The sequence below is a fragment of the Triticum urartu genome, chromosome 3A (genome assembly GCF_056163025.1).
Source record: "Triticum urartu cultivar PI428250 chromosome 3A, HENAU_Tu73, whole genome shotgun sequence".
In the NCBI taxonomy this organism is placed as follows: Eukaryota; Viridiplantae; Streptophyta; class Magnoliopsida; order Poales; family Poaceae; genus Triticum; species Triticum urartu.
This window is the reverse complement of record NC_141875.1, coordinates 489,245,495-489,317,180: the sequence shown is the minus strand read 5'-3', so window position 1 is coordinate 489,317,180 and position 71,686 is coordinate 489,245,495. Positions and strand designations below refer to the sequence as shown.

At 46.0% G+C, this 71,686-nt stretch overlaps 3 protein-coding genes across 3 annotated transcripts; 1 reads left to right on the top strand and 2 right to left on the bottom strand.

The window, feature by feature from the left end:
• Positions 1-33,764: 33,764 nt before the first annotated feature.
• On the bottom strand, positions 33,765-34,810 carry LOC125548544 (uncharacterized). Its single transcript, XM_048712120.2, has 3 exons — positions 34,655-34,810; positions 34,497-34,569; positions 33,765-34,411 (listed from the first exon to the last, which is right to left on the bottom strand). The coding sequence occupies exons 1-3, from the start codon at positions 34,658-34,660 to the stop codon at positions 34,041-34,043; spliced, it is 450 nt and encodes a 149-aa protein (XP_048568077.1). The 5' UTR covers positions 34,661-34,810; the 3' UTR covers positions 33,765-34,040.
• Positions 34,811-37,931: 3,121 nt separating this feature from the next.
• Positions 37,932-41,713, bottom strand: LOC125544556 (Ribosomal protein L18e/L15 superfamily protein). The gene is made up of 4 exons (XM_048708287.2): positions 41,208-41,713; positions 39,292-39,375; positions 39,126-39,215; positions 37,932-38,513 (listed from the first exon to the last, which is right to left on the bottom strand). Exons 1-4 carry the CDS (start codon positions 41,634-41,636, stop codon positions 38,232-38,234), a joined length of 885 nt encoding a protein of 294 aa, XP_048564244.1. The 5' UTR covers positions 41,637-41,713; the 3' UTR covers positions 37,932-38,231.
• A 30-nt stretch (positions 41,714-41,743) lies between these two features.
• LOC125544560 (RNA polymerase III subunit RPC82 family protein) lies at positions 41,744-51,142 on the top strand. The gene is made up of 14 exons (XM_048708290.2): positions 41,744-41,947; positions 42,059-42,203; positions 42,292-42,392; positions 44,477-44,564; positions 44,715-44,863; positions 45,262-45,408; positions 45,637-45,747; positions 46,810-46,909; positions 47,618-47,752; positions 48,434-48,471; positions 48,583-48,675; positions 48,870-48,953; positions 50,172-50,321; positions 50,925-51,142. Exons 1-14 carry the CDS (start codon positions 41,879-41,881, stop codon positions 51,021-51,023), a joined length of 1,509 nt encoding a protein of 502 aa, XP_048564247.1. The 5' UTR covers positions 41,744-41,878; the 3' UTR covers positions 51,024-51,142.
• The last annotated feature ends 20,544 nt before the right edge of the window (positions 51,143-71,686 follow it).

Genomic DNA, 71,686 nt, shown 5'->3' with positions numbered 1-71,686 from the left:
CAGCCCTGAAGATCATTCCACTCGTCTGGCCCTTCGCTGTTTGGGGACTGGACATGGTTGGCCCATTGAGAACAGGCAGGAGCGGTTTCACACATGTGCTTGTGGCAGTCGACAAGTTTACCAAATGGATCGAAGCTAAGCCTATCAAGAATCTTGATGCTTGCACTGCTATCAGTTTTGTCAGAGAGTTAACATTCAGATATGGAGTCCCGCATAGCATCATCACCGAAAATGGGTCAAACTTTGATTCAGACAAGTTCAGAGCTTTTTGCGCCTCTCAAGGCACACGAGTCGACTACGCATCGGTCGCCCACCCCCAGTCGAATGGACAAGCAGAAAGGGCAAATGGTCTGATTCTCAAAGGACTAAAGCCTCGGCTGACGTGTGATCTCAAGCACGCAGCAGGCGCTTGGGTCGACGAGCTTCCGTCAGTTCTGTGGGGATTGAGGACCACCCCGAATCGGTCGACTGGAAGAACTCCGTTCTTTCTGGTTTACGGAGCGGAAGCAGTCCTGCCGAGTGATCTACTTCACAATGCACCCCGAGTCGAGCTTTATACCGAAGATGAAGCAGAACAAGCCCGGCAAGACGCAGTCGACCTCTTGGAAGAAGAAAGAGAAATGGCTATGATCTGATCAACCATTTATCAGCAAGACTTGCGACGATTCCATGCCAGAAATGTGAAGAGTCGAGCCTTCCAAGAAGGAGATTTGGTCCTCCGAGTGGATCAACAAAAACCACACAAGCTCGCTCCTACTTGGGAAGGTCCCTTCATCGTCACCAGAGTCCTCCACAATGGAGCGTATCACCTTTACAATGTCGATCGCCAGATCGATGAGCCACGAGCTTGGAACGCAGAACTGCTCCGCCCCTTTCACACTTGAATTCTCACTCGGATGAGATGTAATAAGAAAAACTTCTGTAGTCTATTTATCAAAGACAAGAGTGTTACAAATTTTCCTATAATTGTTGTTGCTTTTGTTTGCGTGTGAAATCCCCCAGTGGGTGGCTTAGCTGCGAATCCGTTTCGCCTAAGTTTGTAAAAAAAATCCTACCGAGTGGTGAGCCAGACTCCCACTCGGAGGCTTAGCTGCAGCTCAGTGCTCGCCTAAGTGTTTAAAAATCCTACCGAGTGGCGAGCCAGACTCCCACTCGGAGGCTTAGCTGCAGCTCAGTGCTCGCCTAAGTGTTTAAAAATCCTACCGAGTGGTGAGCCAGACTCCCACTCGGAGGCTTAGCTGCAGCCCAGTGCTCGCCTAAGTGTTCAAAAATCCTACCGAGTGGCGAGCCAGACTCCCACTCGGAGGCTTAGCTGCAGCTCGGTGCTCGCCTAAGTGTTTAAAAATCCTACCGAGTGGTGAGCCAGACTCCCACTCGGAGGCTTAGCTGTAGCCCAGTGCTCGCCTAAGTGTTTAAAAATCCTACTGAGTGGAGAGCAAACCTCCCACTCGGAGGCTTAGCTGCAGCCCAGTGCTCGCCTAAGTATTTAAAAATCCTACCGAGTGGTGAGCAGACCTCCCACTCGGGGGGCTTAGCTGCAGTCCAGTACTCGCCTAAGTTTGAAAAAATCCTACCGAGTGGAGAGCAGACCTCCCACTCGGGGGCTTAGCTGCAGTCCAGTACTTGCCTAAGTTTGAAAAAATCCTACCGAGTGGAGAGCAGACCTCCCACTCGGGGGCTTAGCTGCAGTCCAATACTCCCCTAAGTTTGAAAAAATCCTACCGAGTGGAGAGCAGACCTCCCACTCGGGGGCTTAGCTGCAGTCCAGTACTCGCCTAAGTTTGAAAAAATCCTACCGAGTGGAGAGCAGACCTCCCACTCGGGGGCTTAGCTGCAGTCCAGTACTCGCCTAAGTTTTTAAAATCCTACCGAGTGGAGAGCAGACCTTCCACTCGGAGGCTTAGCTGCAGCCCAGTGCTCGCCTAAGTACGGAACACATCCCAATCCACAAGGACGACAAGGTGCAAATCGACTGCTACCTTCTCCTTCGGAGTTGCACCACAAATGCAAAGTTATTTCGAGTGAAGAACAAGTTCCACTCGACAGATAATTCATGAAGATATTCAGCGATAAATCAAGTTCAGATAAGATCCAAAGGTTCTAGACCGCAGATCAAAGTACTCGAGCCTCTAGCTCGACAGAGTTTAACGGTTACAAAATCCACTCGGCATTTCAAGGCAAATTTAAAGTGAAGCATAAAAGTTTTTATTCCTCATGCGGAGGACTGGAAGGGGCGACGAACTCGTCCAAGTCGATCCCGTCTGCAATGCGAGTGGCAGTGGCAATGAAAGTCTCCATGAAGTCTTGAAAGTTGTGCTTCCTGGTATTGGCAACTTGGATGGCGGCCAACTTTTCTTCTCGCGCCTCCTTGCAGTGGACGCGGACCAGAGACAGAGCGACGTCAGCGCCACATCTAGCAGAAGATTTCTTCCATTCTGCCACTCGACCTGGGACTTCATTCAGTCGAGTCATCAGGGACTCGAGGTCATTCTGAAGCGTCGTCCTAGGCCAGAGCGACGTGTCGATCCGTGACATCGCAACCTTCAACCGAGCAAGATAGTCAACAACGCCGGCAACATGAGATTCCAGTCGGAGCACGTTCATAGCAGCCTCGTCCTTCACTGGAGAATTGATGGGGTCCAAGTCTGTCTCCACTCGACTGGTCTCCTCTTTGAAGTTCTGGCAGAATTCTGTAAACACAATTCAAGGATAAGTCAGTGGCTCTATGCAGATTTGGTAACTGCAAGTCAGTCGGGCCGGAGTAATTACCCTCGAGCATGACGAACAGCTTTTTGGCGAGTCCACCGAGATAAGCCTCCAGATCGTTCCTCTTCCCTGCCAGTTCACTTGCCTTGTCACTCAGAGCTATATTGCCATTCTTCAGATGGCTGACCTCTCAATTAGCCGCGTCGAGAGCAGTTTTCAGCCTGGAGTTTTCCTTTTCAAGAGTACCGACTGAAGCCAGTTTTTCTTCAGCAAGCTTCGTTTTGTTCAGGGCCTCCTTCTGCGCTTCGGCAAGGTCTTGATCCTTCTTCTTCAGAGCCTCCTCCATTTTGTTTGCGAAACAGCAAGTGAGATCAACATCAAGGACGGCCAGAAAGAAAGGACAGTCGACAAAATCTCACCAGCCATACCTTTTGCTTCGTCCCTCGCCTTCTGCAAGTTCTCCTGAGCAAGCTTCAAGTCAAGGTTCAGCTGGATCTGTTTGTTCTCCAACTCAGTGTAGCGAGCCACAACTTCGCAGGATTTCTGCAAAAAATCAGTCGACAGACATCCAAGATAAGTTACTTCCGAGTAACCAAGAGACAATGATGGCGTTTCTAAGACTACAGCCGAATCAAAAACATTCGATAGTAGTCTCGGGGACTACACCCAGTGGGTGCACTCAGCGTGCCCCCACTGGTTCGACCAAAACAAATCGACTGCCCGCAGCTGACCGCGTACAGTTTCATTCGACATGGCCTGACCAGACCGAGTGAAGAAGTTCAGCTAAAGCAACACAATATAAAGACTACAGTCGACTGCCAGCAGTCCACTGTAGTCTCGGGGACTACACCCAGTGGGTGCACTTAGCGTGCCCCCACTCGTCAAAAAGATTAATAGACACACCCAATGGGCGTACAGATGTAAAGATCTTCGGAAAAGAGATTCTTCAGATAGCATATCCTAACAGAACAAGCGGTGAATCGACTGGCCTGGACGTTGCTCTGAAGAGCTGAGCTCGCGTCATAAGCTGCTTGGCTGGCTTCCTGAACCACCTTTACTTGCTCCATCATGATCCCCGCCTGGCATATAGCCTCTTTAGCAGCACCCACTTGGTCCTTAGGGACGTGGTGTGTAGCAAAAAGCGAAGGCGGATTTGCAGTCGACGTCGAAGGCCGGACACTCGTCAGAGGTTCAGCGAAGGTCACAGAAACCCGAGTGGTATCACCACCCTCCCGGACTGCGGCCTCAGGCGCCGGAGTAGTTTGTGGGGTCTTGCCAGCCAGCGCCCTCCTGTTCCTTCGCGCCCTCAGCGGCACTTCGTCATCATCATCAGGGAGGTCAATGACAGGATGAGGAGCTACAAGAAAAATCCAATCGACCGGAATTATAAGAAATCGTCAGTCGACTAAAAGCAGAGCATCAGTAATCGTACCGGGGTTGGAGGTAACAGCGTCTTCCATCTCTTGATCATCGTCCTTGGCGGAGATCTCTGAGGTGGCAGCACTGCAAATTTCGAAAGTCAGTCAGCTTATTCAATGAGTCGACCAAGAGTCTGTCACGTTCGACAAAGGAAAACAAATTCTACTATTACCCAGAAATGGTGGGGACAGTCATCTTCATCTTGGGCAGAGCCTTGGGCGGCTTGGACGGCGTCGCGCGTGGGTGCTTGGGAGCTTTTTCTGTCGGCGCTGGAGATGAGGTCCGAGGGCGCTTCGACGACTGCCCAACAGGGACAGTCACCTTACCGCGTTCCCGCGCAGGGTCGTATGTAAGCTTGGATCGCCATTCCGAGCGGGGAGGTTCGACTTCTTCCTCCTCCTCTTCACTGGAGTCATCGTCATCCCCCTCTCCTTCGCCGTCAGATTCCCACTCTTCTCCCTCGTCTCCACTTTCGCCTCCGCTCGCCTCTCCTTCCTCGGCCTGCTCCTGTGCTCCATTGGGTGTCGAGTACATCTCATTAGTGGCCTAGAGGACAAGAAACGAGGCAAAAGTCAATCGACTGATCCAAAAAGAACAAATAAATAAAGCAAGATCACAGTCGGAAACGCAAGGTCAGACCTTGTCCACTTCGTATGATTGGTCGAGTGGAGGAATCCTCCTGGCTCCTCGGGGGTTGTCCTTGTTCCCTGTGATACTCGACAGCCACCCTTCCAACATCTCGTCAGTGACCTCCTCTGGGTGAATCCGAGTGGTGTCTTCGAGACCCGAGTACAGCCACATCGGGTGGTCACGAGCCTGAAGCGGTTGGATGCACCTCCGAAGGAATACTTCCAACAAGTCCATGCCAGTCACACCCTCGCGGACAAGCTGAACCACTCGACCGACCAGCACCTTGACTTGCGCCTTTTCCTCTGGCGTCACTTTTAGAGAGGCAGGTTTTTGTGCTTGATTTAGAGAAAAAGGGGGAAGCCCAGTCGACTGTCCTGGGGTCACTTGGTCTTTACAGTAAAACCAAGTCGACTGCCACCCACGGACTGACTCGGGAAAAGTGATAGACGGAAAGGAACTTTTTCCCCTCATCTGGATCGCCAGGCCCCCGCACAGCTGGATCACCTGCGTCCGTTCGTCACTCGACTTGGCCTTCTTGACCGATTGAGAGCGGCAAGTTAAGATGTGCTTGAAGAGTCCCCAATGGGGGCGGCAACCCAAGAAGTTTTCACACAAGGAAACGAAAGCAGCAAGATACACAATAGAATTGGGAGTAAAGTGATGGAGCTGCGCTCCGAAGAAGTTCAAGAAGCTCCGGAAAAAAGGATGAGGAGGCAGAGAGAATCCACGATCGATATGGGTGGCGAGGAGGACGCACTCACCATCAAGAGGCTGGGGTTCGACTTCTTTCCCCAGGAGGCGCGCAGATTCATGGGGAATGAATCCCCCCTCGACCAGATCATCGAGATCATCCTGCCGAATCACCGATGGCATCCAGTCGCCCTGGATCCAATCCTTGGGCAGAGCGGTCCTCGAGGAAGATCCGCCCCGAGCGGACTTCTTCCCCTTCCCCTGCACTGCCGCCTTCTTCGCGCGCTCCAGAGCCGACGTCTTCTCCTTCACCATCGTCGCCGACGAAGCTCAAATAGACCTACGGCACCAAGGTGGGAGCGGAGGTGGCGGAGGATCTTGTGAAGGAAGGGGGAAAAGTGAAGGCGCACTGTTCGGGGGTCCCGAGCCGGCAGCTTATAAGAGGTCGCTTCCGAGTGGCTGACTGGTAGGCCCAGGCAATCCCGTCAAATCCCGCAACAGGCGCGCGCGCGGTACGTGGCGAAAAAGGTGGCGCGGGGATCGAGGAGCTTCCGTCCTATCCCATCCAATTACTGCGGCCGCCCCCGTCCCGCGCGCTTCCCGAAATTCAAATCCCGCAAAATCCGCGGGCCACAGAACAACTCGTAAAACAGAAGATCCCTTTCACACCGTCACTCGAAACTTCACAAGTAAAGAAATTCACTCGACAAGAGGCCAAGAATGGATCAAGGCGACTGAAAGAAGTTGACGATGTCATCCGTGACAATTGATCCAAAACAAGACGTTCATATAACAAAGAACCAGTCGGAAAGATCCCCAACTCCTTCCCCACTCGAACCTCAATCCATTCGGGGGCTAATGATGAAGCTATGTACCTAGGATAGGGGCATGGACCTGTCCTAAGTACCCTACCCAAGGACATCCCTAGAAGAAGTCACCTTTCAATCGACTTGGAGGTATCCCACTCGACGGATTCAAGACACTCGACCACGAAGCAATCACTCGACCAAGATCCAACCACTCGACTGCTAGGAGATCTAAAGTCACCCTGCACGCAAATGGTCGGTCATTAAGTAGCTTTTATGGTCATCATAGCACTTTATTAGGGGCGTTACCAGTAACCCCCAATATTAATGTACTTTAAACCTTGCATTACTGAGGGCTGGAGGGGCCTGGCGAACTCTATATAAGCCACCCCCCTCCTCAGTATCAAGGGTTCGCACCCCTGTTATTCATACACACATAATTCAGTCGACCGCCTTCGCGCACCGAGACGTAGGGCTGTTACTTCCTCCGAGAAGGGCCTGAACTCGTAATCCTCGTGTGCTTACAACTCCTCCATAGCTAAGATCTAGCCTCTCCGTACATACCCCCCCTACATCACTGTCAGAGTTAGAACCACGACAGGTTCATCCTCCAAATTCTTCATAAAAGTTTGTAAACACCAAGAGTAGTGTCCGGCTCTGCAAAATAAGTTTCCACGTATTGCCACAGAGAGAATAATATTAACACAAATCTAATCCGCTGACGTATTCTGCAGCGTGACATCACACTACAGCCAAGCCTTTATTCGAATCGTTTTCACTTTTCCGCCTCAGCGTGTTTTGCGAGGCGGTTTCCTTGGCACGTCTTGTCAAAGAAGAGATCATGTCCCCTTTATTTACGGGATTCTCATCAATACGGACGTGGGTAACCCAATCGTGCCCGTTAGCATGTCTTCTCGATTAAAGGCGAGTCCCAAACGGTTACAGGGAGGGCTCCTGGTATTCAACCTCTTATAAAGAGACCAAGGCCTTACTCCTTTTCTCCAATCTCAAAACAAGTTCACCCGTCGCCTCGAGTTCCAACACCCTAGGCTCCAGATTCCAGGCGCTTCGGACCTTCGACAATGTCTGGTTCCCACCTTCAAGGCCGATGGATGCCCTCCTCCGTCACGGAGGAGGATGTGCTAAAGTTGAGAGAGGCTAAGTTCTTGACCGCCGAAATTTTGCATAGGTTGCCTGCTCAAAGGCAGGCTATTCCCAGTCCCCAGCCCGGTGAGAGCGTAGTGTTCATGTCTCACTTCCTTCGGGGGTTAGGCTTCCCGATGGATCCCTTCGTGAGGGGGCTGATGTTCTATTATGGGCTGGAATTTCATGACTTAGCTCCGGAGTCCATCCTCCACATTTCCTCATTCATCGTTGTGTGCGAAGCGTTCCTCCGTGTTACTCCTCACTTCGGATTATGGCTCAAGACTTTTGGAGTGGAGCCGAAGATGATCGAGGGACAGCACGCAGAGTGCGGAGGCGCTGTCATAAGTAAGAATGCTGATGCTCCATGGCCCGAGGGCTCCTTTCAAGAGGAGCTCGGCTTGTGGCAACGAGAGTGGTTCTATATCACCGCTCCCAGGAGCACCAAGTGGGTGGCGCCTCCTGCCTTTCGCTCGGGTCCCCCACCACGGCTAGCGTCATGGGTCAACAAAGGATTAGATTGGGGGTTATCCAAAGACGTGCCCTTGTTGCAGGGCCGCATTAGGGATCTCTTAGAAAGAGACCTCAACCTGGTCAAGGTGACGCAGGTCATGCTGATTCGCCGAACACTGCCCGGCACACGTCGCTCCCTTCGTCTATGGGAGTTTAATCCGGAGGGACCACGAGCTCTCCAGCATTTTATGGGCGCAACGCCTGTGGAGATGTATAAAATGTTCTTCGGATCACAGGCAATGTGTCCGGATTTGACCGAGGACGCAGAATTAAGCTGCAATCGCCCAGATACTCAAGTAAGTAACCTTGTGCCCGGACTCGCTATCCGTAAAATTGTCATAAATTCGCCCCTAAAAGAGTTGTCCTTTTAAACAGGAGTGGATAGCGAAGGCAAAGCTGATCAGGTGTCCGGCTCCCCTTCCTGAGACCAGGCCGGATCCCGTGCTAGTCAGGATGTTGAAGATCGTGCCTTTGGAGGGAAGTGAGGGGGAGGACAAGGAAACTATGGCCTCCTCGAAGGAGGCTGCTCCGAAGGGAAGAACCGGTAATTCCTCTCCTAAGGGGAAGAAGAGGGCCGCCTCTGACGACCCGGAGACCATGGCCTCAAAGCGGGGGAAAAAGTCCTCGTCAGAGGGTCCGACGCCGGGGAGATCCTCGGCCAAACTACGCCCTCAAAGGGATCAGCCCTCCAGCGAGCCGTAATTAGAGAAAGATTTTCCTTTAGAGGGATGAGAGAAATCCTTGCTTTTTATCTTAGAAGATTAACCGAAATTTTACTTTGTAGCTCGGACCTCAGCCCTTCTCAGCAGAGCTCGTCTTCGGGGGATCTTCTTCTGGAGATGATGGAGAGTGGAACGCCTCCCCCAGCCGTACCGCCTGGCGAGGCGGGCGACCCTGAGGTGTCATCGCGGAGGGTTTCTCTGAATCCGGCAGGGGTGGAAGGTAGCCATATGTCCCCCCAAGGTTCTCCGCGTCCGGCCTTCGATGGAGGTCATAGGACGAGTCCGGCACCGTCCGATGCGCGGTCGGAGGAGCTGATGATTCTGCTGGGGCGAGCTTCTATCTCAGAGGAGCACCGTGCATTGATGGGTACGGTGATTGGAAGGATTTCGTCCGCGGAAAGAGGATTGCATGAGGCCGTCAGAAGTTTGCTGACGGGTTTTGAGGTACATTTGATAATGTACTTCTTTGTCAGTTGCACATAAACAAGATGCGCCCTGTGTAGATAGTAGCCCCTGAGACTCTGTGCGTTGTCAAAATTGACGGCGCGCAGAGGATCATAATCATAGGTCTAAAATGTCGCCTTTGCATATAGGTGGCGAAGTGTCCGGAATCGAGCCGAACTGATGATTTTGCCGAACTAAAGCGGCAACTTGACGTGGCAGATGCCGACATCGCGCTCGTCAACGAGCGGCTTGATGAGGCTCAAGGTATGCAATTCCTCGGGCGGCATCTGGTAAGAGGAGCTTTATGCCAGTATCTTACAATGTGTGTGCTTGATGTAGATGGTGCGGCCGCCGTGGAGAGTCTTCGGGTGGAACTTGCCCGAGCTAAGGAACAAGCCAAGAAAAGTGATGTGGCTACCGAGAAGGCCCTTGAAGAGCTGAGAGCCGAACAGGCTGCTCACTGCCGAAGCAAGAAGGAGATGGCCATGATGGCCGTGAAGTTAAAAAGTGCTGCTGACCGTTGCAAGTTTCTTGAGAAAGAAGACCGGGCGAGACAGACGGACTTAGAGAAGGCCGTTGCTGATGCCAAGGACGCTCGCTCTGCGATGAGAGCTGCGAAGGAGGAGCTGCGTCAGGCCAGAAAGATTGCGGCTGGAAAGCCCTTTATGCTGCGGAGGAAGTTTTGTGATCCGAAGTTTGCTCCGTTGGACCGGATGTGGAGTGCGGAGGACACCTATCTGGATTTGGCAGCGAGTGCTGCTGATGCGACCGAATACTTTTGTTGGGGAATGTTGCAGAAAACAAAAATTTTCCTACGGTTTCACCAAGATCCATCTATGAGTTCATATAGCAACGAGTGATCGGATTGCATCTACATACCTTTGTAGATCACGCGCGGAAGCGTTCAAAGAACAGGGATGAGGAAGTCGTACTCGACGTGATCCAAATCACCGGAGATCCTACCGCCGAACGGACGGCACCTCCGCGTTCAACACACGTACGGTTAGGGTGACGTCTCCTCCTTCTTGATCCAGCAAGGGGAAGGAGAGGTTGATGAAGATCCAGCAGCACGACGGCGTGGTGGTGGATGCAGGGGTCACCGCAGCAGGGCTTCGCCGTTCTACTACGAGAGGGAGAGGTGTAGCAGGGGAGAGGGAGGCGCCAAGACTCAAGGGTGCGGCTGCTCCTCCCTCCCCCCCCCTTTATATAGGCTCCCCTAGGGGGGGCGCCGGCCCTAGGAGATGGGATCTCCTAGGGGGGCGGCGGCCAAGGGGTGGAGTGCCCCCCAAGCCAGGTGGGGCGCCCCCCCACCCTAGGGTTCCCAACCCTAGGCGCATGGGGTGGGCCAAGGGGGGCGCACCAGCCCACTATGGGCTGGTTCCCCTCCCCACTTTAGCCCATGGGGCCCTCCGGGATGGGTGGACCCCCGGGACCCTTCCGATGGTCCCGGTACAATACCGGTGACCCCCGAAACTCTCCCGATGGCCGAAACTGCACTTCCTATATATAATTCTTCACCTCCGGACCATTCCGGAACTCCTCGTGACGTCCGGGATCTCATCCGGGACTCCGAACAACTTTTGGGTTACTGCATATTCATATCTCTACAACCCTAGCGTCACCAAACCTTAAGTGTGTAGACCCTACGGGTTCGGGAGACATGTAGACATGACCGAGATGGCTCTCCGGTCAATAACCAACAGCGGGATCTGGATGCCCATGTTGGCTCCCACATGCTCCTCGATGGTCTCATCGGATGAACCACGATGTCGAGGATTCAAGCAACCCCGTATACAATTCCCTTTGTCAATCGGTACGTTACTTGCCCGAGATTCGATCGTCGGTATCCCAATACCTCGTTCAATCTCGTTACCGGAAAGTCACTTTACTCGTACCGTAATGCATGATCCTGTGACCAGACACTTGGTCACTTTGATCTCATTATGATGATGCATTACCGAGTGGGCCCAGAGATACCTCTCCGTCATACGGAGTGACAAATCCCAGTCTTGATCCGTGTCAACCCAACAGACACTTTCAGAGATACCCGTAGTATACCTTTATAGTCACCCAGTTATGTTGTGATGTTTGGTACACCCAAAGCATTCCTACGGTATCCGGGAGTTACACGATCTCATGGTCTAAGGAAAAGATACTTGACATTTGGAAAAACTCTAGCAAATGAACTATACGATCTTGTGCTATGTTTAGGATTGGGTCTTGTCCATCACATCATTCTCCTAGTGATGTGATCTCGTTATCAATGACATCCAATGTCCATAGTCAGGAAACCATGACTATCTGTTGATCAACGAGCTAGTCAACTAGAGGCTTACTAGGGACATGTTGGTGTCTATGTATTCACACATGTATTACGATTTCCGGATAACACAATTATAGCATGAATAGAAGACAATTATCATGAACAAGGAAATATAATAATTATCACGAATGGAGTTGAAGCGACGCTTGATGTGCCTGGTCTTCTTGTGAAACCTGGGCTCCTTGGCAAGTGCAATAGCTCCAGTGTTGTCACAGAAGAGTTTGATTGGCCCCGACGCATTGGGTATGACTCCTAGGTCGGTGATGAACTCCTTCACCCAAATTGCTTCATGCGCTGCCTCCGAGGCTGCCATGTACTCCGCTTCACATGTAGATCCCGCCACGATGCTCTGCTTGCAACTGCACCAGCTTACTGCCCCACCATTCAAAATATACACGTATCCGGTTTGTGACTTAGAGTCATCTAGATCTGTGTCGAAGCTAGCGTCGATGTAACCCTTTACGACGAGCTCTTCATCACCTCCATAAACGAGAAACATTTCCTTAGTCCTTTTCAGGTACTTCAAGATATTCTTGACCGCTGACCAGTGTTCCTTGCCGGGATTACTTTGGTACCTACCTACCAAACTTACGGCAAGGTTTACATCAGGTCTGGTACACAGCATGGCATACATAATAGAACCTATGGCTGAGGCATAGGGGATGACACTCATCTCTTCTATATCTTCTGCCGTGGTCGGACATTGAGCTGAGCTCAATTTCACACCTTGCAACACAGGCAAGAACCCCTTCTTAGACTGATCCATATTGAACTTCTTCAATATCTTATCAAGGTATGTGCTTTGTGAAAGACCTATGAGGCGTCTTGATCTATCTCTATAGATCTTGATGCCTAATATATAAGCAGCTTCTCCAAGGTCCTTCATTGAAAAACTCTTATTCAAGTAGGCCTTAATGCTGTCCAAAAGCTCTATATCATTTCCCATCAAAAGTATGTCATCTACATATAATATGAGAAATGCTACAGAGCTCCCACTCACTTTCTTGTAAACGCAGGCTTCTCCATAAGTCTGCATAAACCCAAACGCTTTGATCATCTCATCAAAGCGAATGTTCCAACTCCAAGATGCTTGCACCAGCCCATAAATCGAGCGTTGGAGCTTGCACACCTTGTCAGCATTCTTAGGATCGACAAAACCTTTTGGCTGCATCATATACAATTCTTCCTTAAGGAAACCATTAAGGAATGCCGTTTTGACATCCATTTTCCATATCTCATAATCATAGAATGTGGCAATTGCTAACATGATTCGGATGGACTTCAGCTTCGCTACCGGTGAGAAAGTCTCATCGTAGTCAACCCCTTGAACTTGTCGATAACCCTTAGCGACAAGCCGAGATTTATAGATGGTCACATTACCATCCGCGTCTGTCTTCTTCTTATAGATCCATTTGTTTTCTATCGCTCGTCGATCATCGGGCAAGTATGTCAAAGTCCATACTTTGTTTTCATACATGGATCCTATCTCGGATTGCATGGCTTCAAGCCATTTGTTGGAATCTGGGCCCGCCATCGCTTCTTCATAGTTCGAAGGTTCACCGTTGTCTAACAACATGATTTCCAAGATAGGGTTGCTGTACCACTCTGGCGCAGAACGTGTCCTTGTGGACCTACGAAGTTCAGTAGCAACTTGATCTGAAGTTTCAAGACCATCATCATTAACTTCCTCTCTAGTCGGCGCAGGCACCTCAGGAACATTTTCTTGAGTTGCACCACTTTCCGGTTCAAGAGGTAATACTTCATCAAGTTCTACTTTCCTCCCACTTACTTCTTTCGAGAGAAACTCTTTCTCTAGAAAGGATCCATTCTTGGCAACAAAGATCTTGCCTTCGGATCTGAGGTAGAAGGTATACCCAATAGTTTCTTTAGGGTATCCTATGAAGACGCATTTTTCCGACTTGGGTTCGAGCTTTTCAGGTTGAAGTTTCTTGACATAAGCATCGCATCCCCAAACTTTTAGAAACGATAGCTTAGGTTTCTTCCCAAACCATAATTCATACGGTGTCGTCTCAACGGATTTCGATGGAGCCCTATTTAAAGTGAATGCGGCAGTCTCTAAAGCATAGCCCCAAAATGATAGCGGTAAATCGGTAAGAGACATCATAGATCGCACCATATCTAATAGAGTGCGATTATGACGTTCGGACACACCATTACGCTGAGGTGTTCCAGGTGGCGTCAGTTGTGAAACTATTCCACATTTTCTTAAGTGTGTGCCAAACTCGCGACTCAAGTATTCTCCTCCACGATTTGATCGCAAGAACTTGATTTTCCTATCACGTTGATTCTCAACCTCACTCTAAAATTCCTTGAACTTTTCAAAGGTCTCAGACTTGTGTTTCATTAAATAGACATACCCATATCTACTCAAGTCATCAGTGAGGGTGAGAACATAACGATAGCCACCGCGAGCCTCAACACTCATTGGACCGCACACATTAGTATGTATGATTTCCAATAAGTTGGTTGCTCGCTCCATTGTTCCTGAGAACGGAGTCTTGGTCATTTTACCCATGAGGCATGGTTCGCACATGTCAAATGATTCGTAATCAAGAGACTCTAAAAGTCCATCTGCATGGAGCTTCTTCATGCGTTTGACACCTATGTGACCAAGGCGGCAGTGCCACAAGTATGTGGGACTATCATTATCAACCTTACATCTTTTGGTACTCACACTATGAATATGTGTAGCATTACGCTCGAGATTCATTAAGAATAAACCATTCACCATCGGAGCATGACCATAAAACATATCTCTCATATAAATAGAACAACCATTATTCTCGGATTTAAATGAGTAGCCATCTCGTATTAAACAAGATCCTGATACAATGTTCATGCTCAAACTTGGCACTAAATAACAATTATTGAGGTTCAAAACTAATCCCGTAGGTAAATGTAGAGGTAGCGTGCCGACGGCGATCACATCGACCTTGGAACCATTCCCGACGCGCATCGTCACCTCGTCCTTCGCTAGTCTCCGCTTATTCCGCGGCTCCTGCTTCCAGTGACCACTTTCCTTGCAATAAAAGCACTAAGTCTCGGGCTTGGGTCCATTCTTTGGCTTCTTCCCGAAAGCTTTCTTTCCGGGCGCGGCAACTCCCTTGCCGTCCTTCTTGAAGTTCTTCTTACCCTTGCCTTTCTTGAACTTAGTGGTTTTATTCACCATCAACACTTGATGTTCCTTTTTGACTTCTACCTCTGCTGATTTCAGCATTGCAAATACTTCAGGAATGGTCTTTTCCATCCCTTGCATATTGAAGTTCATCACAAAGCTCTTGTAGCTCGGTGGAAGCGACTGAAGGATTCTGTCAATGACCGCGTCATCCGGGAGATTAACTCCCAGCTGAGTCAAGCGGTTATGTAACCCTGACATAGTGAGTATGTGCTCACTGACAGAACTATTTTCCTCCATCTTACAGCTGAAGAACTTGTCGGAGACTTCATATCTCTCGACCCGGGCATGAGCTTGAAAAACCATTTTCAGCTCTTCGAACATCTCATATGCTCCATGTCTCTCAAAACGCTTTTGGAGCCCCGGCTCTAAGCTGTAAAGCATGCCGCACTGAACGAGGGAGTAATCATTGGTACGTGTCTGCCAAGCGTTCATAACGTCTTGTTCTGCAGGGAGAACAGGTGCTTCACCTAGCGGTGCTTGTAGGACATAATCTTTCTTTGCATCTATGAGGATGATCCTCAGGTTCCGGACCCAGTCCGTATAATTGCTGCCATCGTCTTTCAGCTTGGTTTTCTCTAGGAACGCGTTGAAGTTGAGGACAACGTTGGCCATTTGATCTACAAGACATATTGTAAATATTTTAGACTAAGTTCATAATAATTAAGTTCATCTAAATCAAATTATTCAATGAACTCCCACTCAGATAGACATCCCTCCAGTCATCTAAGTATAACATGATCCGAGTTAACTAGGCCGTGTCCGATCATCACGTGAGACGGACTAGCCAACATCGGTGAACATCTTCATGTTGATCGTATCTTCTATACGACTCATGCTCGACCTTTCGGTCTTCTGTGTTCCGAGGCCATGTCTATACATGCTAGGCTCGTCAAGTCAACCTAAGTGTTTGCATGTGTAAATCTGTCTTACACCCGTTGTATGTGAACGTTGGAATCTATCACACCCGATCATCACGTGGTGCTTCGAAACAACGAACTGTCGCAACGGTGCATAGTTAGGGGGAACACTTTCTTGAAATTATTATGAGGGATCATCTTATTTACTACCGTCGTTCTAAGTAAACAAGATGCAAAAACATGATAAACATCACATGCAATCAAATAATAATAGTGACATGATATGGCCAATATCACATAGCTCCTTTGATCTCCATCTTGGGGCTCCATGATCATCTTGTCACCGGCATGACACCATGATCTCCATCATCATCATCTCCATCATCGTGTCTCCATGAAGTTGCTCACCAACTATTACTTCTACTACTATGGCTAACACGTTTAGCAATAAAGTAAAGTAATTTACATGGCGTTTCTCAATGACACGCAGGTCATACAAAAAATAAAGACAACTCCTATGGCTCCTGCCGATTGTCATACTCATCGACATGCAAGTCGTGATTCCTATTACAATAGCATGAACATCTCATACATCACATATATATCATTCATCATTCATCACAACTTTGGCCATATCACATCACAAAACACTTGCTGCAAAAACAAGTTAGACGTCCTCTAATTGTTGTTGCAAGTTTTACGTGGCTGCAATAGGGTTCTAGCAAGAACGTTTTCTTACCTACGTGAAAGCCACAACGTGATTTGTCAACTTCTATTTACCCTTCATAAGGACCCTTTTCATAGAATCCGCTCCAACTAAAGTGGGAGAGACAGACACCCGCCAGCCACCTTATGCAACTAGTGCATGTTAGTCGGTGGAACCGGTCTCACGTAAGCGTACGTGTAAGGTTGGTCCAGGCCGCCTCATCCCACAATACCGCTGAAGCAAAATAAGACTAGTAGCGGCAAGAAAGTTGACAACATCTACGCCCACAACAAATTGTGTTCTACTCGTGCAAAAAGAACTACGCATAGACCTAGCTCATGATGCCACTGTTGGGGAACGTTGCAGAAAACAAAAAATTTCCTACGGTTTCACCAAGATCCATATATGAGTTCATCTAGCAACGAGTGATCGGATTCCATCTACATACCTTTGTAGATCACGCGCGGAAGCGTTCAAAGAACGGGGATGAGGAAGTCGTACTCGACGTGATCCAAATCACCGGAGATCCTAGCGCCGAACGGACGGCACCTCCGCGTTCAACACACGTACAGTTAGCGTGACGTATCCTCCTTCTTGATCCAGCAAGGGGAAGGAGAGGTTGATGAAGATCCAGCAGCACGACGGCGTGGTGGTGGATCCAGGGGTCATCGCAGCAGGGCTTCGCCGTTCTACTACGAGAGGGAGAGGTGTAGCAGGGGAGAGGGAGGCGCCAAGACTCAAGGGTGCGGCTGCTCTTCCTCCCCCCCCCCTTTATATAGGCTCCCCTAGGGGGCGCTGGCCCTAGGAGATGGGATCTCCTAGGGGGCGGCCGCCAAGGGGTGGAGTGCCCCCCAAGCCAGGTGGGGCGCCCCCCACCCTAGGGTTCCCAACCCTAGGCGCATGGGGTGGGCCAAGGGGGGCGCACCAGCCCACTATGGGCTGGTTCCCCTCCCCACTTTAGCCCATGGGGCCCTCCGGGATGGGTGGCCCCACCCGGTGGACCCTCGGGACCCTTCCGGTGGTCCCCGTACAATACCGGTGACTCCCGAAACTCTCCCGATGGCCGAAACTGCACTTCCTATATATAATTCTTCACCTCCGGACCATTCCGGAACTCCTCGTGACGTCCGGGATCTCATCCGGGACTCCGAACAACTTTCAGGTTACTGCATATTCATATCTCTACAACCCTAGCGTCACCAAACCTTAAGTGTGTAGACCCTACGGGTTCGGGAGACATGTAGACATGACCGAGATGGCTCTCCGGTCAATAACCAACAGCGGGATCTGGATACCCATGTTGGCTCCCACATGCTCCTCGATGATCTCATCAGATGAACCACGATGTCGAGGATTCAAGCAACCCCGTATACAATTCCCTTTGTCAATCGGTACGTTACTTGCCCGAGATTCGATCGTCGGTATCCCAATACCTCGTTCAATCTCGTTACCGGCAAGTCACTTTACTCGTACCGTAATGCATGATCCCGTGACCAGACACTTGGTCACTTTGAGCTCATTATGATGATGCATTACCGAGTGGGCCCAGAGATACCTCTCCGTCATACGGAGTGACAAATCCCAGTCTTGATCCGTGTCAACCCAACAGACACTTTCGGAGATACCCGTAGTATACCTTTATAGTCACCCAGTTACATTGTGACGTTTGGTACACCCAAAGCATTCTACGGTATCCGGGAGTTACACAATCTCATGGTCTAAGGAAAAGATACTTGACATTTGGAAAAACTCTAGCAAACGAACTATATGATCTTGTGCTATATTTAGGATTGGGTCTTGTCCATCACATCATTCTCCTAATGATGTGATCTTGTTATCAATGACATCCAATGTCCATAGTCAGGAAACCATGACTATCTGTTGATCAACGAGCTAGTCAACTAGAGGCTTACTAGGGACATGTTGGTGTCTATGTATTCACACATGTATTACGATTTCCGGATAACACAATTATAGCATGAATAAAAGACAATTATCATGAATAAGGAAATATAATAATAATCCTTTTATTATTGCCTCTAGGGCATATTTCCAACAACTTTCGAGATCAAGAAGATCGCGAAGTGGAAAGGCTTTTCTGGTCGCAGTTCCAGAATCCAGAGCGTCCACTGGCAGTGGACGATCGTCTGGCTCAATGGGCCGAACTGAATAGATTGTCCGGACTCGCCATGAAGTACGTCATGGGTCATCTGTGGCCGGGGAGATCGGAGCCGAAGAGTTATTTCAGGTTGGTGCAGCAATTCCTTGACGCGGTGCCACGTATCAATGCGATGAAGAGGTCAGCATGCATAGAGGGTGCACGGATGGCTCTTGCCCGTGTCAAGACATACTGGGCAGAGTTGGAGACCACCGTTGTTGCATCCCGAGATTCGGACAAAAGCCGAGTACCCTCCGAGCACTATTTTCAGGAAGTCCTTGAAGGCGCTCGTGTAATAGAGACGCAGTGCTCGAAGGATGCTATGTTCTGATAGCATTTGTAATTATAAAGCAATATTTTGATGAATTGTAGTAGCCTTTTATACTTGTGCCTTCAAGTATTTGGAACACCTCCTGTGCGGCCGTTTTAAGATATATATACAAAATCTGAAAGATTGCAGTCGTTGGCTTCAGCCCCCACGCACATAGTGCGGGGGTGCTCGCAGAAGGCACATTTTCACACTTAATCCAACGTCTTGGTCCTATAAAGGAGGTGATAGCGCAGTGAGCTAGGCAACTGGACTATAATGCTTTAACACTTTCACTTAGCCATAGGAGCTTGACAATGGGACTATTTAGGTAGCCCCTGGTGGCGACTGCGCTCGCCCGAATTCGGGGCGCGTATGTGCCTGGCCGGGAAACGGCCCTTTGTTAATGTGGAGGAATCCTACAGATTCCGAAGAGTCATCGAGTGGTTGACCAGTCTCACGCCATATCATGACAGTCGGTTTTCGGCTTTCTCTACTGAGGTGCTCGCCTGGCCGAACCAGGGCACAATCGCAGTAGTTCTCCTGGTGCCGCCTTAGCCGATAGAGCGGAACGTAAGGCGGCCGAACACAGGAGCCGGGCAACCCAACATTTGACCAAAATCATGACTCGGAGCTGATGCATATAAGGCCAAACTCGCGACGCCGAACACTCCCTAAGGTATTTGGTCTTTATGAGAGCGGGCGAGGTAACGCTCTGAGGTATAAGCCCCTAGTGTCCAGGTACGCGCAAGAATTCTGACATGGCCACATGCCAAGACGCCAGCCTCCTCCTTGGTCATAGAACCAGGGGATGTGTATCAACAAGAGACAGTAAAAAAGGTTTACGCGGGGTCTTAATCTAAAAAGAATCCTTGGAACGGGTCCCTACTGCACGTCTGCGCCTGTGTCTCTGTTGTGCCGTATCCTGGACGGGCGCAGCACGACGTTCATCTATAAAAAGAGAGCAATTAAGTTGAAAAAGGGGCGTGCCGAACAAAAGTTATATGAAATAAACAAAGTGTAAAGTAAAATATGAAAAATTGAGCTTTATTGTCTCTTATTTTATACGTGTGAGGCCCCTAGTGCAGGGGTATATGGCCACTAAGCCTTTATCAACGATACTTTTGTGCCGGACTCGTCTATCCGTGTCCGTGGTCTTAATGACCTGTTCCGATGTTCTGGCTGGTGAAGCCATTGTATTGTGGGGCTGTTAAAGCGGCCGCACAATCCTCCGCTTGGGGGAGGTGTTCTCACTGCTTCCCCTTTAAGGAGATGATGCCGCGTGGACCAGGCATCTTAAGCGTAAGAGATGCATAATGCGGTATTGCGTTAAAGCGGGCGAAAGCTTCGCGTCCCAGTAGTGCTTGATAGAGACTTGAGAATGGGACGATGTGGAAAGTCAGCTTTTCGCGACGGAAGTTATGAGCTGAAAATAACCTCGAGCCGGAGAAAACCCATGCAATGGGTGTCCGGACCTGGCATTACTCCTTGAAAGGAGGTTTTGATGTGGCAAATTCTTTTTGGGTCGATCCCCATGTGGCGGATTGAGTCCTGATATATCAGGTTGAGTCCGCTGCCACCGTCCATAAGGACATTTGAAAACTGGAGTCCGCCAATTATTGGATCGAGTACCAGGGCAGTCCAGCCTGGGTTCCTGACACTTCTAGAATAATCCAGATGATCGAAGATGATTGGTTTTGACAACCAGTGGCGGGATTCCTTTGGGATAGGCCGTGGGGCGCGTACCTTTATGGGCGCCGCACGTTTTATTATGTGGAGTAAGTTTACTGTTTTTACTTCTTGTGGGAAATTCTTTTGTTTCCTGGTACTCTGCTTTGGGGGTTCATCCTCGTCTTCGCTTGGTGTGTCGAGCCCCTTGTGTTCGGCGTTGAGTCTACTGGATTGTTTGAAAACCCAACAATCTCTGTGGGTATGGTTAGCAGGCTTTCCGGGAGTGCTGTGTATTTGACATATCCTATCCAAGATTTTGTTTAGGTTGGATAGGTCATCCCTGTTATCTTGGAGGGGCGGCTTTTTCTGATTCTGTCAGCTTTTGAATCCGACGTTGACTGTCGTGCTCTTCGGACTTTTTTCCTTAGTCCGGCGACGGTCCTTATTGCGTCGTGGTTTTCTGTTTCCATCCCTAGTTTCGGATGTACTTGGGTCACTGGTGCTGCATCTTGCCAACCAGCTGTCCTCTCCTGCGCAAAAGCGGGTCATGAGGCTTGTTAGTGCGGCCATTGTTCTTGGCTTTTCTTGGCCGAGGTGTCTGGCGAGCCATTCGTCTCGGACATTATGCCTGAAAGCCGCTAAGGCTTCAGCGTCCGGACAGTCGACTATCTGATTCTTTTTAGTAAGAAATCTATTCCAGAATTGCCGAGCTGACTCTCCGGGATGTTGAGTTATGTGACTAAGATCGTCTGCATCCGGAGGGCGGACATAGGTCCCTTGAAAATTTGCTCGGAAAGCGTCCTCGAGCTCTTCCCAACTTCCGATTGTGTTTTCAGGAAGGCTTTTGAGCCAATGCTGGGCTGGCCCTTTAAGCTTGAGGGGTAAGTATTTTATGGCGTGGAGGTCATCTCCTCTAGCCATATGTATGTGGAGGATATAATCCTCGATCCAGACTCCAGGGTCTGTTGTTCCATCATATGCCTCTATGTTTACGGGTTTGAATCCCGCTGGAAATTCATAAGCCAGGACCTCATCGGTGAAACATAGGGGGTGTGCGGCACCCCTGTATTTGGGTGTGCCGGATTCTGATAATGGCTTTATTGCATTGCTTACGAGAGCTTGCTTTCTTGGCCCATAAATGGACCTGGCTGGGCCATGATGCGAATCCCTAAGTGGGTCGCATGCCGGCTTAAGTGCGGCGCTTCTTGCCGCTTTATGCTGGCCATGGGGTCGTCTATCCGACCGTGTGGCTTTCTCACTTTTGGAATGCGAGGGCTCTAAGGCCTCCTCGTCGAATTCAGGCAGTAGCTTTCTCTTCGGATAGCTTTTAGTGCGGCGACTGTCGCCGTATTTGTTTGTGGTATTGATTACTTTACTCCATCTGATCCTGAGTGCATCTTTCGCAGTTTTTAGCTTCCGCTTCTGCTTTTTCAGGTTGCGTGTGGTTGCAATGAGCCGTTTGTGGAGGTTCTTCTGCTTCGTGGGCTTGTCTGGCGTAGGGTCGTCCAGAATGCCATTTTCGCCGGGGGAGGGATGTTCGGTTTCTCTATCCGGGTTGTCCTATTGGGACGGTTGCTCTAAGGCATGCTCGTCGTCTACCGGCTCATCCTGCTCTATGGATGGGTCTTTATCGAGGCGGGGCTTGGGTCGGCGTTTACGCCGACGCTTTGATTGTTTTTCGAGAGATCGATCCCTCTTTCCATCCCCGTTTTCCTCGTTGTTGCTTCCTTTAGGGGTATCCACCATGTACACATCATGAGATGAGGTGGTTGTCCAATGCCCTATAGGCGTTGGTTCTTGGTTGTCTCCTGCATCGTCGTCCATACCGTCGATGTCTTCGGAGTCGAAGTCAAGCATGTTGGTTAAGTCGTCGACAGTGGCTACGAAGTGGGTGGTGGGTGGGTTTTGAATTTCTTCATCATCCGAATCCCATCCTTGCTGACCGTAGTCCGGCTAGGGCTCTCCTGATAAAGAGAGAGACTTTAGCGAATTCAGGATGTCGCCAAAGGGCGAGTGCTGAAAGATGTCTGCGACGGTGAACTCCATTATCGGCGCCCAATCGGATTCGATCGGCAGGGGCGCGGGGGGCTCGGAGTTCGGAAAGGAATCCGGCTCCTCGGAGTCACAGGCCATGCGGAGTGCGGGGCTGGAGTTCGGCTCGATCGCCTCTGAGATCGCAGCCCCTGAGGCAGCGTCCAACCACTGATCCTCGATCGGCGCAGTAGGCTCCGGATCAATGGTCGGAATCGATGCGTGTGCGGCCTCCAAGGCGCTGTTCGGTGGCAGAGTTATATCATGCCCATCGAGACAGTGCGGCGCGCTTGGCTGTGGCTCGAATCCGTCGAAGATCAAGTCCCCGCGGATGTCAGCCGTGTAGTTTAGGCTTCCAAACCTGACCTGATGGCCAGGGGCGTAGCTTTCGATCTGCTCAAGGTGGCCAAGCGACTTGGCCCGCAGTGCGAAGCCGCCGAAGATGAAGATCTGTCCGGGGAGAAAAGTCTCACCCTGGACTGCATCGTTGTTGATGATCGAAGGAGCCATCGGGCCTAAAGGCGACGACACAGAGGAACTCTCAATGCAAGCACCAATGTCGGTGTCAAAACTGACGAATCTCGGGTAGGGGGTCCCGAACTGTGCGTCTAGGCCAGATGGTAACAGGAGGCAAGGAACACGATGTTTTACCCAGGTTCGGGCCCTCTTGATGGAGGTAAAACCCTACGTCCTGCTTGATTAATATTGATGATATGGATAGTACAAGAGTAGATCTACCACGAGATCAAGGAGGCTAAACTCTAGAAGCTAGCCTATGGTATGATTGTTGTATGATGAAGTTGTCCTACGGACTAAAACCCTCCGGTTTATATAGACACCGGAGAGGGTTAGGGTTACACAAAGTCGGTTACAATGGTAGGAGATCTTGAATATCCGCATCGCCAAGCTTGCCTTCCACGCCAAGGAAAGTCCCATCCGGACACGGGACGAAGTCTTCAATCTTGTATCTTCATAGTCCTGGAGTCCGGCTGAAGGTATAGTCCGGCTGTCCGGACACCCCCTAATCCAGGACTCCCTCAGCACACATAGTATTCCTCCTGTATCCAGGAGTGGCATGATCTCATGGCCTAAGGAACTGATACTGACATGAAGAAAGTTGTAGCAAATAACTAAACGGTATGATGCTAAGCTTATGGTTGGGTCTGTCCATCACATCATTCTCCTAATGATATGATAGAGGCTAGGGTGTCCTATCTTTCTATGAGATGGTGGCTACCGTTTTTGGTGGAGTAGACTTTGACGATCCGACTATAAACGTGTGAGGACGTCGCGCCTTAGCAATCACTAAACCAACTCCGAGAGGTTATTGACCACGCTAGAGCTCGATCAACCTGACCATGAGGGTCTGTTTCCTGCACGCAAACAAAGAACAAGCAAGAAACTGAAATTGCAATCTGGATATTACAAATATAAGAGGAAAGCTTTACTAATGAAGATGGGGTTCTGTGACGTATTTGTCTGGTTGCAGAACACAAACGAAGTACGCGAAGTTGGAGCTATGGCGAACTTCTAAACAAAACCCAAAATTTAAACAGTGCCTTAAGGACTGTATTGGTATGGGGAAAGAGAGGGGTTTGTGTCCCCCTGGCAAGGTGGGACTAAAACATCTCCTGAGTCGTTTCCCCTACAATATAGACTCTAAAAAATAGCCTATAAGTAGTATTTTGAAATTACATGAGTCTGGCCCAAAAATAAGGTGACGCAGCACCTATATGAAGCTATGGATGAAATTTATGAAATGACATCTTGTATATTTCGTCCATATCCTTGTACGTCATCATGGTGGCTCCAAAGTGCTGAAAACTCCACCAGAAACTCCGTTCTTGTTCCCCTTGTGCATGTCATCATCTCCATGCTTGATCGTGCTCCAATATTCATCATTCTTATCCAATCTAGGCCCTTCATTTTTAAGCAAAACAAGCACATCCAATTTAGGCAGCATCATATTCTCATGAACATTAACCTCGTTACCAAGCAGCTGAAGTACCTGGTAATTTAATTGGCGTGCGCGACCTCGAGTAATTGGTCCTATATAAGTAACAACAGGGATTGTGGGTATAAATGTGGCAATGTTGTCCTCATCGGGATGTGACCGCGTTATCAAATGATAACTCATGTCTATGGTTAGGAAACCTTAACCATTTTTTATCAACGAGCTAGTCTAGTAGAGGCTTACTAGGGTCATAATATAGTTTATGTATTCACACATGTATTTTAAGTTTTCGGTTAATACAATTCTAGCATGAATAATAAACATTTATCAAGAATGGGAAATATGCTAATAACCATTTTATTATTGCCTCTAGGGCATATTCCCAACACACTTGTACTTTGTACCTCATCCACAATCAATACAAACAAAGCAGGACGTAGAATTTTACCTCATCGAGAGGGCCTGAACATGGGTAAACCTCGTGTCCCTCGTGTCCTTGTTACCATCTAGCCAAGACTACCAGATCAGGACCCCCTACCTGAGATCCGTCGGATTTAGCTCTGACACGAAGCATGGTCCCCGGAGCGGCGACTAAAGTAATGGTGGCAGCGGCGGCGGCCCCTTCGCTAGGGATGATGGGCGAGGTGGTGGTGGGCGTTAGGATCTCGCACCCGAGGACGTTGCAAGAGGCGCGTGGTCGCTGGAGCTTTCTCTGACATCGACGGTGCTTGATGCAGGAGAATCGTAGCCATCCGAGGTCTTTGGCACTTGGGGCGGCGGCCTGGACATTAATGGCGGCGGTTATCATGGTCATGTGGATGACACGATGGTTGGATCTTCGTTTTGGGATGGTCTCCAGCTCGGTGCGTCGCGGTCAATGGCGCTATGGGACGTCCTCTATTGTTACCATAGAGTTTGGGTCGCGCTAACTGCCACACGTGTGGCAGGAAGGGAGACGCACCACACGTCTTTAATGTAAACAGATTGCCACGTCATCGCATGCATGCATGTAGGAATTTTTTGGATTTTCAGTTTTTAAAATGTTTTATCTTTTAAACGAAAAATCCGATTGAAAATCCGTTTTCACCATTAAATCCCTCGCGATGAGATCTTCGAAACTACATCCCATGTTGATATGTTTTGATGAAAATAAATTGGATTAAAAGTTGCCATGTCTATTGCATATGAATTGTCATGATGTTTACACTGAAGTTGCCATGATATGTTTCAGCTATTTTCTTCTACATTTAAAAGTAAATTTTGACATTTATAAAACGGGGAATTAAGAAACTAGACTTGCCATGAACCATAAACTGAAATTGCCATGGTACATGCACGTAAAATTGCCATGGTTCATGCAAAAAATAATTTTCATGGTCAAAGTACTGGAGTTGCCATCATCAAAATACTAAAATTGCCATGATCTACAAACTAAAATTGCCACATGACGACTTTAGTTTAAGCCCTATGGCAACTACAGTGTAAACATCGTGGCAACTTCTGGCAAAAAAAAAATTCATCGAAACATATCAACATGGGGTCTAGTTTTGAAGATCTCGTCGAGACGGATTTAATGGTGAAAACGGATTTTTAGTTCGCTTTTTTATTTAGGAGATACAACATTTTTAAGCCGAAACCAAAAAAAAAAATCTGCTGATGTCATCTATTCATACGTGGCAAAATGAGTGATGATGGAGGCATGTGGGCGATGTGCAAATGCCCACACGTGTGAGCGTTAACATTTCCATAGAGTTTTGAGGCCGGTGGTGGTATGAGGCACCTCCTCCACTGCAAGAACGGATTCGATTTGACCCAGCAGGTGCTAAACACGATGGGTCACCGGAGTTATCAAGTCATGCCATGCCAGCAGTGGTGATGCACGACGTCTTATGAGGAGGCGTCAATCCTGCGAATCAAAAAAGCACTAAACATAGGTATAATAATTGCTTTGGCGCTAGATATGTGGATAACACGTCCGTGTGACACCAGGATCGATTGTTGCCGAATCAAGAATTGAGTCGTCCAACCTTGGACCTAATCGGTCACGTACAGTTACCTCGGTTATTAAGGAATTACGAGACTAACACATTAGAATTTGATGCCTGCATCAGTGTCCCCTAAGGAATTGGTTCTGATTACAGTACCAGCCTTACTATCCCCGATGTTTGATATAGTTTTCCACTCTCCCTTACACGTTGTCTCTCCTTAGGATCCATGAGAAGACAAGAGAGAAATTGTTGTAGACACATAAATATAAATAACCATACCATGAACGGACACACACACACAGAGCTGATGGGTTTAGCCTTAAGAGATTACTCACACATCGCAATCGAAGTAAAAAAAGACATTCTAAATACTCCCTCCGTTCACTTTTATAAGACATTTAAGACAACACCTAAAACAGTTCAATTTCAGCTGCCCTAAATGACTTACAAAAATGAACAGAGGAAGTAGTTTAATTGAAGATGAATGATTAACCGTCTTAAAATATCGTTGATTGAGATGTGATCCTGATTACAAGTATTGATCTAATGGGAGACGAAAATGCTTTTCCATAATTTTGCTTTGGAAAAAGGGATCGCCTGGAACTCAGCTGACTGAGACATAGTTATGTCTCAGTCACCTGATGTCACCTGACATCACACTGCATGCCAAGGTCCAGTTTGTTTCCCTGTTCGGCCTGCTTGTCTTTTTTATTTTTTTATTTTTTTTGGGCTGGCCTTGTCTTCCTTTTCACTTGTCCTTCCTGTCAATTTACTCGGGCTGCACAACGTCAAGGCAAATGTGCTGGCCACAAGCCGACGAGTTTCATGCACGATCAACAAACACATGAACATTTGCATGTGTGTGTCACTAACAAAAAATAGGAACCATTGAATAATTAAAGCTCCGAGATCACAAATTAAAATAGTTTTGCTTAATATTTTTGTTCATTAAGCCAAGGCCTTTATAGTTGATTTTTCATTCAAGGCTAAAAAAATATCGTAAATAAATTTTAAAATGGAAACAAAGAGTAAACCAAAATAAAATGATATAAGATGAAAAGCTAAGACATTGGATTGATATTTTTTTAGAAACATTATGTATGACCGACGAAGATACAACTATAAGCGTTCAACAGTGCGAAACTGGGATCAAGTGTGTGTGTGTGTGTGTGTCTATATATATGTATATATATGTATATATATATATGTGTGTGTGTGTGTGTACACACACACATATATAGGAAAAAAAAACAATGCAGTGTGCACCTTGGAGTGTTATTCAAGAACATTATGTATTTTCATGTGGGAAATGCCGGAGTTGGGTCGTGCGTTCCAAAAAAACACAAAAAATTAGCCAAAATGAAAAAATTGCTTGTATGTACCCACCGTGAGGGGAAATGATAGAAAACCCATCTATGTGATGCTAAAAAACATCCAACCGCCAACCCTGGTTGCGGTCACATTATATGGCTTGCAGTTGCGCTTGTGTGTGTTGAGTTGCGATTGCACTCGGGATGGGGCGGTTGCAACTACAACAATAAACCCTATCAAAAAGTGGAACCGATTTCATCGGCACCGACAACCCCCTCCCCTACGCCCGGTTGCGCTTGGGTGTGTTGAGTTGCGAATGCGCTCGGGTTTGAGTGGTTGCAACTATAACAACAAAAAACCTAACATAATAAAAAAATAAAAAAGGAACCGATTTCATCGGCGCCGACAGCCCTCCGCCAACCCCGGTTGCGAGTCCAAGGTCGACTTGCAAGTGGCATCGAGTAAACACCACCCCGAGTTGCGAGTCGATGGTCGAGTTGCAACTGGGGCATTCAGGCCCCTCGCAGTTGCAAGTCGATGGTGGACTTGCAATTGGGGCAATCATGGCAAAAAATAAGAAAAAACAAACTAGTTGCGAGTCGATGGTCTAGTTGCAAGTGGCACCAAGTAAACACCCCCCCCCCCGAGTTGCGGGTCTGGGGTCGAGTTGCAACTAGGGCATTCGGTCCGTCATAGTTGCGAGTCGATGGTGGACTTGCAACTGGGGCAATTATGATAGCAAACAGACCAGTTGCGAGTCCAAGGTCGAGTTGCAAGTGGCATCGAGTAAACACCGCCCCGAGTTGCGAGTCAATGGTCGAGTTGCAACTGGGGCATTCGGGCCCTCGCAGTTTGCGAGTCGATGCTAGAGTTGCAATTAGGGCAACCATGGCAAACAAGAAGACAAAAAATTGACCAGTTGTGAGTCGATGGTCTAGTTGCAAGTGGCATCAAGTAAACACCCCCCCTCCCTCGAAGTTGCGGGTCGGGGGTCGAGTTCCAACGGGGGCATTCGGTCCCTCACAGTTGCGAGTCAATGGTAGACTTGCAACTGGGGAAATTATGGCAAAAAAGAAAGACAACAAAACAGACCACTTGCGAGTTCATGGTCGAGTTGCAAAGTGGCACCGAGTAAACACCCCCCAGTTGCAAGTCGATGGTCGAGTCGCAACTGGGGCATGCGGGGCCCACAGTTCCTTGTATTTCATCGATGAAACCAAAAAGTTGCTTGTATTTACAAGGAAAGTAATTGTGAACAAACAAACAACAACAGTAACAACAACAACACACAACAAAAACAGACCAGTTACAAGTCCAAGGTCGAGTTGCGAAGTGGCATTGAGTAAACACCCCCCCCCCCTGAGTTGCGAGTCGATGGTCGAGTTGCAACTGGGGCATTTGGGGCCTTGCAGCTGCGAGTTAATGGTGGACTTGCAATTGGGGCAATTATGGTAAAAAAGAAAGACAAAAAAAGACTAGTTGTGAGTCCAAGGTCGAGTTGCAAGTGGCATCGAGTACACCCCCCCCCCCCCCCCCGCCTGAGTTGCGAGTCGATGGTCGAGTTGCAAGTGTTGTGTGGGCCCTGCAGTTGCGAATCGATGATGGACTTGCAACTGAGGCAATATGGCAGTAAAAGAAAAGAAAAAAATCATACCAGTTGCGAGTCCAAGGTCGAGTTGTAAGTGGCACCGAGTAGACACCCCAATTGCGAGTCGATGGTCGAGTTGCAACTAGGGCATGCGGGGCCCACTGGTCCTTGTATTTCGTCGGTGAAACCAAAAAATTGCTTGTATTTACAAGGAAAGTAATTGTGAACAACAAAGAACAAACAACAACAACAACAACTCGATGGTTGAGTTGCGAAGTGGAGCATTTGGGGCCTTGCGGCTGTGAGTTGATGGTGGACTTGCAATTGGGGCAATTATGGCAAAAAAGAAAGATAAAAAACAAACCAGTTGCAAGTCCAAGGTCGAGTTGCAAGTGGCATCGAGTAAACACCCCCCCACCCCCCGAGTTGCGAGTCAATGGTCGAGTTGCAAGTGTCGTGTGGGCCCTACAGTTGCGAATCGATGATGGACTTGCAACTGGGGCAATTATGGCAATAAAAGAAAAGACAAAAAATCATACCAGTTGCGAGTCCAAGGTCGAGTTGTAAGTGGCACCGAGTATACACCCCAATTGCAAGTCGATGGGCGAGTTGCAACTAGGGCATGCGGGGCCCATTGGTCCTTGTATTTTGTTGGTGAAACCAAAAAATTGCTTGTATTTACAAGAAAAGTAATTGTGAACACACAACGGTCGAGTTGTAAGTGGCACCGAGTAGACACCCCAATTGCAAGTCGATGGGCGAGTTGCAACTAGGGCATGCGGGGCCCACTGGTCCTTTTTTTTGTTGGTGAAACCAAAAAATTGCTTGTATTTACAAGGAAAGTAATTGTGAACACACAACAAAAACAGACTAGTTGCAAGTCCAAGGTTGAGTTGCGAAGTGGCATTGAGTAAACACCCCATGAGTTGCGAGTCGATGGTCGAGTTGCAACTGGGGCATTCGGGGCCTCGCAGTTGCGAGTTGACGGTGGACTTGCAATTGGGGCAATTATGGCAAAAAGAAGACAAAAAAACAGACCAGTTGCGAGTCCAAGGTCGAGTTGCAAGTGGCATCGAGTAAACATCCCCTCGAGTTGCGAGTCGATGGTCAAGTTGCAATTGGGGCATTCGGGCCCTCACAGTTACGAGCCGATGGGTGGACTTGCAACTGGGGCAATTATGGCAAAAAAGAAAAGCCAAAAAAATAGACCAGCTGCGAGTCGATGGTCAAGTTGGGAGTGGCATCAAGTAAAACACCCCCTCCCCCCCCCCCCCCCCCGAGTTGCGAGTCGATGGTTGAGTTGCAACTGGGGCATTCGGGCCCTTGCAGTTGCGAGTTGACGGTGGACTTGCAACTGAGACAATTACGAGACAAAAACAACATACAAGTTTCGAATCCACGTTCAAGTTGCAAGTGGCATCGAGCAAACACCAGCCAATTGCGAGTAGATGGTCATGTTGCAAGTGGCATGCGGGACCCACAGTTGCTTGTATTTCATCGGGGAAACCAAAGTTGCTTGTATTTACAAGGAAGTAATTGTGAACAAAAAAATGGAACCGATTTCATCGGCGCTGACATCCCTCCGCCCTGACCGCGGGTTGCGCTTGGGTGTGTTGAGTTGCGATTGCACTTAGGTTGGGCCGGTTGCAACTAAAATAAAAAAAACTAACAAAAAATGGAAACCTATTGTATTGGCGCCGACAGCCCTCCCCCGACCCACCAGTTGCGGTCGCCTTATATATGTCTTGCGGTTGGGCTTGGTAGATGCGATTGTGCTCAGGATGGGCGCTTGCAACTACAACAAAAAAAAACTAACAAAAAAATGGAACTAATTTCATTGGCGCCGACAAACCCTCCACCCCGACGTCTGGTTGCACTTGGGTGTGCTAAGTTGTGATTGCGCTCTGCTTAGGGCGGTTGCAACTAAAAGAAAAAAACAAAAAAATGGAACCGATTTCATCGGCGAAGACAAAAGCCCTCCGCCCTGACCCCGGTTGCATTCTCCTTATATGTCATGTGGTTGCTGAGTTACAGTTGCGCTCGTGTAGGGCGGTTGCAACTACAACAGAAAAAATCTAACAAAAAATGGAACCGATTTCATCGACGCCCACAAACCTCCGCCCCGATGCCCGGTTGCGGTCACATTATATGGCTTATAGTTGCGCTTGGGTGTGTTGAGTTGCAATTGCGCTCGGGGTGGGATGGTTGCAGCTGCAAAAAAATACGTAACAAAAAAAAAGGAATCCGATTTCATCGGCGCCGACAACTCCTCCCGTCTCGGCCCCCAGTTGCGGTCACATTATATGTCCTGCAGTTGCGCTTGGGTGTGTTGTGTTACGATTACGCTCGGACTGGGTCGGTTGCAAGAACAACAAAAAACCCTAAACAAAAAACAAAAAATATTTCATCGACACCAACAAAAAGATTAGAGGACCAACAGAACGGCCGGATTCTTACTTCGAAAAATGCCACCACCACCGATCTCCCGCAGCAGGCTCTTCCCGAGTCTCAACCGCCACCAAGAAGACACAAAGAGAAATGAAAAAAGGAGTGATAAGACACGGGCTTCCTATATCCAACACAAGTGGGCTTTGTCAGCAAAAAAAGAAAAACAAGCACGCGACAAAAAAAAAACAGGCCACGAGCGGGACAATAGATGGGCTGTGCCTCCCGTCGTTACGAAGCTCTCTACAGGAGGAAAACACGAATCGTGGCGCAGCTCAATCAGACGGCCAGAAAAGTGAATGAGACCAATTTGATTCTCAGCTGAATGAGTTTTAGCAAATCCGTTGGAAAAATATGAAGATCATGGATGATACAGAAAAATAATTCTTTATCTAGAGTTTTTCTATAACTTAGAAATTTGATTCCTATGGAACAAACGTTTTCAAGAAATAAATATGTCCTTTTAGCTCTGAAAACAGCTAGTAATACGTCTACCGTATATAGCATTTTGACCTTTCCTTCTCTGGCTTGGAATTGCATGCTATTCATAACAGTCATCGATTCCCTACTTTCAGCTTTAGCTCTCATATTATTATTACTCCAAAGGTCACGTTTGGCACACTCAGGTATCATTGGAATATATAGCAAAACATTTTCGCAACAACATGCGGGATATTATCTAGTTATAACAATACACAGTTTAGATTTGTTCTCTAGTCTTAGCATCTCCACTCGCACACATCCCACCCCCCCCCCCCCCCTTTTTATCGCTGGCTCGAAAAAATCGGCCCAGTCGCGCCCCAAAAGCCCAAATTTCGCGGTTAGGACTGAAATTGGCGCCGACGGACTCAGACCGAACCCAGCGCACTAGGGGCCGATCGGGGGTGCCGGGGGAAACGAATTTGGTGCGAAAACAAAACTGTACCACATGGACCCGCTGAGTCAGCGACTGGGCGATGCCGAGAACCTTTGTCATCCTCATCGTCTCGGTTCCCGCACGACGATGCCGCTCACTGCCGTCAAGGCCGAGCCCCAGGACACGCCGGAGCGCCGGCGCAGCCGCGACGACAGCCTCATCATAAATGAGGGTCGTCGACCACCTTGCCCTCCTCCCCGCGGCTATCTTCGCCTTGTCAGGCCGAAGAAGGAGCCGGCGACGCAACCCGTCGTCATCAAGCAGGAGCATGTCGACATGGCCGCTGACCTCGAAACCGGCCTCAAATGGACACGGGGCGACTATGTCCAGGAGGAGATGGAGCGCCAGCGCCGCGCGTCATCGTCCTCGAGGACAGCGACGAAGAGGCGCCGGCGCCGACCAACCCCGTCCGCCACGGCGACCCAGGACAGGGTTGTAGCAAGGAGGATGACGGCGTGCAGGACGACGACGGCGGCGACTACACCGCCTTCTACAAGCTCCTTGGCATGCAGTAGGCTCGGGGCGGCGGCGGCAGCGTAGTTTTATTTTTCTAAGTTTTTAAGTTATGTCTTTAATTTTGTACAAATATCAATGAAAACCGCCTGAATTTCGTCCAAATTTGTGTCATTTTGTATGAATCTAGCCGAATTTGGATTTCAAAAAATGGCGTCTGGGATCAACTTGGGACGGCGGTTGGGAACCCAATCGCCCCCACGGCGGAAATAGCATCGGCTAGCCCCCAGACGGCGATATTTCAGTCCCTGAGGGCACCGAATGGCTGGAGATGCCCTTAGCTCCTACTCCATCCGCTCCTAAATATTTATCTTTTTAGAGATTTCAAATGGACTACCATATACGGATGTATATAGACATATTTTAAAGCGTAGATTCACTCATTTTGCTTCGTATATAGTTACTTGTTGAAATCTCTAGAAAAACAAATATTTAAAAACGGAGGGAGTAAGTCTCAAGAGTGTTTTTTTTTCAATGGTCAAGAGGTAAGTTGGAGAATTGTAAAAGTGGACCTGAATCATTGCGTGATCTGCAGAAATAATTTGTTTCCCGGAGAGTACCAATCGGCAACGGCATATGAAAGTTCCAGCGTCGATAGGGACAAATTGTTGCAATAAACTGTTCTATTTGGCAATGCCGACCGGTAGACTAATCAACTTGTCACATTATTAGGTGAAGCTAAGAACCCCACCACCAATCTTATATCCAAGTCGTCGCATGGTCATGAACCAAACAGCTCATTTGCAGATTGCAAGTAGACGAGTTGTGAGTAGTAAAAGAAGGTCTCCGTGGAGACATACAATTCTTGATCACAGGAACCGGAAAAGATACAGGAAAAGAAAACAGTGTGCATGCAAGCTCTGAATCTTCTGAACGATGAGCAAGACGTACGCACGAATTAATTGGTGTGCCTGGCCTGGAGGAGTGGCTTGATTTGCACCGGCAACAACGATCGGCTGTATATATACGGTGGCGCCGGGTCGATGATCTCCCCTCTCGCTCACACGATGGTGCAGGGGCCGGAGTCGTCGACGTAGCAGTAGGATTGCGGCGGGCAGCGGGGTGGCGGCGGGCAGTGGCGTGGCGGCGAGCAAGCCTTGGGGCAGTAGAGTGGCGGCGGGCAAGCCTTGAGGCAGCACTTCTGCATCTTCTCCAGGCATTCCTTCTTCTTCTTCTCCTCGGCCTCCTTCTTCTTCTTCTCCTCTTCCTCCTTCTTCTTCTTCTCCTCCGCTTCCTTCTTCTCGTCGCCCACCGTCACCACTGTCGCCGGGTGCTTCCCCTTGCGCAGCGCGTCGACGACCACCACCACGTCCACTTCCCCCACCACCGTCAGCGTGCTCTTCTCCTCGTCGTATGCCATCGACTTGACGCCTGCCATGGACACACACGACACGACCTGTCAAGTAAGTTATAGAGACGAGCGAATCAAGGCTATAGAGCGAGAGAATATACAGACCTTTGACCTTGGACACAATCGTAAGGACGCAAGATTTGCACTTCTTGCAGACCATCGGCACCTTAAGCACCATCTGGTTCAGAATAACAGAAACGGTGAGTAACCAATAAAATCTCAGAAACAAGCTTGGGAGGAAGGAAATTAAGAGCATGCAGAACCTTCATCTTCACGGGCTCGCGGCGAGATCAAACTAGGACACTTGAAGGTTGCTGATTGGTGTACTTGGTATATGTGCCTGGATGCAAGCTCTCCCGAAAGCCTCCTCTCTGGCTTTATACTCCCTTGGTGGTTTGGACTCTGGACTCGGTCAATTGCAACAATCATTGCCACAGTGCAAAACCAACTCATGCAAATGCATTTCATATTGCTGTTTCTACAAGGAGATTTGAAATAAGTTTTAAGTCAGTAACTAGTCGTAGTAGTAGGTGTGCAGCCCGGATGTGTTCAGCCGACTCTCCACCGGATGTCGACATGATGAGAATTATGTAACACCCGCAAAAAGAAGTCCCGGGATTTTCAGTACCTTCTCATCTATTTGGTGCGTTTTTTGCAACGAACGGCGGCAGTTAAGCATGTGCTTATTCTAACAGCTGGTTGGAAGTTGAATTAGTATATGCCTAATCATCAATGGATTGGTAGTATAATAGCTATGGCCGTGGTGGCTGTCTGGTTAGCATAGTCATATTTTTTTTATTAGTGCTTGACTAACCAGCAACCTGGGGAGACGACTCGGTGTCACGGGAGACGTCGGCAACTAATACCACTGCGACAAACAGCACGGTATGGGTACTGGAACGAACATATATATGCAGTAGTTGGTTCGTATTAGTTATTTTTTACGAGAAAACTTTCGATCTATTCATCAACTGTCAAGGCAGTACAAAGAACACTAGAAATAAAATTTACATCCAGGTCCGTAGACCACCTAGCGACGACTACGAGCACTGGAGCGAGCCGAAGACGCACCGCCGTCATTGCCCCTCCCTCGTCGGAGTCGGACGAACATTGTTGTAGTAGACAGTCGGAAAGTCGTCATGCACCAGAACAGTAACCGCCGCCGATGAAGAGAAGCATAGACCAGAAGGATGCGAGCTGCAGACACACAGAACACAGACGAACGAAGACTGGATCCAGTCAGATCCACCGAGGACAAACGCCGACCGGATCCTACGAGATCCGTCGGAGACAAACCTTCACACGCCTTCCGACGATGCTTGAAACATCACCGGGACGGGGGCTAGGTGAGGAGGACCTTATTCCATCTTCAAGAAGCCGCCGCCGCCTCATTTTCTTGAGCATGGCACAAACCCTTATAGAACTCAGAAAAGCATCTAAAAACGGAGCCCTCCCGCCGACAAGGACCGGGATCCACCATGCCTCCATGTTCCAAAGACGATATAAGATGAAGCGAACCGGCGGCGCCGGCGAGAGGCAAGGAAACCCTAGATGGGAGTTCGCACGTTCGTATTCAGTATTCTATTGGCGCAACGTCGTTTATAAGAAACTTTTAAGTATGGTTGCTCTCGTCTCTCCAGCCCAGGACATTATGTTTTGGCCTTTTGGGGGTGTTGATATTAGAACTTTTTGGAATGAGAGTGGGATAATGGGACAGCCGATCCAAGAGGGATCTCACGGAGCAAAACAATGGTAGATTGCCAACCTCCAGCATAGAAAATGCCGGCATTCTCTTGCTGGAACGGAGATTCCTAGCTGTTGGGTGTAATATGGGTGGCTGGTTGTTTTCAGCTCCGTTGTCCTGGAGAAAATTTTCTTGCAACAACGGCACTATAATCTTGTTAATAGGGGATTAGGCCCCACCGCCCCAGGACATGTGTCAAGGATGCACACGAAACCTTGGACGACAGAGGAAAAGAAAAATATGCAAGAGCAAAAGGATCACTACTCCCTCCAACCACTCTGCCTTCGTTGCAGAAGACCAGACAAAAACAACCCTGCTTAAACAAAAGGTCAAATGAAGCACAGAGTGCTTCAGAGAAAAGAGGCATCAATTAGTGTAAGTGCGATGGGCCAGGCTGATGATTGCTTCTCTTGTGGTCGGGTGTCTGCGATGGGGCAAGCCGATGATCAATTAGTACCGTCTGATTGACCAGAGTAAGGTCAGGGCAAGGCTTGTGTCAAATCTGATTAAGCTAACATAACCGTCTCATCACTGGACGGGCAAACGAGAGGGAGAGCGACGCTTTCCTTCAAGTCTCGGCCGGTACTGACTTGGGTAAAACTTTGATGTAATCAAAATCATTGTAGTAGGCTTCCTTGCCACATGCTTCAGCCGGGTAGACGCCACGAAAATGCTAGGGCCTCCTTTGGTTTGGAGGAATTTCATAAGAATTATAAAGGATATGATTCTTATAGGATTTTTTCTTTTAGAGCACTTTGGTTCATAGAAATGGATTCCTATTCCTACATAGGATTTGTTTCTATCCTCCACATTTCATAGGAAAATAAAAATGAGTCTAGACTCAATGGAAAATTTCTTTTGACGTGAACCAAATGACATCTTGTTTCCTATTCCTATTCATAGGATTTGAGATACATGTTATCTCATTTACTACAAATTTCCTATTCCTATGATAATCCTATCCTATGAACCAAAAGAGGCCTAGACCTACGAAGGGGCTACGAAGAGCTAAGTGACCTTCCATCCCTAACCAATAAATATCCCCTGGGTGGGCCCCCTTCCTCGGTTCCATCCAATAGGTCACACAAGATCCCTTATGATAAGTATGGCATTACTTTTTTTTGCTCAGGATACCATATATGTCATTTCTTCACGAAACTTCACACGTGAGTAGAATGGTCAATCAAGTTTAATACCATATAATTTCATATATTGGTCTTGCGAGTACGCATGTAACCATGTTCCAAGAATTCTTGTCCCATTCCTTATGCTTTTACTAATAAATTGCTAAAGATATCACCCCCTTAAAAATTGAAGGAAAAATTGATGTGATGATTAAACAACAGATAGATCTTACATTGAACCTACAGAAGTTGTTGAAGAGTTGTTCTTTGTGCTAAAACCAGGGTAATGTTCTTCAGTGGACGTTCTCTAGGAAGGGTGGCAATTGCAAACATTTTGATGGCAACTTTAGTTATCACAAGGATGGGCAAAGATGACGATTTAAATTTGCAAGCACGGCAATTTTATAATGGAAAACAAAACTACAGCGTAGTTGTCATGCTCGCTAACTAAAATTGCAATGCTCGTGGCAACTAAAATTGCCATCCCTTCCCAGGGAAGGTTCGTTGGCTATTGGGGTCCTAAAACTAATTACCCCTTGTTTTCTTTTACTTTTTTACTTTTTGACAGATGCTCCTTTTTTTCTTAATACTTAGTACACCAAAAGTCATCTTTTGTCCTATAGTGTTTGGCAGACATTTCTGAAGTACAGTTAGTGCTGAAACTGACTGCCCTAGAGAAAAAGTTTCTATTAATGAAAACAATGAACTGATCTCTCAAAAAACAATGAACTGATCTCTCAAAAGATTGTTACAGGATATTTTACTGGCCAGCCCTGGTGCTTACCAGGAGGTACTACTGCCACCTGAAGAAGAAAATGTCATTCCCGCGTAGCACAAATGACAAGGAAACACAAGGATCCCACAAGGAATACACCTATAGGAAAGAGCAAGTGATTGTTATACATGCCCGGTGCAAGACTTATGTAAGTAATAAAAGTTTGGATGGGCTTCTTCAGTGATTTGTACTCCCTCCTATGCAGCGATCACTTTAGCAGCTTCACGCTTGGCAGTAAACTCTAATTCCTCCGGTGTGAAGGGAAGTGGCTTTGTGGGAGCAGGTAGTCGGCCAATGCTATCAACCTTGTCTCGTTGCTTGGGTGGAGGCCTCGCCGCTTTTGGTATAAGGCGGCCCTTCTTTGCAAACCATTCAGGTTTGAGTAGTGCCCTGAACCCAAGCTTGTTGTAGTACACCAATCTTACAGTTCCACCTGCTGCTTCAACTGCAGCTTTCGCCCTTGCGGTCGCCCTTGATACCTGCCAATTTACATTTGCTTAGGAAGGGATCCATAAAATTTGGATACATACTATCCAATCCGCAGCACCAATCTTCACAGCTGACCTAGTATGTGTAACCAGTCTTCTAAGTTGAAAATGTTATATCTTGATAATCAAAGCAATATAATTTCACTTAACATACATTGCAAGTAAAGTCATGCTAGTTTTTATTTCACTGCCACCACCTATTAGATACTATACTTATATATGAACCATGTTGTATTAGTTGGGCACATGCGAAACAATATTTAACAATAAGAAAGCTATATTTACTACACTCACAGTTGGAACTCCCTCATTGCCTCTACAAGAGCCACTACTTGTACTCGACATGATTGCAAGCAATGGACAGGCAGGTCATGCAAAGACATAACTAAATGGGCACATTCTGTGATATCATTATAATGGATAAATGGCGCTCGGCGGAACAGATACATTTACATTTTTGGATTATATGTCGTCGCATGCAGCAAGAAACAGAACAGAATAGGACTATGAAACATGCATGCTGTTCCTGAGAATGGAGGACTTGAAATGAACAAGAAACTGTATGCTTAAAGATTTAACTATTTCAAACTAGCTTTGGCTTGCCTCGAGGTGAATTGGCCATTTGATTTCTTCTGCACCACGGCCCATTAACCGAATCCCATCCTTTATTTGTTTTCCAATGGCACTTGTATCCTGATAAAGTGTGATAAGTTGATGTTGCAAAGAAGAAAACAGAAACATAGCTAGTTGAAAGAAATGACTGTAGTACCTTCAGTGTCTTCATTGTGATCAATTCAGAGGAATCAATTTTTCCAGCATTGATGAGCTTCGCAATTTTTCCCAGTCCACAGGGCTGACCACAGGGAAAGATGACCAACATCACACTATGCTCAGGGTGCCATTTGCAAATAAAAAATTGAACTTAAAGCATAAACAAAGTAATTGTCAAGTTGTTGAACAAGTTCTACAATGAATGTCCAGTTACCCAAATGAATGCAAAATTTTGACGTTATTTTGTAGATGTTGAAGTCAGACATTATCATGGATTAAATAGCAACAATTTGCTGAAAACAATCACTGCATGAACTAGCAGAGATAGGCATGTCGCATGTATGTGGGAATACAATTTCAGGAGGCTAGAAGATTGTAAAGCAAACAGAAAGTTACTCCACTGCTAAATGCCGAACAGTAAATCCCTTCACAGTACCTCCTGAAGGAGTTAACAAAATATGATAGATGCAATTCATTAGATTGTAATTTTTTGATGCTTTAGTCTTATGCTAGAGATTACGTAACATGATACAACTATATATATTACTCCCTCTGATCCATATTACTTGTCGCAGCTTTAGTACAACTTTGTACTAAAGCTGCGAGATCGGAGGGAGTATAAGAATATTGCATGTTCTTTTTGTGTTACGATGAACAAAGAAGAGAAGAAGAAAAAAACTATCAATGGGCACATCTATTAAAAGAACATTTTTGCATTGGTCTTCGCAATCTAATATATATAACACTAAAGAAATGTAACCCTGCCACATATGATACTTCTTTGAAGCCTGCACACACGCACAAGGTTCAGTTGTTCTTGCATACTAACATGACATGAAATAGTGCCCACCACTTTGCTAACATGAACTTATATATCCATTAATAGATTAGATAATGTGTAAACTTTAAATATAAGCCTAGGTTTCCTTCCTGGACAAATATCAAGCATAGAGATTTTGTCCAATCAACAGTTTACTCTTTAATAGATATGTCCAAAATCAGTGCACAATACCTCAGGTCTTACAACAGATTAGCAAAACCTCACCGATTATTTTGTCCACCAAAGTTTGGCGACCAATTCATGAATTCAATGCACAAGGCAAGTATCTTGGCACTTGGTATAGATCCACCACTGCTCACATATATCATACTCTAGCTGATAAGGAGCCGGCATACACTATCAACTAGAAGATAGATAGCTGAAATTGTTGACGCCCAAGCCAAGTCTTCCAATGCTGCAAGCTGGTGCTGCCCATTTTTCCAAAGCCCATAAGTTCCTTAAAAATGGCCGCTGCTATGTTATCTCAGAATGCCCATTTTCCCACCTATGACCATAATCTCTTGCTGTCTTCTCGGTACTTTCTATGTTATCTCAGAATGCCCATTTTTCCAAAGCTCATAAGTTCCTTAAAAATGGCCGCTGCTAGGTGAAAATCAACTATCCCGGTCTTCTCATAATGCATATTAAGGTACTTTCATGCTGCCTTTTGCCATTTTTAACACACAGTTCTATTGTTGTACACTGAGGAACAAAATGATCCAGAACCTCGTCTAAGAGCTACCACTACAGATAGGGCACTAGTAAGCTCAGTCAGAAATTCCTTCGCCTAACTAAGGAGCATCTACGAAGGGGACAAAATCCTTATCAAGGTAGCACTCGGAATAAGTGCTGGTAAAATGAAAATATGTGAACTCCGTGCACAGAGCACAGATCAAGCACCTTCTGTGCAGAAATGTTGACCCGGACAACTTACGGTCACAGAATCAAGCAACCTTCGAGAATGCCACACATACATGGAAAACAAGGAACGAAATGTTGATTCGTAATCAAACAACTTAGATCGCAAACAGCAAATGTCGCATTGCTGCGTGCAAGGAAAGCAGATGAACAGAAATGCAAAGAGGGCCCTGGACCTGGAACGTGAGCGAGAAGCGGTTCTTGAAGCCGCGGCGGGGGAGACGGCGGCGCAGCGGGGTCTGGCCGCCCTCGAAGCCGAAGCGAGCGGTGCCGCGCGCCTTCTGGCCCTTGTGCCCGCGCCCCGCCGTCTTGCCCTTCCCGGAGCCGATCCCGCGGCCCTTGCGCGTCTTCTGCTGCGTCGCGCCGGGGTTGTCGCGGATGTCGTTCAGCCTCAGCAGGCTCCCCACCGTCCTCAGTGGCCGCGGCACCTTTGGTGGCCGCGCCGCCGCTGACTCGGTGGCGTAGAAGTACGATGGTTGCCTGGGGGCGGGGAGGAGATAGGCGGGTGGGGCTGGAAGCGGGTGCCGGTGCGGTTGCGGGAGGCGGCGGGGGAACACGGCGGCGGTGGGGACGGTGCGGAGGAGCTGGGAGGCGCGGCGCAACATGGCTGCTGTGGTGGGCTGGCGGCTTCCTCCACCGGTCTGGCTGCGCCGGGGGTTTAGGGTTAGAATGGACGGTTCCGTGGCATAAAACCTCAGCCGCTGGCCTAAAAATGGACGCCCAGGATCACGTCACGTGCAGTCTTTGCTGGTTAGGTTGTCTCGCGTTGAGGGCTTTGGCGCGCCGTGCCGACGCCACCGCCGCAACACGCACCCAAAAATCCTAATCCTCCTCGCCGCCGGCGACCATGGTGTCGCAGCATGGCATCCTCCTCGCCGCGGGCCTCATATCCGACCACTTCGGCCCCCTCGTAGCGGTAAGATCCTGCCCACCTCCACTCTCCCGCCGTTCCCCTGCGTACTCGCAGTGTGTCAGCGTGTTCGTGCGTGTGAAGCCCTAACTCCGGCCGCCCGATCCCCTCTCGCAGAAGGTGTGCGACTGCCTCCTCCGCCACGGGGCGCTGCAGCTGACGGAGATTGTGCGCCGTCTCAAGCTCCCGCAGGGGCAAGTGAAGAACTCTCTCCTCGTCCTCATCCAGCACAACTGCGTTCAGGCCTTCTCATCGCCCAGAGGCAAGCCCGTATGCAAATCCCTTGGCTATATGATTCGATTCGATACCCTGCTAGTCCGTGACTCCATATATTTTTTCTGTGATTGTAGGCGATAGGACCATCACGCTCTACTTGGCCATCTTCGACAATGTCCTGCATCGGCTGCGCTTCTCAAAGTTCATCTCTGTTATCCGCGCGGACATTCCAGAGGTCCGTACTTGGATACGCACTTGATTTTAGTTCACGCTTGCTTGTTAAAAGCTGGGATTGATTAAAGCAGCATCCATAATTCTCTGAATGCTGAAATCAGTGCGGAGCAGATGGTACTGTAGATTTTTTTGCACCTTTTGATTCTCGTTGCTAGATGCATATCAACCTTGATTAATGGTCTAGAGGTGATGACAAAGAGTAACTGAGATATCTCGGAGTATTACACTAAAGGTTATTAACATGTGCTAAAACAATCACAATGCATCTTGACCTTGATTACTGATCTAGAGTTGATAACATGGGGTACTTGCAAATTTAGGTCGGGGTCCCGAGGATGTCCTTTACTCTTTCATGATATTTAGCTACTGCAGTCACTGTTGGCAAATAGAAGCTACCTAATCCTTTCTATCTGGAGTTTGCCGTTCAGCATAATCAAATTATTGTAGTGCTGTACGTCTGAACATATTCTTCTTACACTTCAAGATCATAAGGCATCATCTTTTCGTCGACAAACATTTTCCTCTGTATGTAGTGCAAGATGAACCGTTTCATATTCGTACTATTTGACCACATTGTGGATGAGCTTTATGTCATTAGGAGGACGGGTGTGGTGTGTCTAGATATTTTTGTGAGACAACCTTAGAGTGTAATAGATGGAGTGGTGTTTCTCTGGCTGCACTGTTTGTAGTGTAGTGCCAGACTCCTGTAATTTGGTTTGCTCCCTTCAATAAAACTAAGGTATGCCATTGGCGTACTCTGAAAAAAAATCATACTATTTCAGCTTGATCATTCCAATTTTTTAAACTAATGCTGTATTTACATTCTCGATCCATCCTCTGGGTTAATCTCCAAGCATGCTACACTGTGGTGCATGGTACCATGTATGACCCTATTTTCAATGTTTCCCACACTTATTAGGGCGTCAAGGGCGGATATTGCCTTTGGAGGCCGAGCTCCATGGAGCTCGGTTTTGAAAAATTCAAAATTCATCAAATTTCAATTTCCACATTTCAAAAAACTCCGAAAAAAGTTACAGACATACATGGAGGCATAACACACATCTGTGTAAATTTTCAGGGCAAAATACGTTGAAATGAGGGCTGTGCAAAAAAGACAACTCTGAGGTTTTTTAACACATGATACTATTCATCCTCCCAAGCCATGAATTTGTCTTTTTTGAAAAAGTCACATTTCAACGTGTTTCACCCTGAAATTTTAGATACATACACATAACATCCTTGTTTACTTGCATAATTTTTTTCAGATTTTTTTGAAACGGAAAAGTTTGAATTTTGAATTTTTCAAAAAAAAGGCCTCCATGGAGGCCGAGAGCCAAACATCCATTCTCCGTCAAGGGTCCGTACTATCCATATTATTGGACTACTATATTTTATAAAATACAAATATGGTTAAGATTTTCCTGTACGATTAACATTTTGTATTTTCTCACATATATTCATATTTGTACTCTGCCCTGAGGGTTGAGAACTTGTGCACTCTGAAATCCCCCCAATCCATAATACTAGAGTGTTGAATCTGAACAAGCAAACACTTTTGCAGAAAGGTGATCATATCTGCAGCATAAAATAAGTTGCTATATACACATATTTTAATTGTAATTTATTAGTGGAATTATTTGTATTTTTACTCTATATATCGATATACATATTTAATTGGACTACAGTGTTATAAAAGTCATTAGGTTCTAGGTTTGATGCTTGTGATGTTGTGGCCATTCCCTATTCTCCACCCATGGTAACAGAGGCGGGTTGACAGGGTAAGGGGAGAATGCTGTTGGCTGTGGGGATGTTGATATGATCCCTTTTTAGGTGTTTAATAAATATGCTGGTAATTATTGTTTGTGATATGCTGGTAGTTGATAGAGAAACTGACAGATAACATACCTTGCCTGAATTTACATTCTAATTGTTCTGGTGCTATTTTTGCTACAAAATGTGTGATCGTTTCCCGGGCCATTCTCAGAAGAAAATAAAGTTAATTTTAACATTATGCCTACAATCATTGAGTACTTGTAACTTTTCCAAAGTTTATGACCTTATGCATAGAACTTATGTATCTTGCAGTCAGAAACTCTTATTGAGGGATTGCTTCAGAATGGTAGGCTAACATTTGACCAACTTGTGGGACGCACAATCTCTAAAGTGCCAGAAGGTATGTCCTTTTAATTTGTTGAAGTTGTTATTGGATCATCCACTGTTCTTTTTATGATGTTATTCTCTTTCCTTTTTTCCCATAATCTTTGATATTTGCTGGTGATAGTGACTATTACTGTTCCCTGATAATGGGTCATCCATGTTCAAGGCACCATCCAACCAGCAAGGGAAGAAATACGAATGAACTTCAACAAACTTGTGTATGCACGTTATGTGGAACGTTGCCCAAAAGCTGAACCCTATTTCAATCCACAGGAAGATGAACAATCTACAGCTGCAAGGAGAAGAGTTCCAAAAGTATGTAAAGTGATTCCCTGTTATGGACATTCCTGGTCATTTTAATAGGCCTCTACTTACTTTTATAGTTTTCTACTGTAAACTAATACAAATGCATGCAGGATTGGTAGAAGCTGACTAGGCTGGTTAGTTTAGTAACTTGGTCTTGTAATTAGACATCTTAGCAACGGGCTAATTAGCTAGCTCGGTGGTTTGGGTCCTTTTTATGCGAGGCCTGTTGACGAAAATCATCTTACTCTTAACTCATGGTCATCACCTGTACACTTTGTGAAAACTGATAGTTACTAGTACCAAGATCTCGATGCTTTAATAATGCATTAGTACTGTTCTTTCTTCTGTTGCTATGTTCTGTGTATGATAGTCAGTTACAGGACCTGAGAAAATTATCTTTGTTACAGACTGCCGAGGAGGTTCTTTCACTTCAGCAGAAAGTTGTCAATACTGCAACCCTTTCTGACCCAGAAAGGTTTTCTGAGATCCCATACGGCATGGAGGATGCATCAAAGACAAATGATTGTCCTCATAACGCTGTTGCAGGTGCTAAGGTGGTGTACTCTTTTTACTTATCTTCACCACCATGTTATGTGAAAATTTGGTGTTTGTTGTTTCGGCCATCCTGTAGTTAAACGAGAAAAGGCAAAGTGACATGTGTAGATTTTTGTCAATGGTGAAGGCATTTTCTGAAATTATTGATAGGAACTAGCAAATGCAGCAACAGTATGCAATGCACTGCTTTTATCATCATGTAATTCTCTGTGTCGTTATTTCATCAGCGGAAACACGGAGCCTTTGAGGTAGATGAAGAGCTCAACTCAACAATTGCAGAGAATGAAGTACTTTGGCGGGTAAATTTTGAGAAATTTATATTCTGTCTAAAGAAGAAGGTATGTTCTGTTATCATAGCATTACTATGGATAGCATATTTATGCAGGCGTCTTCATCTTTTTATCTGCAGCAGTGTTTCTGTATTTTCTTTTCCTTGCTTGCATTGGGTCTTCTAGAAGTAGGATACCTACCAAGCCATTGTTTTCTACAAAACAACAGTGAGATTTATTGCTTGGGAAGAGGAGTGGGGGTCGGGTGGGGTTGCTGCTGCCATGAAGAAAGGATTGTAATGTAAACCCCAAAGCGAAATGAAGTTTGTACAGTAAAAAGAGGACAAAAGCAAAAAGGAATGTACTCCATGAACATATAATAGCTTCTGCACTGTATTGAATCTCTCTCTCTCTCTCTCTCTCTCTCTCTCTCTCTCTCTCTCTCTCTCAATACCACTGCCAGTGGTATTTCTCCCAATACCAAGCTGATCATGAACAATGGAAGCACAAGTCCAGTCAGGGAGCTTTGGCGTCGATGACAGAATAGTGATGGGAGGCCGATCAACAGAGCTGCATCTTCCTCTATCTTGACAATGTTCTTGACTGTGGAGATCTTGGAGACTATCCAAGAAGTTCTGTGGCGTGGGGATGAGTCCGAGCTGCTCCTCGGAGGGGATGAGCCAGAGCTGCAAGCGAAGATAGAGCCAACTGAAGCGGCAACTGGCAGCTAGGGTGGGCATGTTGTTGTGTGGGCCATGAAAGTTATTCTTACATGCTGTGGTCAGCTTCAACTTAAGAGTTTTCTCTAGCTTCTATTGCATCTATTTAACTGGTTTGAGATGCACATCAGAGATGCCGTAAGGCTTGCCTGTCATGTACAGGACTGTGTTGTTGTACTGCACCTGCTTTTTTGTCCCGAATAAGTTAAGTTGAATGAGGATTATTCATGTAGCAGCACTGCCTCCCCCCCCCCCCCCCCCCCCTCATACCCCCACAAAAAGAGAGCAGAGAATGCAGATTTTTCATTTTGAAATCTGTTTATTTGTGTATATGCATGAACGGTGCAGCTGAATGAATCATGCAATTCGACTTTGTTAATTCTCACTTAATGTTTTCCTTCTTGCATTAAAGTTTTGTGCAGACCGAAAGAAACCAAAGCTGAAGGTTGGCACACATCCTATCTGGGAGTCATTTTTCGAAGCTAACTTAACTGACAAAGATACAAACTCTGGTAGTACCCGATATCAATATCTCAAGTATCCTTTCAATAGTAGATCCAGGAACACAGCAATTTTATTTTTATGGCTTTACATCCACATATAGTCTTGTATGAACATAACTATTTTTAACCTGCATTTCTGTTTTTAAATTCCATCGGGTCTGGTCTTGCCTCTTGGTGGTGAGCATTAACTAAGAAATGCTAGTTTCTGTTTGAGCTATTTATTTGAAATCTATAGCTTGGCACAAAGAAGGGGAGCCTTGGCACAGTGGTAAAGCTGCTGCCTTGTGACCATGAGGTCACGGGTTCAAGTCCTGGAAACAGCCTCTTACAGAAATGTAGGGAAAGGCTGCGTACAATAGACCCAAAGTCGTCGGACCCTTCCCCGGACCCTGCGCAAGCGGGAGCTACATGCACCGGGCTGCCCTATAGCTTGGCACAGTCTTGAATGAGCCAGATTAGGGAATGTCATATGCTAGTTTATTTCCTACAATGTCATATGCTGCCCTATATGCTGAAGTACCAATGTACCATGACAATTTATCACTTTAGTTACATGGTTCCAGTTTGATTAATAGTTGCCCTATCGATATCGATGCAAGGAAAATCACTATACCTTGCTTGAAAATTATATAATATCACTAGAGGGGGGAAAGACCATTCTAGCAATCAGTTGTGAATTGTTTCCAACAAGTATAACATTGAGTTCCATTCTTTCAGTGACATCATCAACAAATGGTATTTTGGAGAAACTAGGACAAAAGGAAGGAACTGCAGCAATGACAATTGGTGACATAAAACCAGTCCTGCTGGATTTACAGTGTACTACTTCCGATGGGGAAGAATTTACTTTTGGTAAGTTACTGTTGATATTTTTAGTCTGTATAAGTCGAATACATCGAAGTTCTGTTAGTTAAGTGCTCGGCATGAAGCCCAGTTCAAGCTTGCTAGAAATGAACTTCTATGGTTCGGAAATCAAAACTTGCCACTAGGCAATGGATGCCATAAGGAAACTGATTTCAGTCCAGTCCAATTCCTGGATTGAATTGTGGTAGCTTAATGTCTTAATTATATTGGAACTTCGGATATGATCATGTGAACCAGTCCACACTCCGCACTTCCAGCTAAGGAGACATGTTGGTTGGTCTATACATGGAAAAAGTACTATAGCTATGACATCTTCCATTGTTTTCATAATTAGTTCGAGCCTAGTTACCATTAGGTTGCTGATACCGACGGCCTGCTATTCCATGAAATTGTGCTGTATGCAGTGATAACAAAATATTCCGCCGAAGCGTGAAAAAGCCTCTAAACAGCTGGAAATTATGTTGTAGAAACTTACTTTCCTTGTTACTTGTCTTCCATTCTGAACTCTGGATGCTCAAAATTAGTATGCCAACCTTGAGTTAACATCATAATTTCTTTTATGTAAGATTAAAAAACACTTGATGTTTAAATTTAGTTTGCCAGCCTTTGAGTGAACATCATAAGTTCTTTTTGTAAGATTTTCATGACAGTGGTATTGTTTTTCTGTAGATTTACGCAAAATGGTTGAAGCATGTAGAAATGAGGAGGTACCAGATTGTGTTACTGTTTCATGGTTTATTTGAGTTATTAAAAAACACTCCCCTGTCCTTTCCGTACTAACAGTTGACATGCACATGTCTTTTATGTGTGCATTATAGATAGAGTCACTTGTGAAAAAGAAATACGGGCAAGAAGCTTTTACAATCTTTAGGCTATTGGTCACACAAGGTTGTGCAGTTGAGACAGATCAAGTAAGTACTCTTACATATTGAGGAAATTGTAGAACTATGCTTTGCTATTGTTGTCAAACTCGTTTGGTTAAGAAAGCTTCTGTTATGCATTAATTTTATTTGTGTGATCCTGTTTTATGATTGTTTATTTGATGACATGGCTTCCTGTTGCAACCCGAAGTACACAAATCTAAACTTTGATTGCAAATGTGCAGATTATTGACACAACAATTCTTGACAAGCAGATTGTTCATTCAACTTTGTACAAACTATGGAACGATGGCTACATAGATACAGAGGTCTGTTTCCTAGTGTCATCAGAAAAGTAGTATTTCTTGCTTGGAGGGCAGAGAGAATGACAATGATAACCCTCCTTGCTTTAAATGTTAGTTGTGCGATAACTTCACTGCTTTGATGGTCTACTACTTTACTATACAAGGCAGGTGGCCCATATTAGCCTTACGAATGCATCATCAATTCATGATATATTGCGTTACTTTCATCATAAATCTGCATCATTTATAAGCATCAATGCAGTTTTAAAAGGCTATTTGAGCATTTGGGATAAAGCTTGTAAACAAACTTGATAAGTTAGTTAATACAAGAGTAAGTGTCTAAAGTTTTCTTGACACATTAAGTACTTAAACACAAATAATATCCAGTTATATGTTCTAGAGTAATTCCTAGTTATGTGAATGGTGCTCGAACACCTTAACCCACACTTTCTGAGTTTTGTAGTGTGGCAATTGGTAATACAGCAAAAGTTTAGAACTTCTTGCACCCATAAGTTTCACCAGCTCAAGAGCATATGTAGGTGCTTTATTAAACACTTATTCCTTAAAATGATTGTAAGTAACTTCTGTAAATTTACTGAACAAATACCAGTTTTAGGGAAGATCCTTCAAAACAAATTAAGGATAAGGAATGGGAAAAGTTTAGAACTTCTTGCACCCATAAGTTTCACCAGCACTAATGCTGCATTATTGGGTTACAAATTTGAAGGAATGAGTGGGTTATAAGGAATCTGCTAGAGAGGCTCTAATGCTGCATTAGCATAGTTGGAACTATCCAGAAATAATACCTGTGAAAGTGATTCTATTGGACTGATACAGTAGAAAATTAGCTGGAACTAGGAAATTGAATGCATCTGCTATTGCTGTTTCTGGCTTTTGTTGTGCCCCAAATAAATGTTTGCACTAGATGTTTGACAAAGTGATATGTTCTTAAGCCACATAGAATGGTATTTTTGTTTCACACGTCACCCATGGCAGAGTTATCGTCTAGCAACTTTCAAGTTTCAGTTACTTTCCTGGAGCAATAGTTCAGAGCTTCCACACTACTGCAGTTCTGCTACCTCAGTTTCAAGCTAACCTAAAGAACTGACTATGGCTTAAAGCTAGGAGAACTTTTGTTGTAAATTACAGGATATTATGCATATGGATATCCTGCAAGTTTATAAGTAACAAAAGATGTCTCATTTTGTGCTTCTGTTCACAATAATTCTATTATGTTTACAGAAAATCGCTTCCGCAGCAGGAACAGGGTACGCACAGTTTTTCGTATGGAGAGCCAAAAATACATTTCGTGAGCAGTTCATCGATAATCTCTACCATGCTGCTTTGAACTTGCGCCAGATGGTGAATTACATTGCTGAACTTCTGCTCGAGGTTATCATCTAATGATCATCATTTACAGTTTTTTAGCTGTAAGCTGAGTTTTCCTAAGCAAAACATTGTTTATTACTTTTACGTTTCATGAATTCAGGATGCACGTCAGGATTGGTTGCTCTATTGCCCATATGTTTATCATCACAGTACATACATGACTATATAATGTGTTTATGCCATATCATAGTTGCAATTCAGTTTGATTGTTTCTTTACTGAGTCGGCATTTTCATAGCGTTGTTTGGTTGGGATCAGGCTTACATTATTAGATCATCCCAAATGCAGAGCAGGAAGATACGTAACCATATATCGAGGCCAATAATTTCCTATGCTCCCATATAGAAAACCTTGGTTAGAAACAACTCTCGAGTTACTAGATTGAAGAATCAACTGGGCTGAGATCAGTTTACATTAGTACCATCACTGGGAAGTTGTAGGGCACCAAGAATAATGTCTGTCTGCGATATGGGATTAGTTGCCACCATGCCATCTTACTAAATGAACCCTTACCTTGCTGAAACTAACTTTGTTGGCTTGAAGCAGGTTTTACTTGCAGAGATGTGTGCAACCTGACCTTAACTCACGAATTGTTCATGTATTGCAGGGTTCGAAGGACGAAACAAAGCTGCGGAACAGAAAGAACATTCTGATCCTGGCCCTCACGAGACATGATGACTCTCTCATGCTGTTCCATGATTTTTGAAAACACCGGAGCCGGTCTTAGTCCACCATAAATGTAGAAAGTAAACCAGACTGAAGTTAGACAACTGAATTAATATATCTTTGGCTCTTAGCTGATTTCACCTATGGGAAATTCATTTACGCTGCATGTTTTGAGATCTTCGATATCGCATTTTGCCATTGTTGTGTTTGGAAATTCCACACTTTGGTAATGTCCAGCATGCAATTGGCACGGCAGGAGGAATGCTATTCCCACCGATCTGCCTCGTCATCCGGCATGTGAGGCTATCCATTCCATTCGTCTGGCCAAATGCCACTCGTACCGGCAGGCAGGCAGGCCACCGATGATTGGAAGCGGATAATCACAATAATTCGCAAGTTGCGGGGGCGTCGATGCTGCGCCACTCGGAGCGGCCACCATTGCATTTGCATTATCTATCTATCAATCCGCGCGCGAGAGGTAGAGGTCGCAAACGCGTCGTCTCATGCACGTATGACCATGGACTTTTGCGAGGCGTATCGCACCCATGTGCGCACACACATGCATGAAGCAGCCCTACAGCTAATGCGCGCGCATACGGCCAGGTCAACTGCCGCAGTTAGCTGGAGAGAAATAACAAAACCCCGACGATTCTTTCTTTCCGCAATGATAAGAGAGTCCCCCCACTGATTCGGCCTTGTTCCGCGGGGAATGTTCGACGGCGTACCAACCTCCTTAAACAACGGTGTGATGAGGGCAAAAGTCTGTACGTACGTACACAATCGACCCGCCTATGCAGATGGATAGATATATTGTACGTGCTTGCGTATGATTGTGTCCACACATTGTACGTACGTAGTACGTTATCTACACCGAGGGATGAGGCGCTGCTGGTAGTAGTGGCGTGTTACCATGCACGAGCACGAGCCTGCAGTCTCAGGGATTTGTGTGGTCCAGCTGGTGAGTGACAATCTCGCGTCTTGTTTCCTTGTGCCTTCTGAAAGTTCCAAGCCAAGTGGTCGTGCCTTTTCTTCTTGTTGCTACTGTCCGTGCGTTGTTACCGATCTCCATGTAGCACATTATATCGGCCATCATTTGAACTTTTCTAGCTCCGTATATATAGCTTTTGGAGCGTGAACTCAACTTCCCGATTTGGTATTGCGGAAACTTGTGGAGACAGATGCCACGCTTGCCAGTCGGCACTCAGGAAATGGCACGATGAGCAGCTGGGTGCATGTTTCTGAACCTGAATTCGCAGTGCGTACCCGAGTTTTACGTCGCTTCAAGTAAGGGAAGGCTCCGTTGCTGTGGGGCTGAGTGGTGGCGATCGACTCCTATGCCTGCTACAACAACCAACCCATTTAGATTCAGGGCTTGCAATGCAAGCAATTCCTTCGGGCCCGGTATTGCCTGACAGCAAGACACACACACACAGACACACACACACACAAGCACTGTGCCATTCTCCTTGTCACCTGGGAAAGAAGGATTGGTTTCTAGTGCTACTATTTTATTTACGTCTCGCTGTGCATGATAAGACTAGTGATCACCCACCCAGCGTGCAGTGAGATCCGGAATACGCGTGTGACATACTGACCACGAACGCAGACATCCTCCAACCTATACTACAGATCGATCGACTAGAAAAATTCGGAATCCCTTGTGATTGACGATTGAACGTAAGCGCGCCTCAGTCATCGGTCAGAAGACCCTAACCCTGTGGATCAGTTTGCAGCCAGAGCAGTTTTTTGCTCCTGCGCTGCTAATGGACTACGGGACACATGTGACGGTGCTGCTAGGCTGCGTACCGTTGTCAAATGGACGATGAGCTGGAGGCCAGGCACCAATGGAGTACCACCATGTGCCGTGACAGAATGTGTTGCCGCCTGGGCATGTGACCTTGCTTCCTCCCCCGCCCACCCTTCAGCAGTAGTCGCGGACAAATTTGAAGCCGCTTTTGAGAACTTGTTGCCAATCAATACCGGGTCGTGTCTGATCGATCGGGCATCAGCTCTGCGCGCGCGGCGTCGCGTGGGAGTGGGATTCGGGGGTGGAGGCCACTTAGTTCGGAAAAGAATTCTATAAAATCAGGTCTCACGCGAGACTCATTCTGATGAATGACACGTGGCATTCATAAATCATAAAGTATCCCCCACCCCCATTTAAAAGGGCGATTTGATAATTTGCCACCCCTTACTTCCCCCTTTCACAATTTGCCACCCATTGTCTCAATGACGGGCGGGCCCAGGCCCCACCTGTCATTCTCAGGGGGGGGCAAATTATGAAAGGGGGAGGTAAGGGGTGGCAAATTATCAAATTTGCTCATTTAAAATTAGGGGGGAGAGAGATTAGATGCTTTGTGATTTGTGAATGCCACGTGTCATACATCAGGACGGGTCTCACCTGCTAACCGTGAGATCTGATCTCATATATTTTTTTTCCTTCTAGATGCTCAGGACGGGTCTCACACATGACCGCCCTGCTTACACGGAGCACCAATTTTTTCTTCTAGGAATATCGTGCGGAGCGGTGGCGGTAATATTAGGGTAACACAAGCAACCGAAGACGTGAAGATCGTCATAGGATGGAGGAGACCCGAACAAGAGGTGATGAGGTGTATAGCTCCATCGTGATTTGCAAGGCCGGATGTTAAGGAGAACCGTGGCGGTAGCGAGTGCGTCTGACCAAAACCGTGCGGGCATGTGTGCATGGAAGAGCAATGCGCGAACACTCCCATTGAGAGTGCGGAGCACACGTTCGGCACGACCGTTTTGTTGGGATGTATATGGACATGTGAGACGAAAGATGGTGCCATAGGTGGATAGAAGATGTCGAATAGTGAGGTTATCAAAAAAAATTCGTTATCTGTTTGAAGGCGAGCAATGGCGCGATGAAAGTGGGTGTTGACGTAAGCATAAAGGGAGTGAAGGGTGGAGGCGACTTCGGATTTACGGCGTAACAAAAAAGTCCAAGTGAAGTGAGAAAAATCATCTAAAATCACGAGGTAATATGATAAGCCCGAATTGCTAGGCATCGAAGATGTCCAAACATCACAATGAATAACATCAAATGGAAAAGTGGCAATTGATGTGGATGAAGAAAACGGCATCTTTCCGATACGGCAAGCATGACAAGTATGAGCCGCTGATTTATTACATGAAAAGGAAAAATTGCTCAAAATTTTGTGAAGAGCGTCGGCACTGGGATGACCAAGTCGAGCATGCCAAAGCGAGACATCGGCATGGAGAGCAACCGGACCGCCACTCGTAGTAGGACCGCATGGGTAGAGATCGTCGAGGGAATCACATCGGTGTAGAACCCTCCAGGAGCGAGCATCCTTGACAGAGAAACCAAGAGCGTCAAACTCAACAGTGACATGATGTTCACGAGTAAGAGTACGAACAGGACATAGGTTTTTGATTAAGGATGATGAGACAAGCACATTATTAAGGGTTAAAGATGAAGAGGGAAACAGAAGGGAGAATGAACTGTGATGAGTGATGGGAAGAGAGGTGCCATCACCAACCACGATGCGAGAGTTGAAAGGATAGGGGGAGGCACAGGAGAGGATACCGGGGTTAGAAGCCATGTGAGCGGCGGCGCTGGTGTCCATGTACCAATCGCCACCTCCGTTGTAGTTGCTCAGCAAGGGTGCAGCATGAAGGGTGGAGAGGAGTGCCGGGTCCTAAACACCGCCGGGGGTACTGCCATACGGGTCGTAGGCCGGGGGGCATCGTAGGCCACGGCGCCGCCATATGCCGCAGGACCGGGGGCGGGCGCGGTCAGCAGCGCCTTATGAGAGGACGGCCGTGCACCAAGGATGCCCGGAGCAGGGGACGGGGACGGGCATGGAGTAAGCATGCACAACGCCCGTCCAAGGGTTGTACCCCGACAGCCAGGGTGGTGTAGGGACTGCCGCGGGGTTCACGGGAAGGCGCGGTGCCGTGTTGGAGTTGAGTGGCCGACCCCCACGACCCTTCTGCTTGCGACCACCAGATGGGGCAGGCGCGGGCGTGGGTGGCGGGGTCGGGGCAATAGGACGAGGCGCGGGCGGGGTTGGAGACGCGCCGTGGCCGCCGGCGAGGCGGGCGTGGAGAGCGGTGTGGGTCGCCTGCCCAGCAGAGTGGCGAAGGCGCTTCTCCTCCATGCGAAGATACGTGACGGCCTTGGCGTATGTCGGTGTGACGAGGGAGAGGTTGGCGGTAGACTGGCCGAGGTCAGGGTGGAGTCCCCGAAGGAGGTTGGTGAGGAGGACGGAGTCGTCGATGGTCATGCCGACGTCGCGCAGCTCGTCGGCGAGGACCTTCAGCCACGTGCAGTATTCATCGATCGAGAGATCGTTTTGCTGCAGCATGAAGAACTCTCCTTGGAGGAAAACACGATGTTGGAGTTGATTGTCGAGGAGGTCGCACAACCGTGTCCACATGGCGTACACCGATGGGTCATGGGAGTTCACCATGTCGAAGAGACCCTGTGAGATGGTGAGGAAGAGCCACTTGATGATGCAGGCGTCCACGACAAGCCAGTCGTCCTTCATGTCGCGGAAGTCGACGCTCCCGTAAACGTGCTTGATGAGACAGTAGGAGCAGAACAAGAGCGCAAAGTAGGTGCGCCGTGCGTTGTAGGATGACGAGTCAAGGTCGAGGACGACGGGCACGTGATCTTTGATGTGGAGCTCGTTGAGGCGGTCAGAGGTGAACATGGCGCCAGCAAAGGAGCCGGCGTCGGACGGATCGGCCTTGGAGCGGGACATGGTGGCGGTGGGAGGGAAGTGGGGTAGCGGCGGTGTTAGGGTTTAGGTGGTGGCTAGGAAGAAGATGGCGACCGAAGGAGAGGAGGGGCGGCGACTATGGGAGGGAGTAGAGGCGGCGGTGTAGGGTTTGGGGGAAGGCGGCGGCGGCGGCTACGGGAGGGAGTAGCGGCGGGAGCGTAGGATTTGGGAGGGGATGGCGGCGGCTACGGAGGGAGTAGCGGCAGCGGCGTTAGGGTTTGGGAGGAGGGCCAGCGGCGGCTATAGGGAGGAGCGGTGGCTACGTGGGGCGGAAGCGAGGGAGATTGCGATGAAAACTGATATCATGTAGAAAAGATATGGGATGCAATTAAATTGTATTCCTCTGAGTTGGTCACAATTGTTGGGAAACGTAGCATACAATTTCAAAAATATTCCTACGCTCACGCAAGATCTATCTAGGAGATACATAGCAACGAGAGGGGGATAGTGTGTCTACGTACCCTCATAGACCGAAAGCGGAAGCATTTGACAACGCGGTTGATGTAGTCAAACTTCTTCTAGCTCCGACCGATCAAGCACCGAAGGTACGACACCTCCGAGTTCTGCACACGTTCAGCTCGTTGACGTCCCTCACCTTCTTGATCCAGTGAGGTGTCGAGGAAGTACATGAGTTCCGTCAGCACGACGGCGTGGTAACGGTGATGGTGAAGTGATTCTCACATGGCTTCGCCTAAGCACCGCAAAACTATGGCCGGGGTGTAAACTGTGGAGGGGGCGCCCCACACGGCTAACAATTGTTGTTGTGTGTTCTAGACGCCCCTCCCCCCCACACACATATATATATAGGTTGGAGGGAAGGAGAGGCATCCAGGGGTGCCCCAAGTAGGCTGAATCCTACTTTGGGTTCCTCCCCAATCCCTCCCCCCCCTTACCATATTTCATCGGAGAGAAAAAGGGAAGGGGGAGAGAGAAAGGAAAGGGGGCCGAACCCCCATTGTTCCTTCTCCAATTCGGCTTCCAGCCTAAGGGGGGGCGCGCCACCCCTTGTGGGCTGGTGTGCTCCCTCTTAAGGCCCATATCTTCCCTCCGAGGGTTCCGGTAACCCCTCTGGTACTCCGATAAATACCTGATACATTCCGAAACACTTCCAGTGTTCGAATACCATCATCCTATATATCAATCTTTACCTCACGACCATTTAGAGACTCCTTGTCATATCTTTGATCTCATCCGGGACTTTGAACAACATTCGGCCACCAAATCATATAACTCATATAATACCAAATCGTCATCGAACGTTAAGCGTGCGGACCCTATGGGTTTGAGAACTATGTAGACGTGACCGAGACACCTCTCCGGTCAATAACTAATAGCGGAACCTGGATGCTCGTATTGGCTCCTACATATTCTACGAAGATCTCTATCGGTCGAACCGTTATGACAACATACGATATTCCCTTTGTCATCCGTATGTTACTTGCCCGAGATTCGATCGTCGGTATCTTCATACCTAGTTCAATCTCATTACTGGCAAGTCTCTTTACTCGTTCCATAATACATCGTCTTGTAACTAACTCATTAGTCACTTTGCTTGCAAGGCTTCTTATGATGTGCATTACAGAGAGGGCCCAGAGATACCTCTCTGATACTCGGAGTTACAAATCCTAATCTCGATCTATGCCAACCCAACAAACACCTTCGGAGATACCTGTAGAGCATCTTTATAATCACCCAGTTACGTTGTGACGTTTGATAGCACACAAGGTATTCCTCTGGTATTCGGGAGTTTCATAGTCTCATAGTCGAAGGAATATGTATTTGACATGAAGAAAGCAATAGCAATAAAACTGAACGATCAATATGCTAAGCTAACGGATGGGTAATGTCCATCACATCATTCTCCTAATGATGTGATCCCGTTATCAAATGACAACTCATGTCCATGGTTAGGAAACCTTAACCATCTTCGATCAATGAGCTAGTCAAGTAGAGGCTCACTAGGTACACGGTGTTTGTCTATGTATTCACACATGTATTTGGGTTTCCAATCAATACAATTCTAGCGTGAATAATAAACATTTATCATGAATGAGGAAAATATAAAATAACAACTTTATTATTGCCTATAGGGGCATATTTCCTTCAGTCTCCCACTTGCACTAGAGTCAGTGATCTACATTACATTGTAATGATTCTAACACCCATGGAGTCTTGGTGTTGATCATGTTCTGCTCGTGGAAGAGGCTTAGTCAACGGGTCTGCCACATTCAGATCCGTATGTATTTTGCAAATCTCTATGTCTCCCTCCTTGACTTGATCATGGATGGAGTTGAAGCGTCTCTTGATGTGTGTGGTTCTTTTGTGAAATCTGGATTCCTTTTTCCAAGGCAATTGCTCCAGTATTGTCACAAAAGATTTTCATTGGACCTGATGCACTAGGTATTACACCTAGATCGGATATGAACTCTTTCATACAGACTCCTTCGTTTGCTGCTTCCGAAGCAGCTATGTACTCCGCTTCACACGTAGATCCCGCCACGGTGCTCTGCATGGAACTGCACCAACTGACAGCTCCACCATTCAATATAAATACGTATATGGTTTTTGACTTAGAGTCATTCGAATCAGTGTGAAAACTAGCATCGACGTAACCATTTACAACAAGCTCTTTGTCACCTCCATACACGAGAAACATATCCTTAGTCCTTTTCAGGTACTTCAGGATGTTCTTAACCGTTGTCCAGTGATCCACTCCTGGATTACTTTGGTACCTTCCTGCTAAACTTGTAGCAAGGCACACATCAGGTCTGGTACATAGCATAGCATACATGATAGAACCTATGGCTGAGGCATAGGGAATGACTTTCATTTTCTCTCTAGCTTCTGAAGTGGTCGGGCATTGAGTCTGACTCAACTTCACACCTTGCAACACAGGCAAGAACCCTTTCTTTGACTGGTCCATTTTGGACTTCTTCAAAACTTTATCAAGGTATGTGCTTTGTGAAAGTCCTATTAAGCATCTTGATCTATCTCTATAGATCTTGATGCCCAATATATAGTCAGCTTCACTGAGGTATTTCATTGGAAAACTTCTATTAAAGTATCCTTTTATGCCATCCAGAAATTCTATATCATTTCCAATCAACAATATTCCATCCACATATAATATTAGAAATGCTGTAGAGCTCCCACTCACTTTCTTGTAAATACAGGCTTCTACGAAAGTCTGTATAAAACCATATGCTTTGATCACCTCATCAAAGCGTATATTCCAACTCCGAGATGCTTGCACCAGTCGATAGATGGATCGCTGGAGCTTGCACACTTTGTTACCACCTTTAGGATCAACAAAACCTTCTGGTTGCATCACATACAACTCTTCTTTAAGAAATCCATTAAGGAATGTAGTTTTGACGCCCATTTGCCAGATTTCATAATCATAAAATGCAGCAATTGCTAACATGATTCGGACAGACTTAAGCATCGCTATGGGTGAGAAAGTCTCATCATAGTCAACTCCTTGAACTTGTCAAAAACCTTTTGCGACAAGTCGAGCTTTGTAGACAGTAACATTACCATCAGTGTCAGTCTTCTTCTTGAAGATCCATTTATTCTCTATGGATCGCCGATCATCGGGCAAGTCAACCAAAGTCCATACTTTGTTCTCATACATGGATCCTATCTCAGATTTCATGGGCTCAAGCCCGGGCTCATGATACGTCTCCAACGTATCTATAATTTTTGATTGTTCCATGCTATATTATATCCTGTTTTGGACATTATTGGGCTTTATTATACACTTTTATATTATTTTTGGGACTAACCTATTAACCGGAGGCCCAGCCTAGAATTGCTGTTTTTTGCCTATTTTAGGGTTTCGCAGAAAAAGAATATCAAACGGAGTCCAAACGGAATGAAACCTCCGGGAACGTGATTTTTGGAACGAACATGATCCAGAGGACTTGGACCCTACGTCAAGCAATCAACCAGGAAGGCACGAGGTAGGGGGCGCGCCTACCCCCCCAGGCGCACCCTCCACCCTTGTGGGGCCCACGTTGCTCCACCGACGTACTCCTTCCTCCTATATATACCTACATACCCCCAAAACTACCAGATACAGAGCCCAAACCCTAATTCCACCGCCGTAACTTTCTGTATCCACGAGATCCCATCTTGGGGCCTTTTCCGGAGCTCCGCCGGAGGAGGTATCAATCATGGAGGGCTTCTACATCAACACCATAGCCTCTCCGATGAAGTGTGAGTAGTTTACTTCAGGCCTACGGGTCCATAGTTATTATCTAGATGGCTTCTTCTCTCTTTTTGGATCTCAATACAAAGTTCTCCCCTATCTTGTGGAGATCTATTCGATGTAATCTTCTTTTGTGGTGTGTTTGTTGAGACCGATGAATTGTGGGTTTATGATCAAGTTTATCTATGAACAATATTTGAATCTTCTCTGAATTCTTTTATGTATGATTGGTTATCTTTGCATGTCTCTTTGAATTATTAGTTTGGTTTGGCCTACTAGATTGATCTTTCTTGCAATAGGAGAAGTGCTTAGCTTTGGGTTCAATCTTGCGGTGTCCTTTCCCAGTGATAGTAGGGGCAGCAAGGCACGTATTGTATTGTTGCCATCAAGGATAACAAGATGGGGTTTATATCATATTGCATGAGTTTATCCCTCTACATCATGTCATCTTGCTTAAAGCGTTACTATGTTCTCTTGAACTTAATACTCTAGATGCATGCTGGATAGCGGTCGATGTGTGGAGTAATAGTAGTAGATGCAGGCAGGAGTCGGTCTACTTGTCTTGGACGTGATGCCTATATACATGATCATACCTAGATATTCTCATAACTATGCTCAATTCTGTCAATTGCTCAACAATAATTTGTTCACCCACCATAATACTTATGCTCTCGAGAGAAGCCTCTAGTGAAACCTATGGCCCCCGGGTCTATTTTCCATCATATTAATCTTACAATACTTAGTTATTTCCTTTGCCATTTATTTTACTTTGCATCTTTATTTCTCTTTATCATAAAAATACCAAAAATCTTATCTTATCATATCTATCAGATCTCACTCTCGTAGGTGACCGTGAAGGGATTGACAACCCCTTTATCGCGTTGGTTGCGAGGAGTTTATTTGTTTGTGTAGGTGCGAGGGACTCATGCGTGGCCTCCTACTGGATTGATACCTTGGTTCTCAAAAACTGAGGGAAATACTTACGCTGCTCTACTACATCACCCTTTCCTCTTCAAGGGAAAACCAACGTAGTGCTCAAGAGGTAGCAAGAAGGATTTCTGGCGCCGTTGTCGGGGAGTCTACGCAAAAGTCAACATACCAAGTACCCATCACAAACCCTTATCTCCCGCATTACATTATTTGCCATTTGCCTCTCGTTTTTCTCATCCTCACTTCACCCTTGTCGTTTTATTCACCCTCTCTCTCTCCATCCTCCCTCTCTTTCTCTATTCGCCTCTTTTTGCCCGTTCTTGTTTGCTTGTGTGTCGGATTGCTTGCTTGTCGTTATGGCTAGTCCCCTATCTTCTCCGTTGTCTCCTGAAAATGAAGTTCTTAATTTTAAGCAAAGGGAAGGAGAAAACCTAAAAGAAGCTTGGTATAGAATTTGCAATGCTCAAAATAGATCTACCAGGAAGCAATCTACTTCTATTCTTCTTCGCAATTTTTATGTAGGTGCTATTCCTTGGCACAGATATGTCCTTGATACCATTACCGGAGGGAACTTCTTGGGTAGCCACACTTTTGATTCCTATAATGCTATGATAGATTTGTTTGGCTCACCCCCTCTTTTGGTTAATGGAACTATGTTAACTTTGGAGCATGTAATGCAAAAACTTGAAATTATTGAAAATAAAGTTGCTACCGTAGAGTTAATTGAAAATTTCAATAAAAAGATCCACAACCAAATTACTCAATATGGATCTAAAGTAGGAGTCACTTTGAAAAATATTAAGGAGAAGGAACCCATAGTTAATGAAATAATAAATCATGATTCCACTAGAATTGATAAACTTGAGGGTATCATTACCAACTTGGGAACCACTTTTTCTTCCATAAAGAATACCCCAAGTCCTCCAACTAAAATTTCCAAGCTTATGTATGTTCCTAAAAATAAGGGTGAATCCTCTAGCAAAGAAACTGCGGATCTCAAATCTATAAGTATTCATCCTAATATTTTTACTATCATTAAGGAACCATTTGCTACTAATGATTTTTTCGATTTTGTGCCTAGAAGTTTGATTATTGATAAAAGGAAAGCAACTCCTAAAGGTGATAGATGTCTCATTAAAGAATTACCAACTAAAGATACCAAGATCTATCTTCGCTTTTATGCCTAGCTAGGGGCGTTAAACGATAGCGCTTGTTGGGAGGCAATCTAATTTTATTTTTATTCCTTGCTTTTTGCTCCTGTTTAGTAATAAATAATTTATCTAGCCTCTGTTTTGGTTGTGTCTTTGTGTTTAATTAGTGTTTGTGCCAAGTGGAACCGTTGGGAAGACTTGGGGAAAGTCTTTTTAATCTTGCTGTAAAAAACAGAAACTTTAGCGCTCACGAGAAATGCTGCCATTTTTATTTGGAAAGTGCTATTTAGTTAATTATTTTTCAAGATGATTAATAGATAAATTTCTCACGTCCAGAAATTTATTTTATAATTTTTGGGCTTCCAGATCTTGCGTTAGCTACAAATTACTACCAATTGTTCTGTTTTTGACATATTCTGTTTTTCGTGTGTTGTTTGCTTATTTTGATGAATCTATGGCTAGTAAAATAGTTTATAAACCATAGAGAAGTTGGAATACAGTAGGTTTAACACCAATATAAATAAATAATTATTTAATTACAGTACCTTGAAGTGGTGTTTTGTTTTCTTTCGCTAACGGAGCTCACGAGATTTTCTACTTTAAGTTTTGTGTTGTGAAGTTTTCAAGTTTTGGGTAAAGATTTGATGGATTATGGAACAAGGAGTGGCAAGAGCCTAAGATTGGGGATGCCCATGGCACCCCCAAGATAATCTAAGGACACCTAAAAGCCAAAGCTTGGGGATGCCCCGGAAGGCATCCCCTCTTTCGTCTACTTCTATCGGTAACTTTACTTGGAGCTATATTTTTATTTACCACATGATATGTGTTTTGCTTGGAGCGTCTTGTATTATTTGAGTCTTTATTTTTTAGTTTTCCACAATCATCATTGCTTCACACACCTTTTTGAGAGAGACACTCATGATTCGGAAATTGTTAGAATACTCTATGTGCTTCACTTATATCTTTTGAGTTATATAGTTTTTGCTCTAGTGCTTCACTTATGTCTTTTAGAGCACGATGGTGGATTTGTTTTATAGAAACTTTTGTTCTCTCATGCTTCACTTAGATTATTTTGAGAGTCCTACAAAACAGCATGTTAATTTGCTTTAATTATGTTAGGCATTCAAGATTAATAATAAAATTTTCTTATGAGTGTGTTGAATACTATGAGAAGTTTGAAACTTGATAATTGTTTTGAGATATGGAGATGGTGATATTAGAGTCGTGCTAGTTGAGTAGCTGTGAATTTGAGAAATGCTTGTGTTGAAGTTTGTGATTCCCGTAGCATGCACGCATGGTGAACCGTTATGTTAAGAAGTCGGATCATGATGTATTTATTGATTGTCCTCCTTATGAGTGGCGGTCGGGGACGAGCGATGGTCTTTTCCTACCAATCTATCCCCCTAGGAGCATGCGTGTAGTACTTTGCTTCGATAACTAATAGATTTTTGCAATAAGTATGTGAGTTCTTTATGACTAATGTTGAGTCCATGGATTATACGCACTCTCACCCACCATTGCTAGCCTCTCTAATACCGTGCACCTTTCGCCAGTATCATACACCCACCATGTACCTTCCTCAAAACAGCCACCATACCTACCTATCATGGCATTTCCATAGCCATTCCGAGATATATTGCCATGCAACTTTCCACCGTTCCGTTTACTATGGCACGCTCCATCATTGTCATATTACTTCGCATGATCATGTAGTTGACATTTTAGTTGTGGCAAAGCCACCGTTCATAATTCTTTCATATAAGTCACTCATGCATCATTGCTATCCCGGTACACCGCCGGAGGCATTCATATAGAGTCATACTTTGTTCTAGTATCGAGTTGTAAAAAAATAGAAGTGTGATGATCATCATTCATAGAGTATTGTCCCAGTAAAAAAGTCCAAATAAAAAAATAAGGCCAAAAAAAAGAATAAATAAAAAGGGGCAATACTACTATCCTTTTTTCCACACTTGTGCTTCAAAGTAGCACCATGATCTTCATGATAGAGAGTCTCCTATGCTATCACTTTCATATACTAGTGGGAATTTTTCATTATAGAACTTGGCTTGTATATTCCAACGACAGGCTTCCTCAAAATGCCCTAGGTCTTCGTGAGCAAGCAAGTTGGATGCACACCCACTTAGTTTCTTTTTGTTGAGCTTTCATATACTTATAGCTCTAGTGCATCCGTTGCATGGCAATCCCTACTCACTCACATTGATATCTATTGATGGGCATCTCCATAGCCCGTTGATACGCCTAGTAGATGTGAGACTATCTTCTCCCCTTTTGTCTTCTCCACAACCACCATTCTATTCCACCTATAGTGCTATGTCCATGGCTCATGCTCATGTATTGCGTGAAGATTGAAAAAGTCTGAGAACACCATAAGTATGAAACAATTGCTTGGCTTGTCATCGGGGTTGTGCATGATTTGAATACTTTGTGTGGTGAAGATGGAGCATAGCCAGACTATATGATATTTTAGGGATAACTTTCTTTGGCCATGTTCTTTTGAAGAGACATAATTGCTTAGTTAGTATGCTTGAAGTATTATTATTTCTATGTCAATATTAAACTTTTGTCTTGAATCTTTTGGATCTTAATATTCATACCACAATTAAGAGAATTACATTGAAATTATGCCAAGTAGCATTCCACATCAAAATTTTTGTTTTTATCATTTACCTACTCGAGGACGAGCAGGAATTAAGCTTGGGGATGCTTGATACGTCTCCAACGTATCTATAATTTTTGATTGTTCCATGCTATATTATATCCTGTTTTGGACATTATTGGGCTTTATTATACACTTTTATATTATTTTTGGGACTAACCTATTAACCGGAGGCCCAGCCCAGAATTGCTATTTTTTGTCTATTTTAGGGTTTCGCGGAAAAAGAATATCAAACGAAGTCCAAACGGAATGAAACCTTCGGGAACTTGATTTTTGGAACGAACATAATCTAGAGGACTTGGACCCTACTTCAAACAATCAACCAGGAAGGCACGAGGTAGGGGGCGCGTCTACCCCCCCAGGTGTGCCTTCTACCCTCGTGGGGCCCATGTTGCTCCACCGACGTACTCCTTCCTCCTATATATACCTACGTACCCCCAAACTACCAGATACGGAGCCAAAACCCTAATTCCACCGCCGTGAATTTCTATATCCACGAGATCCCATCTTGGGGCCTTTTCCGGAGCTCCGCCGGAGGAGGTATCGATCACGGAGGGCTTCTACATCGACACCATAGCCTCTCCGATGAAGTGTGAGTAGTTTACTTCAGACCTACGGGTCCATAGTTATTAGCTAGATGACTTCTTCTCTCTTTTTGGATCTCAATACAAAGTTCTCCCCCTCTCTTGTGGAGATCTATTCGATGTAATATTCTTTTGCGGTGTGTTTGTTGAGACCGATGAATTGTGGGTTTATGATCTAGTTTATCTATGAACAATATTTGAATCTTCTCTGAATTCTTTTATGTATGATTGGTTATCTTTGCAAGTCTCTTCGAATTATCAGTTTGGTTTGGCCTACTAGATTGATCTTTCTTGCAATGGGAGAAGTGCTTAGCTTTGGGTTCAATCTTGCGGTGTCCTTTCCCAGTGATAGTAGGGGCAGCAAGGCACGTATTGTATTGTTGCCATCGAGGATAACAAGATGGGGTTTATATCATATTGCATGAGTTTATCCCTCTACATCATGTCATCTTGCTTAAAGGGTTACTCTGTTCTCTTGAACTTAATACTCTAGATGCATGCTGGGTAGCGGTCGATGTGTGGAGTAATAGTAGTAGATGCAGGCAGGAGTCGGTCTACTTGTGTTGGACGTGATGCCTATATACATGATCATACCTAGATATTCTCATAACCATGCTCAATTCTGTCAATTGCTCAACAGTAATTTGTTCACCCACTGGACTGGCGCGTAGCCTCCTACTGGACTGGTCGTTGGAAGCGGAACTGCCCTAAGTGGGTGAACAAATTACTGTTGAGCAATTGACAGAATTGAGCATAGTTATGAGAATATCTAGGTATGATCATGTATATAGGCATCACGTCCAAGACAAGTAGACCGACTCCTGCCTGCATCTACTACTATTACTCCACACATCGACCGCTATCCAGCATGCATCTAGAGTATTAAGTTCAAGAGAACAGAGTAACGCTTTAAGCAAGATGACATGATGTAGAGGGATAAACTCATGCAATATGATGAAAACCCCATCCTGTTATCCTCGATGGCAACAATACAATACGTGCCTTGCTGCCCCTACTATCACTGGGAAAGGACACCGCAAGATTGAACCCAAAGCTAAGCACTTCTCCCATTGCAAGAAAGATCAATCTAGCAGGCCAAACCGAACTGATAATTCGAAGAGACTTGCAAAGATAACCAATCATACATAAAAGAATTCAGAGAAGATTCAAATATTGTTCATAGATAAACTTGATCATAAACCCACAATTCATCGGTCTCAACAAACACACTGCAAAAGAAGATTACATCGAATAGATCTCCACAAGAGAGGGGGAGAACTTTGTATGTAGATCCGTTTTCTGCCTAAGTCCCCAATGTTTTTAGCATTGTTCATCGCATCATAACTTTGCATCCGTGGCTCCATTTTGGGCATGTAGCATATCAAATTGTTCATCTGGATGTGCACTTTATTTCATTCCATTGCACCATGTTCATTTGAGTTCATCGTGATGCCCTAAATTCTGTTGCAAGAGTGCTATGTAATGTTACTGTCTGTTTCTTAACAGATTATGGACATTTGTCATTTTTGCCATGTTTAATGTGTGCCTCCTATGATCTTGAGAACTACATGTGTTTTGTTGTATGCCATGCCATCTTTACAGGGGTGTATGCCATGTATTTTTGTGATCATTGTGGTGACTAGCACAAGCATGCAAAGTAGCTCTCATGATGTTGCTGATTTCAGGGACTTAGAATTCTTCTAAGTCATTTCCCTGCTGATATTTTTATGCCATGTATTCTTGTTGCTACAGAGTGATCCATGGCTCTTTTGAGCATGTTTAGTAAGGATGATTTTGAGATATTGTTATGCTCTATCCATCCACTTCTTTGTTTGAAATTATGGAGCACCCTAGCATGACTCAATCTTGCTCTACTTTTGCTATAAAATGTTCCTGGCAGATTGTTTACGTGTTAATCAATTTTGCCGAGATTGTTGTAGTTGATCCTTGCATTCTATGAGATTGTTCTTGCCATGGTTAGCTTATTTATCATGTCTTCTTGCTGGGTGTATGCTTAGTTTGTCATGCAATGCCTTGTGGTGAGTGCATCGAGCTCGTAAACATGCCTACGTAACTCTGTTTTTGCCATGTCCAGTTTTCTGCTAAGTCTGAATCTGTTAACGAAACTTGCTATGTTCACATGGTTTCCATTGTATTTTCTGATCCTTTTTGGCTTATGGTCACTAAGGGACTTCTGTTATTTGTGTAGTTTCATGCCATGCCTTGCTTTGCCATGATATGTTCCTATATCATGTTGTTATCTTGCTCTAAACATTGCTTCCTGATGTTAAATCCTGACATGTTGTCATTTTCACTAAGTCTGTGAACCTGATATCTTTTGCACTTTTGCCATGCTTGTTTGAACCTGCTATTGTGTGATTTAGCCGTAGCTCAGTGTTCATCTTTTGTCAAGCATCTTGAGTGGATCACTACCATGTGCTTTGTTGCTATGTTAGAGTGCAGTAGCTTATTTTTCTTGATGCATTTAGATGGCATCGTGCTGTTAATCGCAGATTTGTGCCATCATTGTTTTGCTTGCCATTTGCAAACCGTGCATCCGATTCCGGTGATCTTTATATCGATTTCGACCGAAATCAACTCATATTTCCAGTGACACTCTTGGTTTTCCAAGTTGAGGCCTGGTTCAATCTTTCCTTTCAAAGCATGCATATGCATTGCATATCACTTCCCGTATATCATGCCATGTTTTGCATCATGTTGCTTGCGCATTGCACCGTGGTTGATCGTGATTCCCTTTGCTTGTGATTCTTGCTTGGGTAGAGCCGGGAGACGAGTACGTGATCGAGGAACCTATTGAGAACGCTTACGAGGATCAAGCTTACATCAACTCGGAGAACTTTGCAGGCAAGATGACCATACCCTCGAAATCACTTCTATCTTTGCTTGCTAGATGCTTGCTCTATTGCTATGCCTATGCCGCGATACCTACCACATGCTTTATCATGCCTCCCATATTACCATGTCAAACCTCTAACCCACCTTGTCCTAGCAAACCGTTGTTTGGCTATGTTACCGCTTTGCTCAGCCCCTCTTATAGCGTTGCTAGTTGCAGGTGAAGATTGGAGTTTGTTCCTTGTTGGAACATGTTTATTGTTGGGATATCATTATTATATCTTGTTTACTTTTAATGCACCTATATACTTGGTAAAGGGTGGAAGGCTCGGCCTTATGCCTGGTGTTTTGTTCCACTCTTGCCGCCCTAGTTTCCGTCATACCGGTGTTATGTTCCTTGATTTTGCGTTCCTTACACGGTTGGGTTATAATGGGAACCCCTTGACAGTTCGCCTTGAATAAAACTCCTCCATCAAGGCCCAACCTTGTTTTACCTTTTGCACCTAGCCTTTTTTTCCCTTGGGTTCCGCGGACTCAAGGGTCATCTTTATTTTAACCCCCCCGGGCCAGTGCTCCTCTGAGTGTTGGTCCAAACTGAGTAGACTGCGGGGCCACCTCGGGGCAACTTGAGGGTTGGTTTTACTCATAGGATGTCTCATCCGGTGTGCCCTGAGAACGAGATATGTGCAGCTCCTATCGGGATTTGTCGGCACATTCGGGTGGCTTTGCTGGTTTAGTTTTACCATTGTTGAGATGTCTTGTAACCGGGATTCTGAGTCTGACCGGGCCATCCTGGGAGAAGGAATATCCTTCGTTGACTGTGAGAGCTTGTGATGGGCTAAGTTGGGACACCCCTGCAGGGATTTGATCTTTCGAAAGCCGTGCCCGCGGTTATGGGCAGATGGGAATTTGTTAATGCCCGGTTGTAGAAAACCTGAAACTTAACTTAATTAAAATGGATCAACAACGTGTGTAGCCGTGATGGTCTCTTTTCAGCGGAGTCCGGGAAGAGAACACGGTCTTGGGTTATGCTTGAACGTAAGTAGACTTGGATCACTTCTTGATCATACATTCTCGAACGTGCTTTGACTTCTCTTCTCACTCTCATTTGCGTAAGTTAGCCACCATTTATGCTAGTGCTTGCTGCAACTCCACCTCATACCTTTTTCCCTACCTATAAGCTTAAATAGTCTTGATCGCGAGGGTGTGAGATTGCCGAGTCCCTGTGACTCACAGATTACTTCCAAAACCAGATGCAGGTGCCGATGATACCGTTCCAGGAGATACAACTGAGCTCAAGTGGGAGTTCGATGAGGACTCATGACGATACTACGTTTCCTTTCCAGACGATCAGTAGTGGAGCCCAGTTGGGGCGATCGGGGACATTATGCATTTGGGGTTGTCTTTATTTTGGTTCCATAGTCGGACCTTGATTTGTATCTGGATGATTGTAATGCTATATTTATGTTATTGTGTGAAGTGGCGATTGTAAGCCAACTATGTACCTCTTTCTTATTCAGTACATGGGATGTGTAAAGATTACCCCTCTTGCGACATTGCCTACAATGCGGTTATGCCTCTAAGTCGTGCTCTGACACGTGGGATATATAGCCGCATCGTGGGTGTTACAGATGCCTTGATCATCTTTTCCCTTCCGGAGTACCCATATGCATTGCACATCATACCTTGCATTCCATGCCATGTATTTCATCATGTTGCTTGTGCATTGCACCATGTTTGATTGTTGTTATGTTTCTTGTGTTCTTTCTTTGGGTAGAGCCGGGAGACGAGTTCGTGAACGAGGAACCCGTTGAGTACGCTAACGAGGAGCAAGCTTCCGACAACTCTGAGAACTTTGTAGGCAAGATGACCATTACCCTCGATATCACTTCTATCTTTGCTTGCTAGTTGTTTGTTCTATCCCTATGTCGTGCTACCTACCACTTGTTTACCATGCCTCCCATATTGCCATGTCAAGCCTCTAACCCACCTTCCTAGCAAACTATTGTTTGGCTAAGTTACCGCTTTTGCTCAGCCCCTCTTATAGCGTTGCTAGTTGTAGGTGCCTTGCAGGTTGTCCCATGTTTGGAACATGGATATGTTGGGATATCAGTTTATCTCTTTATTTAATTAATGCATCTATATACTTGGCAAAGGGTGGAAGGCTTGGCCTTTTGCTCGGTGTTTTGTTCCACTCTTGCCGCCCTAGTTTCTGTCATACCGGTGTTATGTTCCTTGATTTTGCGTTCCTTACGTGGTTGGGGTTATTGGACTCCCTTGACAGTTTGCTTTGAATAAAACTCCTCCAGCAAGGCCCAACCTTGGTTTTACATTTGCCTAACCTATAACTTTCCCTTGGGGTTGCAAACCCGAGGGTCATCTTTATTTTAACCCCCCGGGGACAGTGCTCCTCCGAGTGTTGGTCTGAACTGGGCGATGTCCGGTGCCCCCTGGGCAACCAGGGTCTAAGCAACATGACGTCTTGCCCATCCGGTGTGCCCCGAGAACGATATACGTGCGACTCCTATTAGGATTTGTCGGCACATCGGGCGGTCTTGCTGGTCTTGTTTTACCATTGTCGTAATGTCTTGTAACCGGGATTCCGAGACTGATCGGGTCTTTCCTGGAGAAGGAATATCCTTCGTTGATCGTGAGAGCTTGTGATGGGCTAAGTTGGGACACCCCTGCAGGGTATAAACTTTTGAGAGTCGTGCCCGCGGTTATGTGGCAGATGGGAATTTGTTAATATTCAGTTGTAGAGAACTTGACACTTGACTTAAATTAAAATGCATCAACCGCGTGTGTAGCCGTGATGGTATCTTTTCGGCGGAGTCCGGGAAGTGAAGACGGTTTGTGTTATGTTTGAACATAAGAAGTTTTAGGATCACTTCTTGATCACTTCTAGCTTTTCAACCGTTGCGTAGCTTCTCATCTTACTCTTATTTGCGTATGTTAGCCACCATATTTGCTTAGCGCTTGCTACAGCTCCACCTCATTACCTTATCCTACCCATAAGCTTAAATAGTCTTGATCTCTCGGGTGTGAGATTGTTGAGTCCTCGTGACTCACTGATACTTCCAAAATAGTTGTAGGTGCCGATGATGCCAGTGCAGGTGATGCTACCAAACTCAAGTGGGAGTTTGACGAGGACCTTGGTTGTTACTACGTGTCTTTTCCTGATGATCAGTAGTGGAGCCCAGTTGGGACGATCAGGGATCTAGCAGTTGGGTTATCTTCTTTTCATTAGGTTGTCCGTAGTCGGACTATGAGTGTATTTGGATGGTGTATGATTTATTTGAATATTGTGTGACGTGGCGAGTGTAAGCCAACTCTATTTATCACTTTCTCGTTCATTACATGGGATGTTGTGAAGATAACCCTTCTTGCGACAAAACCACTATGTGCTCTAAGTCGTGCCTCGACACGTGGGAGCTATAGCCGCATCGTGGGCGTTGCACACGATCTATCTAGGAGATGCATAGGAATGAGAGGGGGAGAGTGTGTCTACGTACCCTCGTAGACCGAAAGC

What these genes read in the sequence shown, in the direction of transcription:
- LOC125544556 (XM_048708287.2), bottom strand. Translation starts at nt 41,636, where the DNA reads ATGTTGCGCCGCGCCTCCCAGCTCCTCCGCACCGTCCCCACCGCCGCC. An exon ending in TCACAATGAAGACACTGAAG is followed by an intron (nt 39,216 to 39,291) that starts GTACTACAGTCA and finishes ACACTTTATCAG; the next exon opens with GATACAAGTGCCATTGGAAA. An exon ending in AATGGCCAATTCACCTCGAG is followed by an intron (nt 38,514 to 39,125) that starts GCAAGCCAAAGC and finishes GTAAATTGGCAG; the next exon opens with GTATCAAGGGCGACCGCAAG.
- LOC125544560 (XM_048708290.2), top strand. Translation starts at nt 41,879, where the DNA reads ATGGTGTCGCAGCATGGCATCCTCCTCGCCGCGGGCCTCATATCCGAC. An exon ending in TGACAAAGATACAAACTCTG is followed by an intron (nt 46,910 to 47,617) that starts GTAGTACCCGAT and finishes CCATTCTTTCAG; the next exon opens with TGACATCATCAACAAATGGT. An exon ending in ATGGCTACATAGATACAGAG is followed by an intron (nt 48,954 to 50,171) that starts GTCTGTTTCCTA and finishes TTATGTTTACAG; the next exon opens with AAAATCGCTTCCGCAGCAGG.
- LOC125548544 (XM_048712120.2), bottom strand. An exon ending in GATTGTGTCCAAGGTCAAAG is followed by an intron (nt 34,412 to 34,496) that starts GTCTGTATATTC and finishes TGTCCATGGCAG; the next exon opens with GCGTCAAGTCGATGGCATAC.